Source organism: Oncorhynchus kisutch, linkage group LG8, assembly GCF_002021735.2.
Source record: "Oncorhynchus kisutch isolate 150728-3 linkage group LG8, Okis_V2, whole genome shotgun sequence".
Lineage (NCBI taxonomy): Eukaryota > Metazoa > Chordata > Actinopteri > Salmoniformes > Salmonidae > Oncorhynchus > Oncorhynchus kisutch.
Genome location: NC_034181.2, coordinates 19788981 through 19861069, shown reverse-complemented (window position 1 = coordinate 19861069; position 72089 = coordinate 19788981). Strand labels below are relative to the sequence as shown.

The 72089-nt window shown below is 41.1% G+C and overlaps 1 protein-coding gene across 1 annotated transcript; it reads right to left on the bottom strand.

Moving 5' to 3' along the window:
• Positions 1–25806: 25806 nt before the first annotated feature.
• Positions 25807–61009, bottom strand: LOC109896103 (secreted frizzled-related protein 1). The gene is made up of 3 exons (XM_020490345.2): positions 60210–61009; positions 50944–51024; positions 25807–30331 (listed from the first exon to the last, which is right to left on the bottom strand). The coding sequence occupies exons 1-3, from the start codon at positions 60733–60735 to the stop codon at positions 30006–30008; spliced, it is 933 nt and encodes a 310-aa protein (XP_020345934.1). The 5' UTR covers positions 60736–61009; the 3' UTR covers positions 25807–30005.
• Positions 61010–72089: the final 11080 nt, after the last annotated feature.

Genomic DNA, 72089 nt, shown 5'->3' with positions numbered 1-72089 from the left:
CTGTCTACATCAGTTTACATTCTCCCCATGCTGGGTCAGATAAAAGCCATGTGTTTTATACGGTCAAGGGCTGTACTCAGTTTGGATTTGCTGAGGGATGTGTAAGAGCATTACCGGACAGTTTCCCAGACACAGAATAAACCTAGTCCTGAACTAAAAAGCATTTTCATAGAGAATCTCCATTGAGCATGCTTTATAGTCCGGGACATAAGCTTAATCTGTGTCCGGGAAATTGCCCTTACAAGTTTAGCAAATTCCACAGAGAGAAACGGATGATTATGGATGAGAATTAATTGAGCAGTGCATAATGTTAATGTTGCACATTAATCAATATTAGCATTGGGCACTTTGCTAAGAAGCCAGTAGTGCTGCCTGTCATTTAGTACATTGAATTACAACCATGTCAAAGCACAATTCAATTCAAATCAAATCAAATTGTATTTGTCACATGCGCCGAATACAACAGGTGTAGACCTTACAGTGAAATACTTACTTACAAGCTCTTAGCCAACAATTAAGTTTTAATGAAAATAAAACAAATAAAATATAAAAAATTAAAGAGCAGCAGTAAAATAACAATAGCGAGGCTATATACAGGGGGTGTAGGTACAGTGTCAATGTGGGGGCACAGGTTAGTCGAGGTAATTGAGGTAATATGTACAGACTTGGTGCTCCGGTACCGCTTGCTTTGCGGTAGCAAAGGGGACAGACTATGACTAGGGTGGCTGGAGACTGACAATTTTTGGGCCTTCCTCTGACACAGCCTGGTATAGAGGTCTTGGATGGCAGGAAGCTTGGCCCGAGTGATGTACTGGGCCTTACGCACAACCCTTTGTAGTGCCTTGCGGTTGGAGGCTGAACAGTTGCCATACCAGGCAGTGATGAAACCAGTCAGGATGCTCTCGAAGATGCAGCTGTAGAACCTTTTGAGGATCTGAGGACCCATGCCAAATCTTTTCAGTCTCCTCAGGGGGAATAGGTTTTGTCCTGCAATCTTCACAACTGTCTTGGTGTGCTTGGACCATGTTAGTTTGTTGGTAATATGGACACCAAGGAACTTGAAACTCTCACCCTGCTCCACTACAGCCCCATTGATGAGAATGGGGCGCACTCGGTCCTCCTTTTCCTGTTGTCCACAATCATCTCCTTTGTCTTGATCACATTGAGGGAGAGGTTGTTGTCCTGGCACCACACGGCCAGGTCTCTCACGTCGTTCTCCTTAGCTTAGTGATGAGCTTTGAGGGCACATGGTGTTGAACGCTGAGCTGTAGTCAAAGCATAGCATTCCCACATAGGTGTTCCTTTTGTCCAAGTGTGAAAGGGCAGTGTGGAGTGCAATAGAGATTGCATCATCTGTGGATCTGTTGGGGCGGTATGCAAATTGGAGTAGGACTAGGGTTTCTGGGATAATGGTGTTGATGTGAGCCTTTCAAAGCACTTCATTGCTACAGATGTGAGTGCAACAGGTCAGTAGTCATTTAGACAGGTTACCTTGGTGTTATTGGGCACAGGGACTATGGTGGTCTGCTTGAAACATGTTGATATTACAGACACAGACAGGGAAAGTTTGAAAATGTCAGTGAAGACACTTGCCAGTTGGTCAGCGCATGCTCAGAGTACACGTCCCGGTAATCTGTCTGGCCCTGCGGCCTTAAACGTCTTACTCACATCGGCTACGGAGAGTGTGATCACACAGTCCGTAACAGCTGATGCTCTCATGCATGTTTCAGTGTTACTTGCCTCGAAGCGAGCATAGAATTAATTCAGCTCATCTGGTACTCATCTGGTACAATGCTATTGGAAGACTCCGCTAGCCAAACAGTCCTGTAGCTTAGCATCTGCTTCAGCTGACCACTTTTGTGTTGACCGAGTCACTGGGGCTTCCTGAATTTGTTTTTGCTTGTAAGCAGGAACCAGGAGGATAAAACTGTTGTCAGATTTGCCAAATGGAGGACGAGGGAGAGCTTTGTCTCTGTAGTGTGGAGTAAAGGTTGTCTAGAGTTGTTTGCCCTCTGGTTGCACATTTAACATGCTTGTAGAAATGAGGTAAAATGGATTTAAATTTCTCTGCATTAAAGTCCCCGGCCACTAGGAGCGCAGCCTCTTGATGAGCGTTTTCCTGTTTGCTTATGGCCATATACAGCCCACTGAGTGTGGTCTTAGTGCCATCATCGGTTTGTGGTGGTAAATAGACAGCTACGAAAAATATAGATGAAAACTCTCTTGGTAGATGGTGTGGTCTACAGCTTATCATGAGATACTCTACCTCAGGCGAGCAAAATCTTGAGACGTCCTTAGATATTGTGCACCAACTGTTGTTTAGAAATATACATAGACTGCCACTGTCTTACCAGAGGCTGCTGTTCTATCCTGCAGATACAGTTTGTAACCCGCCAGTTGTATGTTATTCATGTAATCATTCAGCCACGACTCGGTGAAACATAAGATATTATAGTTTTTAATCCCGTTGGTAGGATATACGTGCTTGCAGATCGTCCACTTTATTATCCATAGATTTTACGTTGGCCAATAGTACCGATGGAAAAGGCAGATTAGCCACTTGTCGCCGGATCCTTACAAGGCACCCCAATCTCCTTCCGCAATATCTCCGTCTTTTTCTCCTGATGATGACGAGGAAGAGGGCCTCGTCGGGTGTCTGAAGTAAATCCCTCTTGTCCTACTCATTAAATAAAAATGATTAGTCCAGTTCAAGGTGAGTAATCGCTGTTCTGATGTCCAGGAGCTCTTTTCGGTCATAAGAGACGGTAGCAGCAACATTATGTACAAAATAAGTTACAAACAATGCGGAAAAATAAATAAAAATAATAACATTGTTGGTGAAGAGCACATAAAACGGAAGCCATCCCCTCTGGCACCATTATTACAGTGTTATCATAGTGTTAATGTTGCACATTAATCAGGATTAGCATTGGCTACTTTGCTAAGGAGCCAGTAGTGCTTCCTACCATTTAATACATTGAATTACAACCATGTTAAAGCACAATTCAGCACCTTACAGTAGGTACTCACACAGAAATATGTGTACACGCACATAAACACACTTGGCACATAAACACATCTGGTACATAACACACCTGGAACATAAACACTGGTACATGCTTTAGGACACTTTGAGTTAAACTGTACATTGACTGAGCAGCTGCCAGCATGAGCAAACACACACACACACACACACACACACACACACACACACACACACACACACACACACACACACACACACACACACACACACACACACTTCTACCAGCCCCCACATCTTACTGTAAGCAGCAACAGCAGCAGCTGAGAGCCCCACAAGGTCAACCTTAGCATTGTGAAAGGTCCTCATGGATTTGGTGGCACAGTCCATTCAAAGACACACACAGGGACACACACAGGAGGAGAATAAAAACAAGATTAATTGCCTTTCATTTGCTGTATAAATCACCCGCATGCAGGCATTTTTTAATACAATGCAATCTGGGAAAGGTGGTACTCTATCTTCCACCTCTCTCCCTGTTCCTCATATTCTGGGAAACCTCTTTGAATAGGCAAGAAAGAATTGAGGGTGATAAAATGTGGGGGTACGTGGCTTACGTCATCTCTTTCACCTTTCCATCCCATCTCATGCATGTCACCAGAACATCCCATTCTTCCTGGAAGTCAAACATGTTATTGGTGGAGTTATGACTAAATGCTGTAGGAGACTTGTATCTATACAAACGTTAACTTAATGGATGTGTCCCAAATGGCACCATATTCTATAGTGCAATACTTTTGACCAGAAAGTACTCCTGGTCAAAAGTAGTGCACTATAAAGGGAATAGGGTGTCATTTGGGAGCAGGTAATGTTATCATTGCCATTGTGGTCCACCAACAGAAGGTTTTTGTGGAGACTGTCTTGCTCATTGAGAACTCTGTGATTCAAGTACTTTAGAGAATTGTGTATGTTTGAATGGACTAATCAACATATTTATGAGAACCAAATACTGAAATATGAAGGCACACTTTATTCTGCAATTGATGGGAAACTGATTGATGTAATATAATAATATGTAACCATAATAAAAGAAAGTGCTGTCAAATGATTGAATTTGTGTTTCTTCACTTTGCATTCTATGCACACCCCATGCATCCCACCAAGCCCCTGCCACAGACTGAGTCCCAAATGACACCCTATTCCTTATATAGTGCACTAGCTTTCACCAGGGCCCATAGGGCTAGGCTCTGGTCAAAAGTAGTGTACTATGTAGGGAAAAGGGTGCCATTTAGGACACCCCCAGAGTAGATGCAGATGGAGTACACGTCAGTCAGCATCTTGATTGATTAGAAAAGACATGCCAGATCAGCTCCACCCTGCACTACACAGACCTGTCTAACTGGACCGTGGTTCTGTCTGTGGAGACTCATTCATCATGTTACAGTACAAGCCTCTCTGTTACCACAGAACACAGGGCTGAACAGAACAGTGGTCTACCGTTATAATCAGGCCTGTAGGATTCGAACTCTGGTTGACCATGATGCATGATGCTGCTGTCCTGCCTTGCATGTGTGTGTGTGTGTGTGATGTGTGCATGCGTGTGTGTGTTGGTGTGTGCGTAGGGGTGTGGTTGTGTGCTTGTGTGTGTGCGTGGGGGTGTGGGTGTGTGCTTGTGTGTGTTGGTGTGTGCATGTGTATGTAGGTGTGTGCATGCGTGTGTGTTGGTGTGTGCGTGTGTGTGTGGGTGTGTGTGAGTATTTGCGTGCGTGGGTGTGAAATTCATGGTTCAAAGCTCAGGTTAGACACTGACAGGCATCAGTGGACAAATGTAATGTGCTAGAAGCTGTATGGGTTATAATTGTTCTGTTTTGGTTAATATGCATGGCATGGTGGGTTAAGGAAACAATCAGTAGGAGGTCAAACCAGTTTGTCCTCATCTCCCTGTTGACTTCAACAATATTGGTAAAGGGTACTTTTACAGTGCAGAACAAATATTTTTTATTTTTTATTTTTTACGATAGGTCATGTAAAATAATCGATTAGTGCTTCGAGTTGGGTAAGTTTTCTCCAGGTGGTTAGGCCATGATATGTTTCCATCAGCAGAAATTATGTGATCAATGTAGACTTACCCCAGTGCCTTTTCTCAGCGGTCTATCAGCTGGACATTCCCCAGGGTGGTAAGTAGCCAGGCCCCTGTGAAATTGGGAGCAGGCAAGATAGATATTTTCCTGCCACCCCCCCCATGTTGATGGGTTGGAGAGCAGAGGGGACACAAGGTCAATTAGTACACAATCCCTCTGGCCATGTTAGATCACAGTGGCACACTAAACTCACCTGCTGGCTGCCTACCGTCAATGTTTGTGCTTTGTTGTCTGTTAAAACTTCTTAGGGCTGCAATCCCGTTAACGGGATCGATATGACAACAGCCAGTAAAAGTGCAGGGCGACAACAACAGAAATCTCATAATTAAAATTCCTCAAACATACATGTATCTTATACCGTTTAAAGGTAATCTTGTTGTTAATCCCACCACAGTGTCTGATTTCAAAAAGGCTTTACAGCGAAAGCTCCACAAACAATTATGTTAGATCACCACCAAGCCAAAGAAAAACTCTGCCATTTTTCCAGCCAAAGAGAGGAGTCACAAAAAGCACAAATAGAGATTAAATGAATCTCTAACCTTTGATGATCTTCATCGGATGACACTCATAGGACTTCATGTTACACAATACATGTATGTTTTGTTTGATAAAGTTCATATTTCTATAAAAAAATATGAGTTTACATTGGTGCGTTTACGTTCACTAGTTCCAAAAACATCTGGTGATATTGCAGAGAGCCACATATTTTACGGAAATACTCATTATAAATGTAGATGTGTTAGACATGGAAATATAGATATACCTCTCCTTAATGCAACCGCCGTGTCAGATTTTTTTTAAACGTTACGGAAAAAGCAAACCATGCAATAATCTGAGACGACGCTCAGAAAACAAATAACATTTTCCGCCATGTTGGAGTCAACAGAAATCAGAAATTACATTATAAATATTACCTTACCTTTGATGATCTTCATCAGAATGCACTCCCAGGAATCGCAGTTCCACAATAAATGCTTGATTTGTTCGATAATGTCCATTATTTATGTCCAAGTAGCTACTTTTGTTAGGGCTTAGGTATACAAATCCAAATGGCTCTCTGCCAGTAACCTGACTCATTCCCCTCTCATTCAGCCCCACAACACAGTAGAAGCCTCATTCAAGTTTCTAAATAGGGTTGACATCTAGTGGAAGCCCCAGGAAGTGCAACTTCATCCATATCCCACTGTGAATTCAATAAGGCCTGGGTTGAAAATCGACCAACCTCAGATTTCTCACTTCCTGTTTGGATTTCTTCTCAGGTTTTTGCCTGCCATATGAGTTCTGTTATACTCACAGACATCATGCAAACAGTTTTAGAAACGTCAGAGTGTTTTCTATCCAATACTAATAATAATATGCATATATTAGCAACTGGGAATGAGGAGCAGGTTGTTTACTCTGGGCACCTCTGGGCACCTTTCATCCAAGCTACTCAATACTGTCCCTGCAGCCATAAGAAGTTTAATTGAGACAAGACTAATCAACTACTGTAGATATTTAGTCCAAATGATGATGATAAGGGAGGATGATGATGATGCTGCTGCTGATGATGAGGTGATGTCATGATTTTCCTTCAGGATGTCTCCTGGATGTTACCTAGCTATTATCTTCACCTTGCCAGACCAAGTTTAAAGTTTTATTAGTCAAATCAAATCAAATCAAATTTATTTATATAGCCCTTCGTACATCAGCTGATATCTCAAAGTGCTGTACAGAAACCCAGCCTAAAACCCCAAACAGCAAGCAATGCAGGTGTAGAAGCACGTTGGCTAGGAAAAACTCCCTAGAAAGGCCAAAACCTAGGAAGAAACCTAGAGAGGAACCAGGCTATGTGGGGTGACCAGTCCTCTTCTGGCTGTGCCAGGTGGAGATTATAACAGAACATGGCCAAGATGTTCAAATGTTCATAAATGACCAGCATGGTCAAATAATAATAATCACAGGCAGAACAGTTGAAACTGGAGCAGCAGCACGGCCAGGTGGACTGGGGACAGCAAGGAGTCATCATGCCAGGTAGTCCTGAGGCATGGTCCTAGGGCTCAGGTCCTCCGAGAGAGAGAAAGAAAGAGAGAAAGAGAGAATTAGGGAGAGCATACTTAAATTCAAACAGGACACCGGATAGGACAGGAGAAGTACTCCAGATATAATAAACTGACCCTAGCCCCCCGACACATAAACTACTGCAGCATAAATACTGGAGGCTGAGACAGGAGGGGTCAGGAGACACTGTGGCCCCATCCGATGACACCCCCAGACAGGGCCAAAGAGGAAGGATATAACCCCACCCACTTTGCCAAAGCACAGCCCCCACACCACTAGAGGGATATCTTCAACCACCAACTTACCATCCTGAGACAAGGCCGAGTATAGCCCACAAAGATCTCCGCCACGGCACAACCCAAGGGGGGGGGGGGGGGGGGCGCCAACCCAGACAGGAAGATCACATCAGTGACTCAACCCACTCAAGTGACGCACCTCTCCTAGGGACGGTATGAAAGAGCCCTAGTAAGCCAGTGACTCAGCCCCTGTAATAGGGTTAGAGGCAGAGAATCCCAGTGGAAAGAGGGGAACCGGCCAGGCAGAGACAGCAAGGGCGGTTCGTTGCTTCGTTCACCTTCACACTCCTGGGCCAGACTACACTCAATCATATGACCCACTGAAGAGATGAGTCTTCAGTAAAGACTTAAAGGTTGAGACCAAGTTTGCGTCTCTTACATGGGTAGGCAGACCATTCCATAAAAATGGAGCTCTATAGGAGAAAGCCCTGCCTCCAACTGTTTGCTTAGAAATTCTAGGGACAATTAGGAGGCCTGCGTCTTGTGACCGTAGCGTACGTGTAGGTATGTACGGCAGGACCAAATCAGAGAGATAGGTAGGAGCAAGCCCATGTAATGCTTTGTAGGTTAGCAGTAAAACCTTGAAATCAGCCTTTGCCTTGACAGGAAGCCAGTGTAGGGAGGCTAGCACTGGAGTAATATGATCAAATGTTTTGGTTCTAGTCAGGATTCTAGCAGCCATATTTAGCACTAACTGAAGTTTATTTAGTGCTTTATCCGGGTGGCCGGAAAGCAGAGCATTGCAGTAGTCTAACCTAGAAGTGACAAAAGCATGGATTAATTTGTCTGCATCATTTTTGGACAGAAAGTTTATGATTTTTGCAATGTTACATAGATTGAAAAAAGCTGTCCTTGAAACAGTCTTGATATGTTCTTCAAAAGAGAGATCAGGATCCAGAGTAACGGCGAGGTCCTTCACAGTTTTATTTGAGACGACTGTACAACTATTAAGATTAATTGTCAGATTCAACAGAAGATCCCTTTGTTTCTTGGGACCAGGAACAAGAATCTCTGTTTTGTCCGAATTTAAAAGTAGAACGTTTGCAGCCATCCACTTCCTTATGTCTGAAACACATGCTTTTAGCGAGGGCAATTTTGGGGCTTCACCATGTTTCATTGAAATGTACAGCTGTGTACAGCTGAAATGTACAGCTGTGTGTGCATAGCAGTGAAAGTTAACATTATGTTTTCGAATGACATCCCCAAGAGGTAAAATATATAGTGAAAACAATAGTGGTCCTAAAACGAAACCTTGAGGAACACCGAAATTTACAGTTGATTTATCAGAGCACAAACCATAGTCGTATGTACAGGATACGCATGGTATACATCATCAAATGAAATGCTTACTTGCAGGTTCCTTCTCGACAATGCAACAACAATAAGAAATTGTAAAACAAAATATGTATACGAACATAAAGTTAATGGCTGTAGAATATAATACACATTTTAGAATAATGATAATACAGGAAGGCATGCTTTATAGTCCAATATTTACACATATATCATGGAAATGGGGTGGGGTGGGTGCAAGTGTATAAATTGAACATTATAATAAGAGTCTGGTAGCAGCTGGGATGAGTGCTAAGGTGCAGAGAATCAGAGCAGATGCATCCTGGTCAAAAGTAGTGCACTACAGTATATAGAGAATAGGGTGTCATTTCTGATGCATCCTGAAGCAGACGGGGAAATCCCAGACTCTCCAGCGTGACAGTGGGTGCTTGTTCCCAATCAACAGTGTATACCTTAAAATACAGAGATTGATGCTGAATGAAAGGTTAGGCCGACCTAAAGCCACAATACACAAGAGTGTCTTACTGCAAGAGGAACTTGAAAAGAATACCAGGAAGATGCAATGCAATGCAAAGACATATGTCATGCTACGCAATTAATGATTTAAATAGCAAACTTTTGAATGCATAAAAGAGCTGCTTCATTTGGTTCAACTCAAATTATGATAAATGATCAGATCCTTCTCGTTTCCTTTCCTGTGATTTTTGGTGCCAACTGGATTATGTTTTCAAATTCCAATAACAGCCCTCAATGTTGCAAAATTGACTAAATTAATCATCATTCTTCATTGTCCCTGTGAACCCTGACAAAGTGCAGGCCACAAAGTGTGACTAGAATGCCACTAAATGAATAAATGGCTACCATTGTCTCTTCCAAGGTTATTATACACTGAGTATACCAAACATTAGGAACAAATGCGACTCTATGAGGTGTAAAAAACATCCCACAGGGATGCTGGCCCATGTTGACTCCAATACTTCCCACAGTTGTGTCAAGTTGGCTGGGTGTCCTTTGGGTAGTTGATCATTCTTGATACACACGGGAAACTGTTAAGCGTGAAACAAACCAGTGTGCCTGCTTGACACAAACACAAACCAGTGCGCCTGGCACCTACTACCATACCTCATTCAAAGGCACTTAAATATTTTGTCTTTCCCATTCACCCTCTGAATGCCACACGTACACAATCCATGTCTCAATTGTCTCAAGGCTTAAAAATCCTTCTTTAACCTGTCTCCTCCCCTTCCTCTACACTGATTGAAGTGGATGTAACAGGTGACATCAATAAGGGATCATAGCTTTCAGCTGGATTCACCTGGTCAGTCTCTGCCATGGAAAGAGCAGGTGTTCTTAATGTTTGGTACACTCAGTGGAGTTTTGTTCATTTATATTTACATTTCTTTCTTTATTTATTTATTTGAAAATCTGTTTAGTTTTTATTTAGTTTAAGTTTTATAAAATATATATACATATTTATATACATACATATATATATACATATTTTGTTTTTAAATGATTTAGTTTCAGTGTTAGTTTTGGTGTTAGGGACAGAAAGTAGCCTGGGAGTATAGTTTTTGTGCTCTATAAAAAAAATTCAGACGCGCCCAATATCTGCCCAATATCTGCGGTGCTGCTCGTGGCAAAGTAATTTCTCTGTGTCAACCTTTAAATTATAAAGTCAATCTCAATGTGACCCTCCAGATTCAAAAGCTTGAAAACTCCTTTAGATTCCACCCCCCCCCCCCCAAAAAATCTAAAACTAAACATAATTCATGTGTCACTCCCTGACCTTAGAGATCCTTTTTATGTCTCTATTTTGGTTTGGTCAGGCTGTGAGTTGGGGTGGGCATTCTATGTTTTGTGTTCTATGTTTTCTATTTCTGTGTCTTTGGCCGGGTGTGCTTCTCAATCAGAGGCAGCTGTCTATCGTTGTCTCTGATTGAGAACCATACTTATGTAGCCTTTTCCCACCTGTGGTTTGTGGGTAGTTGTTTTTGTGTCTGCACCAGACAGAACCATTTCGGTTTTGGTTGTTGTTTTCTTATTCAGTGTTCAGTTCTATTAATAAATCATGAACACTTACGACGCTGCACCTTGGTCCTCTTCTTCAAACAGCCGTTACATCATGATGGTTTTAATTTTTTATTTTATTACGTTTTGGAGATAATAGTTTCAGTGTAGTTTTAGTTTTTCAAATGGGTTTGTTAATTATTTTATTTCAGTTTACTCAATTGTTCTTTGATAATTCGTTTTCATTTTAATTTCAGTTTTAGTTTACTATAATAACCTTGGTCTCTTCTCACAGGCCCCATACAGAACAGCTTGAGCCAGCTGAAGCATACAGTAGAAGACAGGCAGGACATAAGGGAACCACAATGTCTACAGGCCTCAACAGATCAATGAGGTCAGTGGATGCTGCTGAGGCGAAGACCATTTGTTTGATGTATTTGATACCATTCCACTCTTTCCGCTCCAGCCAATATCACAAGCCCATCCTCCTCAATTAAGGTGCCACCAACCTCCTGTGAATGAGGTTCACTTAAACATATCACCTATTGAAAGGACAGTTAGGACAGCATGCAACTAGGAACAGGTCCGTCTACATGTTGGTCCATGATGATGAATAAACCATGACTGTGGGGATTGGTCTGGGAGATGTCTTTGTACTATAAATCTGTTATAAATCTGTTATTTCTAACTGAAATGATCCACCCACACAGACAGTGTGTTGAAGGTGCAACAGCGCCTCTTCAACCTCATGAGGCTAAAGAAATTTGGCTTGACCCTTAAGGCCCAACGCACACAGCCCTCAAGGACACCTACAGCACCCAATGTCACAGTAAGGCCAAAAAGATTATCAAGGACATCAACCACCCGTACCACACCCTGTTCACTCCGCTATCATCCAGAAGGTGAGGTCAGTACAGGTGCATCAAAGCTGGGACCCAGAGACTGAAAACAACTTCTATCTCAAGGCCATCAGATTATTAAATAGCCATCACTAACCGGCTACCACCCGGTTATTCCATCCCGCACCGTAGAGGCTGTTGCCCTGTAGACATGGAATCACTGGTCACTTTAATAATGGAACACTAGTCACTTTAATAATGTTTACACACTCCTTTACTCATCTCATATGTGCATTCGGAAAGTATTCAGACCCCTTCACTTTTTCCACATTGTATTACATTACAGCCTTATTCTAAAATGACTTAAATTGAACATTTTCCTCATCAATATCCCATAATGACAATGCAAAAACAGGTTTACACAAACACATTTATTCAAAATAAAAACAGAAATGCCTTATTTACGTAAGTATTCAGACCCTTTGCTATGAGGCTCGAAATTGAGCTCAGGTTTCCATTGATCATTCTTGAGATGTTTCTCAAACTTGATTGGAGTCCATTTGTGGTAAATTCAATTGATTGGACATAATTTGGAAAGGCACATACCTGTCTATTTAAGGTCCCACAGTTGACTGTGCATGTCAGAGAAAAAACCAAGCCATGAGGTTGAAGAAATTCTCTGTAGAGCTCAGAGAAAGGATTGTGTCGAGGCACAGATCTGGGGAAAGGTTCCAAAAAATGTCTGCATTGAAGGTCCCCAAGAACATAGTGTCAGCCAGCATTCTTAAATGGAAGAAGTTTGCAATCACCAAGACTCTTTCTGGAGTTGGCAGCTCGGCCAAACTGATCAATCAGGGGAGAAGGGCCTTGGTCAGGGAGGTGACCAAGAACCTGATGGTCACCCTGACAGAGCACCAGAGTTCCTCTGTGGAGATGGGAGAACCTTCCAGAAGGACAACCATCTCTGCAGCACTCCACCAATCAGGTCTTTACGGTAGAGTGGCCAGACGGAAGTCACTCCTCAGTAAAAGGCACATGACAGTGCGCTTTGTATTTGCCAAAAGGCAGCTAAAGACTCTCAGACCATGAGAAAAAAGATTCTCTGGTCTGATGAAACCAAGATTAAACTATTTTGCCTGAATGCCAAGCGTCACGTCTGGAGGAAACCTGGCACCATCCCTACAGTGAAGCATGGTGGTGGCAGCATCATGCTGTGGGGATGTTTTCAGAGGCAGGGACTGGGAGACTAGTCAGGATTGAGGGAAAGATGAACAGAGCAAAGTACAGAGAGATCCTTGATGAGACTAGTTCAGGACCTCAGTCTGGGGCGAAGCTTCACCTTCCAACAGGACAACGACCCAAAGCACACATTGAAAACAACGCAGGAATGGCTTCGGGACAAGTCTCTGAATGTCCTTGAGTGGCCCAGCCAGAGCCCGGATTTATACCCAATCAAACATCTGGAGAGACCTGAAAATAGCTGTGCAGCAACGCTCCCCTTCCAACCTGACAGAGCTTGAGAGGATCTACAGAGAAGAATGGAAGAAACTCCCCAAATCAGCTGTGCCTAGGTTGTAGCTTCATACCCAAGTAGACTCAAGGCTGTAATCGCTGCCAAAGGTGTTTCAACAAAGTACTGAGTAAAGGGTCTGAATACTTATGTAAATGGTTATATCAGTTTTTTTATTCATAATAACTTGGCTGGCTGTAATGTAACAAAATGTCAATGGGTCTGACTACTTTCCAAATCCACTGTATATACTGTATTCTATTATACTGTATTTTAGTTAATGCCACTGACATTGCTTGTCCTAATATTTATATATTTCTTATTTCCATTCTTTTGATTTAAGATTTGTGTATTGTTGTAAATTGTTAGATACTACTACACTGTTGGAGCTAGGGACACAAGCATTTCGCTACACGCACAATAACATCTGCTAAATATGTGTATGTGATTTGATAACTGCATTACAGTATTGTGCAAAAGGTTGCATTTTAATCTTTGGAAGATTGTAAGATGGCTCCCTCTTGTGGAGAGTACTTGCCATTTGCTTCATTGAGCACATCCCTTTTATAAAGGGACAGAAGCAACGTTTTTGACTAGTACTACTGTAGTTGTCACATAAATTCCCCTGTATTTTTTTAAACTAGGCAAGTCAGTTAAGAACAGATTCTTATTTTCAATGACAGCCTAGGAACAGTAGGTTACTGCCTTGTTCGGGACAGAATGACAGATCTTTACCTTGTCAGCTCGGTGATTTAATTTTGCAACCTGGTTACTAGTCCATCGCTCTAACCACTAGGCGACCTGACGTATTAGCAATAAACAGAGACAGAAACTATTAATTATTTATTACATCATCTACCATGTTAAATTTTTTATTTCCTTACTGTGCAAAGCAAATACTTGCTGTAGGCTTTCTACATTGTATAAACGTTTAATCTGTAAATGTGTCAATCATCAAAATGAAACAATGGAATGAAAGTGAGTTAATAGCATCTGTCTAGTGTAACACTAACACACATGGCAGTTAATTGAAAAATGTAGTTCTTATATGCTACAGATACAGACCCACTGCAACATACCTTACAGCGCTGTAGAAAAATGTCACTGTAAAGCAATTCTCAAAGTGGTTGAAATCTATGAGGAAGAAAGTACTTAAGGGGAATATATATCAGGGTCACCCCTCCACACCTCATTTGATAGCATTTCAATTCTGACCACAGCCGAGACAACCCTCCAAAACCCCACTCAACTCAGGAGGACTGTTTCTATTTGAGCATGGGGGTTTTCAGAAAAATCTGGGCTAAAATACAAAATGAAGATTTCAGTGAATGCGCATGGCTCTCACCTAAGAGAGAGAGAGAGAAGGCTGGAGCAGGAGGATGAGTGTGGGCAGAGGAGTATGAGACCAGCGCCAGGCTTGCCCACAGGGATGGAGGGGAGCCATAGCAGCGGCAGCCTGTTTGTCTTGGAATACCACACTCACTCTGGAGCTCTAAAGAAGACGAGAATCCCCTCAATCTGCTTCCAACCGGAGGGTCAAATGTGTGGTCTGACAAATGTGTAAATGTCCGACAACATCTCACGTCTCTTGATTCCTGTCCTGACCTGGATGAAGGCGCTATGGCCTGAGAGATGACTGGCTGCATTCCCTATGGGCCCTGGTCAAAAGTAGTGCACTATATAGGGAATAGGATACTATTTGGAAGGCATATTTGTCTGATTCTGCTCTGTCCCTCCCCACAATAGAATGGATTTTTGGAAAGTTTTAATTACCATTCAACCCCTGCAGGCAGTAGTGTTCCGATTCATAAAACATTGAGGCCTATTACATTTGGCAGATTGTATCTTTGGGTTTCATTCTCTGTGGATGTCACCTTCTCAGCCCTAGAAGAGGTTGCTCAACACTTTGTCCATGATGTAGTGATCCTGTGTGGCTCAGTTGGTTAAGAGCTAAGCTAAATTGTATAGCTTCGGCAGGTTGTGATTCCAATTCATGTAGGGATCACATACCAAAACTACTACAATTTCTTCACTCACTGTACTGTATGTCGCTGTGGGTAAAAGCATATGCTAAGCAGCATATCCTACAGTATGTTAACCCACTGTTCTCTGGGCGCTGATGACGTGGTATGTCGATTTTTTTAACCATGTAGGCTATTTTTATTTAACCATGTAGGCGAGTTGAGAACAAGTTCTCATTTACAACTAAGACCTGGCCGTGCGACACATTTCAGATTAAGGCAGCCCCCCACACCTCTCTGGTTCTCTGATTCACATTTCAGGTTAAGGCAGCCCCCACACCTCTCTGATTCTCTGATTCACATTTCAGATTAAGGCAGCCCCCCACACCCCTCTGATTCTCTGATTCACATTTCAATTGAATACATTCAGTTGTACAACTGACTAGGTATCCCCCTTTCCCTTTATACACTAAAATAATTAAACTCTCCCAGTACTAATGGCCTATAGCTACCAACAGAGGGAGATCTGAAGCCACACATTAGCTCCATATAAGGGCTTAAGTACTAACTGGATCCTGTTGACTGCTTGGGCAACGATAACTGAATGACCATCAGGTCAGTGTCCCTCTTTGTCCATTTTATTTATACAGTTTAACATTCTTTTACTGGCACAGAGTTTCCATTCCATAAACACAGGCCTCAAGTTTCTGCAAGATAGTGTTTCCTAATTCTTCTACTGACCATTACAATGAGGAATTATCCCTGAGAAAGAGAGGGGGGGGGGGGCAGAGAGAGAGAAAGAGAGGGATGAAAGACAGGAATGACTAGTGATTATTTGTCAGAATTGTCACGTCCATTAATTTGTGGGAGGGAACTCAAGATTACCTGAAGGCGGCAAGTTATTTCTCAACTGTCAGGTCGAATATTCCTCCTGTGGTTTTCTGTTACAGAGAGGTTTAGTACTCTGCTCCGAGGGGACACAAGATCCATACGCGTATGTGTTAGGATCACAACAGTACTGTTCTGACTCCTACTCTACGCTCCAAATGTCTTCAATGTTTTGCTGACACAGCTGATCTATTACCTGGCACTGCTGTTCTAACAGAAACATGATGTAGTTCATTATGCAGCCTGCAGGTTTGGACAAATAAGAGTTCAATCTTCCATTCAGCAGGCTGAAATATGAGCAGGCTTTTTTCTAGACACACTTGGGATTGTCCCTCAGTCTACAGCGACCCCTGGGTCCTACGAAGGTTCAGGCAGACATTCCTCTATTTGTATTGTAACTGAGATCATAATGGGGTTTACATCATGGGACAGGATATATTTGTAGCAAAAGAGGGCTATTTATGTTCCTCAAGGGTTCATGCTGATATTCAACCCCATTTAGAAGGGAGCATACTAAAACATATGGTAATGAACATGTAAATGATTAGGTCTACAGTACTGGGCATGTATTACATCGGAACATTTCTTGTCAGTCAGAGAAGCATGACATTAAAAGATCCTTGGACACTATCTATTTTATAGATAATTTGACACAAACTAGCCTACTTATGAATGAATGAGGGGGTCTGGGACTCTTTTTTTCTGAACTTGTTTGAACTAAGCTAACTAAATGGATTCAGAATAACAAGCAATATAAGTCTAATTGCTTTGTATATGAGAGCTCTTGGCAGATCTTCAGCACATTGTAAATCACTATGAGTCACAGCCAGGTGCTACACCAATGGCTGACGGAGACTTTGACTGTGTCCCAAATCGCACCCTATTCCCCATATAGTGCACTACTTTTGACCAAAGCCCAATGGTCAAAAGTCAAAAGTAGTGGACTGGTGAGTCTAATTGCTTTGTAAGTGAGAGCTCCGGGCAGATCTTCAGCACATTGTAAATCATTACAAGTCACAACCAGGTGCTACACCAATGGCTGACGGAGACTTTGACTGTGTCCCAAATCGCACCCTATTCCCTATATTTTGGAAACATCCCTTCTGCTTAGCAACATCCCTTCATAGACCTATACATAGTAACTGTACGTAGAGAACACACACACACTGTAAAACATATTGTTATGACCATGGGACTGATCTGCCACTTCACAGCCATATTCATAAAGCAGGACCACTATTTTGATTTATTTATTTCATCTTTATTTAACTAGGCAAGTCTGTTAAGAACAAATTATTATTTGCAATAACGACCTAGTAACAGTGGGTTAACTACCTTGTTCAGGGGCAGAATGACAGATTTTGACCATGGCAGCTCAGGCATTCGATCCACCAACCTTTCAGTTACTGGCCCAACGCTCTAACTACTAGGCTACCTGCTGCCCCTACTATAAAAGCAGACGAATGTTAAACATTTCTAAATAACTCTAACTGTGTGAGAGAGAGAGAGAGAGAGAGAGAGAGAGAGAGAGAGAGAGAGAGAGAGAGAGAGAAAGAGAGAGAGAGAGAGAGAGAGAGAGAGAGAGAGAGAGAGAGAGAGAGAGAGGCCTCAAGGGATTTTTATTTTAAGTGTGTTGGAATATTCTCCCAATTAAATATCATTCTGACATTTAATTTATGTGCGTTTTCTTAAATCAGAAGAACCAAGAAGTGTAGAATCAACTGACACATTGCTAACAAAGCATCTGGATATCGGAGAACTGTGCTCAGGCTCGATATTCCCATCGCAGATAGCATTCTGGGAGGCAATTGTCATATCAGCTTTGCCTGAGCCATGATTCTAGATTAAACTATTAAGCAAAGCACAAAAGGTTAAACAACAGAACAATTTATTACAGTGATATCTGTTGATAGATGCTCATACCTCAAACTACACGTTAGCCCATTCTTTTTGATTACACAGACATTCACTCAAACTATGACACCAATTTCTCAAACATGCTAGGTTATTCAACCAACCAAGCCACGCAGACAGTCAATATATGTTAGAGCCAGCTAAAATAATTGTTTACGTAAGGGCTAAGCTACCATTCTAATTTCCTCTCACACACTAAACAATCCATTACCATATGTAATGTTTATGGTGTATTTCTAGAAAGCTAACTGTTTCACTTCCCTGCTCCATCTGGCATGGGGAAAAGTGTCATGTTGTAAATGATCAAAACATGCATGTTCCTCTTGTGGAGCCCACCACCCCCCAGGCTGAGAATAGAATTTAGAGAGAAAATGTACTTTGTATTATTTACTCATAAATTGAACTACATTGTATAATAACCAGTGTTGGGGAAGCTACTCTGAAATGATAGTTCACCAAGCTACCAATTACTTCACACTGGAAGAAAAGTTACACTAAAGCTATCCTTAAGAAAAATATAGTTTAACTAAAGTTATTTTTAAAAAGTAGTTCACTACATCCAATCTACTTTGTGAAAAAACTATCATACATAAATCTGAAATGTAATTATGAGCACGAGCACAGGCACAAAACATCACATACACTACCGTTCAAAAGTTTGGAGTCACTTAGAAATGTCCTTGTTTTTGAAAGAAAAGCACATTTTTTTGTCCATTAAAATAACATCAAAATGATCAGAAATACAGTGTAGACATTGTTGATGTCATAAATGAGTCCTCAACTGTCAGCTTCATTAAATAGTACCCGCAAAACACCAGTCTCAACATCTACAGGGAAAAGGTCATATCTCAGACTGGCCAATAAAAAAACAAGATTAAGATGGGCATATGAACACAAACACTGGACAGAGGAACTCTGCCTAGAAGGCCAGCATCCCAGAATCGCCTCTTCACTGTTGAAGTTGAGACTGGTGTTTTGCGGGTACTATTTAATGAAGCTGTCAGTTGAGGACTTGTGAGGCATCTGTTTCTCAAACCAGACACTCTAATGTACTTGTCCTCTTGCACAGTGGTGCACCGGGGCCTCCCACTCCTCTTTCTATTCTGGTTAGAGACAGTTTGCGCTGTTCTGTGAAGGGAGTAGAACACAGCATTGTATGAGATCTTCAGTTTCTTGGAAATTTCTCGCATGGAATAGCCTTCATTTCTCAGAACAAGAATAGACTGACAAGTTTCAGAAGTTCTTTGTTTCTGGCCATTTTGAGCCTGTATTTGCCTCCCACAAATGCTGATGCTCCAGATACTCTAAAGAAGGCCAGTGTTATTGCTTCTTTAATCAACACAACAGTTTTCAGCTGTGCTAACATAAATGCAAAAGGCTTTTCTAATGATCAATTAGCCTTTTAAAATGCTAAACTTGGATTAGCTAACACAACGTGCCATTGAAACACAGGAGCGATGGTTGGTGAAAACGGGCCTCTGTACGCTGTGGTAAACCGTGGGGTGTTGGGTTGAGCGTACAGAGTTTGACACAGAGCTAGGGAGGCTTTAGTCTGCAAAAACAACTTTACTAAGAAAAATCACTGGTCCTTCTTCTCTCCTTTCGCTTGGTGTCGGTCTCTCCCCGTTCTCCCTTGCGGTGTGCCCCCGGGGGTGCTCTTTTCATTTGGCCTCCACGTCTGGTTGGCACTTTCCTCTAATTACCTCCACTTTGAGCTGTCAATGTTGGTGTGCCCAGCTCCCGTATTCCCAGCAGAGGGAGCCAACGTTGCCTCACGTACCTCCCCTCTATTACCATCCCCCGGGGTAGACCTCCTGGGATACCGCAACGCCTATGTAGATATTCCATACAAAATCAGCCGTTTCCAGCTACAATAGTCATTTACAACATTAACAATGTCTACACTGTATTTCTGATCAATTTGATGTTATTTTAATGAACAGAAAATGGTATTTGCTTTCAAAAACAAGGACATTTCTAAGTGATTCCACATTTTTGAACTGTAGTGTACATCATTTTTGTCCTGTGCGAATCTGCCAACAGATTACAAATGGTTAGAACAAATCACTTTGGTGTCATATGTTAACAGAATGTATAATATAGCCTATTAAACACATGTATCAAGTGAGAATTAGACAGGTCTGATGCCTTCTTCAACCAAATGTTATTTTGCCATGAAAGCAGCTTGTAGTTCCAGTAGTTAGCTAGACCACTACATTGCTAAACGGGTAATTATCTAGCGAAAACACTACCTAGATATGAATGTTGCTCAACTACCACCAAGCTACTGTGGAATGTAGTTAAACTACTAGTAGAACTACATCTAGTTCACTACTCCCCAACACTGATAATAACACACAAAGACATACTAGTCAATGTTAACTTTCTGAAATAATGTATAATCAGAATTGACATATAACAGGAAATAATCCAAATAAGATGAAGTCAATGATCAATTTGACCATAAACTACGCTACAGTAATGTACAGGGCAACATTTCAAGTTGAAGTATACATTTGTGATGAAATGGTGAAGTGTTTTGAATTTAAACTTAATTTCATGAGTGGTCTATGATATGGCCTACATATAGTTCATGACTGGTCTATGGTATAGCTACATATAGTTCATGACTGGTCTATGGTATAGCTACATATAGTTCATGACTGGTCTATTGTATAGCCTACATATAGTTCATGACTGGTCTATGGTATAGCTACATATAGTTCATGACTGGTCTATGGTATAGCTACATATAGTTCATGACTGGTCTATTGTATAGCCTACATATAGTTCATGACTGGTCTATGGTATAGCCTGCATGTAGTTTATGACTTGGCTATGGTATAGCCTGCATGTAGTTTATGACTTGGCTATGGTATAGCCTACATACAGTAAGGTCATGTTTCATTTGTGGTACCTGCGAATCATCTCTGTGTCATGTGCACTCTTCACTGCTGCCTATGGCAATTCTACATCATGCCCTTTCATGATTACAGCTACTGATTCTGTTAATGTTCTTAAAGACCACCTATAACTTTGTCCTGTTCCAAAGAGATGCAGCCAAGATGGAAAAGTACATATGTAATGTGCTGAATGTTCATTTCAGATGGAAAAAACTATAAAGCTGTCTTTTTTTTCATAAATATATCAAGATAACAAAGCAACCAGGCGGCTGGAGTTCAAAGCTGTTTTGGAAGGAGAAGGTAGAGTAGACATGGAGACTAATCACTGTGCAGAGCAGAGCAGCCCTGCAGATGTGATGTGAGGAGAAGTAGACCTCTCAGTGTAGCTACCTCTCAGGGATAGAAAACTGAAACAAGAGAAAACATGGCATGCCTCCCAAATTGCATCCTATTCTCTATTTAGTACACAGCCTCCCTGGTTAAAAGTAGTGCACTAAATATGTAATAGGGTGCAATTTAAGACACATACATGGATCTAAATCAGCACTAATTTATGGAAACAGGAAATATATGCAAAGTAAGTTACGGATGAATGAGACTGCACATCGAACTACTCCCATAAAAATGCCCTTTTTTATCTTCACTTTTAGTACGAGTATTAGGTTTAGTATCAATAAAGATGTAAGATGGCTCTGCTAACCCCATTATGCAACAGCTGTTGGTGGTTTCTCTGTTGGAAGATTGTTTAGGAAATTCCCTTAAAATTGTTGACATGCAAAGCTGCGGAACACATTAGAGCAATAACTGAACTTTATGATGTCAACATGGGGTAGGCTGCTTGAAAGTAATGAATTTCCTCATGTGGCTACTGTGCTCTCTGGACAAAACATAGAAGATTTATAGGAGATTATAAACATGTCTTCTACATCTAGCTGTATTCATCAACTTCATGTGGGCTGCATGGTCTAATGTCATCTCAAATAACTGGCTGTATGTAAGGCGTGGTGTGGTCAAAGTATCTGCTGTGTCCCTGAACACAAAAAGTCATATTGCAAAATGTGAAGAAATTATTTTATCTAGTATGTAAAATGAACATGCCTACTTGGAATACATTACTTTTTGAAAAATAAAAGATTTCATATTCCACAATACAAAAGTGATCCTTGAATTCTATCACCTGCTATGTAATATGCTACAGCTATCAGCATAGAGTTTTGCCTACATTGTCTCAACATACCCAGTCCTTTTCAGATCAGTGGTCATTGAAGACAACACACACTCAGGTGTGCTAGACTCAAGTCTAGGTCTTGAGTCACGTTGACTGCAGCAATGTTTACATTTGAAGCCTGGATACCAGTCTGTTTCTGCTCTCTTGCAAACTCCTAATGGAATTGTCATGCCAAACACATGACAAGGAGTGACAATGAGTGACAAGGAGTGACAATGAGTGACAAGGAGTGACAATGGAGAAGAAATAGACTGGCATCCAGAGGAATAAAAAAATTGCGTAAACAGATCTGGGACCAGCCTATTACATTTGCACACAATTACATAAATAGAATCTCCCATCAACATCATACCATCTGACACTGCAGCTGCAAAGGAATTATTCAGATTTTCATTGCTGTAGTTTAGACAGGTTTGATGCATTTTTCACTGACAAATTATTCAGTCTCGTATTTTTACCCAAATATTTGAACAAGTCCGTCTGGAATTTTGGGGGTGGTTGGTCACACTGGTGACAAATATAGAAGAGCTTCCAAAAATAAAATGACCGGGTTGACATTGGCATCACCGCACTTTACTCAGAGGTGCTTGTTTGCATTTGCCTTGCCCAGTGCTCGGTGACAGTGAGGAAAATAATCACAGAGAGTTTGTTACAGGTAACTTCATGTTGAAAGCTGACAAATAGGAGTTCTATAAATTAATCAAACTTCACAGTGTCAAAATGAGGTGCTAATGTTTTACTTCACGAGGATACAGATTCTTCAGAGCCAACCATTTTAACTTCAACTGGAGGGGTGGAGTGTGTAGCTTACACTGACCTAATGTTTTATATTTTTACTGCTAATATTTTCTTCCCTGTAAATGACATGGCAATGTAACAATCTTTCATGTATGTCGGGAATCCTATCATGTGAGAGAGCAGAAACAGGACGGAATGAAGGAATATAGTTACTGGAACAGCAAAACTACCATGACATCATACTCTTAAACTGAACGGCTATTACTCAAAAACACATGGCAGTTAGTGCAGTGAGTTTGCTTCAACATCCCCCTTCTCGCTGTGAACCATCTCAAATGCTAGCCTCATGTTTGAGAGAAACATCTCCTGTGTTTTAACAGAGGGTCATTCGTTGCTGTCTGCTTGAGCAAATGCAGAAGTTTAAAGGCATGATTAGATGCTTCTGAGAACAACAAGGAAACATTTAAAACTATTACAAGTCCAGAAAAGAAAGTGCCTTGGAGGCCTGAGTTGGTCAAAAGTAGTGAGATTAATATGAATGATCTGCCAAATTTACTCCATTCCAAGAATTCTACGCCTGGACCCAAATGCAGCCTGTATTAACCTATTCCTCCCATGTCAGAATGCTGTAGACAATCCCAGGAAAACAACATCAGAATAGCTGTTTGAAACTAGGATACAGATACTACCTATTACATATCTATTACATTGTGTTTGTATGACAATGTTTTGGATTGTGCAACATGGTTCTGGTGAGAGGTTTGCATGCCAGATGGGCAAAGCAGAGTACACAGCGGAGAGCAGACCACCTCTGTTGAAGCTTCATTGTTCATTGGAACATGTATATTGTATACGGTCGGTTCATGGCTGTAAAAAGGTGTTGTTCAACTGCAAGAAAATAACACCAAAAGCTTACTGGGCGGCAGGTAGACTGGGCCAGTAACCCAAAGGCTGCTAGTTCGAATCCTAGAGTTGACAAGGTGAAAAATATGTCTATTTTCCCTTAGAGCAAGGCACTTAATCCTAATTGCTTCAAGGTTGCCATTTAAAATGGCTGGCTGTGACCCCACTCTCTGAGGGTGTCTCAGGAAGAGTTGGGATATACAAACAAACTCAATTCACATACAGTCATTAAAACCCGTTTTTCAACCACTCCACACATTTCTTGTTTAACAAATAATAGTTTTGGCAAGTCGGTTAGGACATCTACTTTTCTACATCTACAATTGTTTACAGACAAATTATTTCACTTATAATTCACTGTATCACAATTCCAGTGAGTCAGAAGTTTACATACACTAAGTTGACCGTGCCTTTAAACAGCTTGGAAAATTCCAGAAAATTATGTCATGGATTTAGAAGCTTCTGATAGGCTAATTGACATAATTTGAGTCAATTGGTTGTGTACCTGTGGATGTATTTCAAGGCCTACCTTCAAACAGTGCCTCTTTGCTTGAGATCTTGGGAAAATCATAAGAAATCAGTTTGTAGACCTCCACAAGTCTGGTTCATCCTTGGGAGCAATTTCCAAACGCCTGAAGGTACCACAGCATCATGTTGTGGGGGTGCTTTGCTGCAAATGGACAATGACCCCAAGCATACCTTCCAAAGTTGTGGCAAAATGGTGAAATGACAACAAAGTCAAGGTATTGGAGTGGCCATCACAAAGCCCTGACCTCAATTAGTATTTGGTCGCATTACCTTTACATTTTTCAACTTGGGTCAAGCGTTTCAGGTAGCCTTCCACAAACTTCCCACAATAAGTTGCGAGAATTTTGGCCCATTCCTCCTGACAGAGCTGGTGTAACTGAGTCAGGTCTGTAGGCCTCCTTGCTCGCACACGCTTTTTCAGTTCTGCCTACAACATTTCTATAGGATTGAGTGTATGTAAACTTCTGACCCACTAGGAATGTGATGAAAAAAAATAAAAGCTGAACTAAATAATTCTCTCTACTATTATTCTGACATTTCACATTCTAAAAATAAGGTGGTGATCCTAACTGACCTAACAGGGAATTTTTACTACGATTAAATGTCAGGGATTGTGAAAAACTGAGTTGAAATGTATTTGGCTAAGGTGTATGTAAACTTCCGACTTCAACTGTATGTGTATTAATACACACTTGAACATTTGTGAAAAAACTAAATATATGAGCACCAAATTAATAACCAACATTTATTTGAAATGTAAGTACTGTGGAAGTCATGTGCATGATTTACCGTTCAGCATGATTCCCTCTCTTGTCTCACATGTCTTGGTGTAGTTTATTTTACGGCTGCTTATATCATGGATGGGTGCCTACTCCAAACACCTAAAATGACCCTTTTATGTTGTTGGTTACTGATGGGGCTCCATAAAACAAGAGAATACAGCTATACCATTAAACACAAAGAATGTTTTTTACTGGAGTTCGAGGAATGGTTTTGATGTCTTTGAAGGCCCTTACGTGGATTAAGAACAGAGAACTAACTGCCTTACTTTTAAAAACCTGCAGGCTCAGCCATGGTAAAGAAAAGAGAAAACACTCTTCGGTTACAACGACCCATTTGCTGCCAAAAAAATACACTTTACAGTTTCCTCCAGTTAATGTAAGGGCGTGGAGTTGCATCCTGACAACAACAGATAGTAATTACCATAAGGGTACAGATGTGGCGAGGAGGGCAGATTGTCTCCCAAATGTGCAGCCTGGGCACCTCTCTAAACGGAACAATTCCATACCATGAAAAATACATTCTTCCCCAGCCGTTTATTTATTTCACAGCGGACGTATCTGTAAGACTCATCTAACCCATGTCACGTCTTAGCGTGACGATAACATTTACATTTGAGTCATTTAGCAGACGCCCTTATCCAGAGCGACTTACAATAGAGCGCATGCATTTCCATACTTTTATTTTCTTGTTTTTATATTGACAGTGTAGTGCGTATGTGTAAAGACGTTATGTTATTGTTCCAGTGTGGAGTGGAATGATCTCGCCCATTTTAAAACCTTGTGCACCACGGGAAACATGCCAAATCTGCACAATCTTCTGCAAACAAATAATTTCATTTTGACAATTGATTAGACAGTGTTGCTTTATTCCCTCAGCATTTCACCGTCAACATGAGTTGTTAATGATGTATATCTCAATTGATTTTGTATAATATACACAACATACCAGGCAACCAACAGCCTGTGAAACCACACTGAATGTTAGTGGAAGAGACAAGAATCTGTATTCTTTGAAAAACAAGGTCTCACGAAAATAAATCAAAACAGCACGCATGAGAGATCAATTCTTTCTATAAATATGGAGATGTAAAAATGGCTCCACCAAGAACAACTCCAATCTGTTTGACAGCCAAGACAGTCCTGCATTCCATGATGAAGACTGACTTTGAACTCCCACAAGTTATTCTGTCTGGCATAGGATCTCCTGTTTCTGTCTTTACAGCATCAGATAACGTGCATCACATCATATTAAAGTTGACTGAACGTTAAGACTTCACACTTATTTTAAGATAGACTGCTAGGCCACTCTTAAGAGCAGTGTCAATGCTAAAAGTCTCTTCATACATCGCTGCCAGCGATAACTGAGGTGAACTGGAACTAATTATACGGAAACTGCAAATCCCTGACAATTAGGTCAGCATTAGCATTAAAACTAAAGCTCAGTATGTTAACCCATTGCGTACATGGTGCATACAGTATGTGTGAGGGCTCAGGTTTGTGTCAGCATGTCAGTTCTTTAATAAGATGAGATAATGACTTTTACCATCCCGTGGGGAAATGTTGTTTATGGCTCTGTGAATACTTTAACAAAACGGCAAACACACAAGCCTCAGGTCGCCACGGAGCAGAGCCCTTCGGAAGGTCTAGATTGTACCATGGTCTACATATACACTACCTATCAGAAGTATTCACCCCACTTGGATTTCTTCACATTTTATTGTGTTACAAAGTGGGATGAAAACGTTTTTAATTGTCATTTGTCAACACTACACAAAACACTCTGTAATGTCAAAGTGAAAGAATTTTTTTACAAGATTAATGACAAATAAAACACTAATATACAGTACCTTCATTAGATAAGAATTCACCAATACATGTTAGAGTCAATACATATTAGAAACACCTTTAGCAGCAATTACAGCTGCTTGTCTTATTAGGTAAGTCTCTAAGAGCTTTGCACACCTGGACTGTGCAATGTTTGCCCTTTATTTGTTTCAAAATTCTGTCAAGGCAAGACAGCAATTTCCAAGGATTGCCATAGATTTTAAAGCACATTTAAGTCCAAATTGTAACTTGGCCACTAACTGGAACGTTCACTGTCTTCTTGGTAAGCAACCAATGTAGAGTTGGCCTCGTGTTATACGTTATTGTCCTGCTGAAATGTGAATTCCTCTCCCAGCCATTGAACTATGTAGCCATTTTAAAATCACCAATGGCCTCGTGGTGACATCCCTGAGCAGTTTCATTCCTGTCCTGCAGCTCAGTTCAGAAGGATGACTGTACCTTTGATGTGTCTGGGTGGTTTAATACATCATCCACAGCATAATTCTTAACTTGAACATGCTAAAGAGATATTCAATGTCTGATTTGTTATTGTTGCCCATCTACCAATCACTGCAATTGTTTGAGGCTTTCGAAAAGCTCCCTGGTCTTTGTAGTTGAATCTTTGCTTGAAATGCAATAATTGAGTGAACGACCTTATATATATATATGCTGTATGTATGGGGGACAGAGGAAGGGGACAGAGGAAGGGGTAGTCATTCAAAAATCATGCCAACCCCTATTATTTTACAGAGTGAGGGAGTCCATGTAAATGATGTGATTTGTTAAGTCAAATGTTCCTCTCCCTGTGCGGGCGGCGTTCTAGCTGCCACCGATCCTTTTTCCTTTTCTTTTGTTTATGTCTGTTTTGTGTTTCACCTTGTTTCATTTTGGTTAATTAGGGGGGGTATTTATCTCAACATTTCCTTTGGGGTTTTGTGCGGGATTATTTTTCGTTTGACTGTCAGTGAGTTTGGGTTTCGTTTTCATTAGTTCATGTTTAGCAGGTGGTTTTTCCCTGGAGTGTGTCTGAGTGGGGTTTCGTGGCTACTGCTGTAGTCCGGTGTCCTGTTATTTTTGAGCTGGTTGAATAAAATGCCCTTTTCTTCGGAACTTGTTTCTCCTGCGCCTGACTCCACACCCACATCTCCTTGGGGAGATCTGAAAGTTACTGAACTAATTTAGGCTTGCCTAAGCAAATGGGGTGAATATTTATGCAAAGACTATACTTTATTTATAATTTGTTTTGTACATTTTTTTTTAAATGTTCTTTGAAATTTGACATTATGGAGTATTTTGTGTAGATCAATGACAAAATAAATCACAATTAAATCTATTTCAATCCCACTTTGTAACGCAACAATATGAAAAAAATCCAAGATGGGTGATATCCACAGTATGCTTAAATCTTAGAACTGAAAAAATCTCAAGCTGTACAAGCATAGCCAAGAATTCTCATCATGTGCAAATAGTTTGGAGGTTTGAAAATCATTATAGATATTACACGCAGGAAGCTGATATTCCAAAAAATAAACTGTATAGTACTGTGCCATATATGACCTTAGAGATCCTTTTATGTCTCTATTTTGGTTTGGTCAGGCTGTGAGTTGGGGTGGGCATTCTATTTTGTGGGTTCTATGTTTTCTATTTCTGTGTGTTTGGCCAGGTGTGGTTCTCAATCAGAGGCAGCTGTCTATCGTTATCTCTGATTGAGAACCATACTTAGGTAGCCTTTTCCCACCTGTGTGGTGTGGGTAGTTGTTTTCTGTTTTGTGTCTTTCTGCACCAGACAGAACTGTTTCGGTTTTGTTCGTTCTCTTCATTGTTTTGTTTTATGTTAATCAGTGTTCAGTTCAGATAATAAAGATGAACACGTACCACGCTGCACCTTGGTCCTCCACTCCTTCCAACAGCCGTTACAGTGCTTTCCCATTTAATTACTGTGTTGTATGAGTATAAGCTGTGGGTATCATTGAAATACAAGCCACACTTGATACTTCATTCCAGCTTTAACTGCTTGAGAGCAAACAGTACTGGGAGTAATATCTCCACAAAAATGGTATAGGTCACACAATCTGAAATGGAAAGAGCATTCCAGACAACATGTCATTGTTTTCTATATTTATGTCAAATGTGTATGTACATGAAGGGCAGCAATGCGCTGCAGTCATAAAAAAATCTGTAATTTAATGTGATAGTGCTGTACCATCAATACTGAACAAAACAATTAAAAATACAGATTTGTCAAGCAACTATATGCACTTTCAAAGTTGTCACAAACTTAATAAACATCAATCTGGAGGGACAGCAATTGAAGACTGCATTAACAAAAAGCAATGAGAAAACTTTTGGTCAAATATTATCTGACATCATATACAAATACAAGGGATTTATTTCATTATTCTATACCAGAGTGGCCACTCAAGAGACTGTCGTACAATTGAATTGAAACACCGAACAATGCATGCATTATAACATACAGAGTTTGGCACACAGTACAATTCATATACTGTACCATTAGGCAAAAGGTATTTTCACTCAGATGATGCAGTTGATGTTCTGGAATTGATTGGATTGACATATATTGTATATATTTGTTAAAGTCAAAGAAAATGTCAAACAAATGAGGCAACTGAAAAGAGGACGACATTCTTAATATCAACTGTAGTGCAGTCATTATTTTGATGAGACAATCAGGTGAAGGCACGCTATCATAATATCGTCAATAAGTTATTCAATGACCCTATCCATGCCTCCTCTATGATGTGGCTTTTAAAGCTAAAATACAAGTTATTATTGATTCTGTATAATCTATTCAATGTGATCTAATTGATGATTCTATGATCTACTTATCCATGTTCAGAGCAAGAGAAGTAAGTCAATCCACTTCAGCAGAACTCACTGAACTGTGGTATTTTTACTGCACATTCTGGGAGTGTGTAACACAAGTATCTACATACACGAAGTGGAAATGGTTTCAATAGAGGAGGAAGAGGGTGCAGTGTCATTAACTTTTTCAGATAACTGGAAACCACTATAGCAGGAGGTCTCAATGATCACAACGCTCCACTGCAAAATGGATGGTGGAAAAATGTAAAGCAGGACTGTAAATATAGAAAGATATACAGTTTATATAGATATATGAACAAAAACTAAATGTGGATTGTTGGTTGTGCAAGTTCTTGTGTATCATGATGATGAGATGATTCTAAAAAAGTTGGGTCTGATTATTTAAAGACATTCTCGAAAGCTGGACACTTGTGGGTCTTGAGTTTCTTGATGGCCTTTTTGAACTCTTTGCTGGACTTGTCCCACTTGTGGATGCCCGTCAGGAGGAACTGCGTGTCCACCTTGCGCCCCATGATCAGGTAAGTGTTGCCCAAGTTATCCAGCTGCTGGCAAGGGCAGTCGGCTCCATTCTTCAGGTACAGAACCAGCTTTTTTAGGTCATTCTTCTTTAGGTTTCCCAGTTTCAATGGCTTCTTCCTCTTCTGCAGAATTACCTTGCGGTCCATGCCTTCCCGTCTCACCTCCTTGATCTTGGTCCTGATAGCTAAGATCAAAAGAGACATCAAAAGAAAGAAGGTGGTTGTTAAAAACATATGGGCACAGACATCAGTTCAACGTCTATTTTTTATTTACATTTGGTTGAGTTGTCAAGTAACGTGAATTCAACAAAAAAGATCACCATGACATTGGATTTAGGTTAAAAGTTGCGTGAAAGACTTTTTACAAATCCAATCAATTTTTCATGTTGATTCAACATTATCACATAGATTTTTTGTTATTGAAATGACAATGCTGCTTCAACCAGTTCTTGCCTAGTGGGATGCGCCTTTAGAAAGTATTCATACCCCTTGACTTATTTAACATTTTCTTGTGTTAAAGCCTGAATTCAACATTGATTAAGTATATTTTCTCACCCATCTAAACACAATAACCCATCATGACAAAATGAAAATGTGTTTTTAGACATTTTAGCAAATGTATTGAAAAAACGAAATACAGAAATATCTAATTTACATAAGTATTCACACCCCTGAGTCAATACTTTGTAGAAGCACCTATAGCTTTGATTACTGCTTTGAGTCGTCTGTATCAGCTTTGCACATCTGGATTTGGTGATTTTCTCCCATTCTTCCTTGCAGATTTCTCAAGCTCTGTTAAGTTAGATGGGGAGCGGCGGTCAACAGCAGTCTTCAAGTCTTTCGACAGATTTTCAAGCCTGAGCTATCGCTGGGCCACTCAAGGACTTTCACATTCTTGATCTGAAGCCATTTCAGTGTTGCATTGGCTCTATGCTCGGGGTCATTGTCCTGTTGGAGGTCATTTACACTATGAAGCAGGTTCTCGTCAAGACTTTGCTTGTATTTTGCTCCATTCATTGTTCCCTCTATCCTTACCAGTCTCCCAGTCCCTGCCGCTGAAAAGCATCCCCATAGCATGCTGCCACCACCATTGGGATGGTGTTAAAAGGGTGATGAGCTGTGCCTGGTTTTCTCCAGACATAGCGAAGAGTTACATTTTTGTCTCTGGCAACAAAATATTTTGCCTTACGATCTCAGAGTCATGTGCCTTTTTCTCAGGAGTTGCTTCCATCTGGCCACTCTACCATAAAGCCCAGATTGGTGAAGTGCTGTAGAGACTTCTCCTTCTGGCAGGTTCTCCCATCTCAGCCAAGGAACTCTGTAGTTCTGTCACAATGGTCATTGGGCTGTTGGTCACCTCCCTGACCAAGGTCCTTCTTGCCAGATGCTCAGTTTGGTTGGATGGGCAGAACTAGGGAGAGTCTGGATAGTTCCATATTTTCTTCAATTTCCAAATGATGGAGACCACTGTTCTCTTTCAACACTCTAGAAATAATTGTATACCATTACCCAGATAGAATTGTGATGAGGCTTATATCTTGGAGATCTTAGGACAGTTCCTTGGACTTCATGATATAGTTTCTACTCTGACATGCAGTGTCAACTGTGGGACCTTATATAGACAGGTGTGTTTCCTTCTAAATCATGTCCAAACAATTGAATTGGCCACAGGTGGACTCCATTCAAGTTATAATGACACCCCAAGGATGCTCAAAGGAAATTGGATGCACCAGAGCTCAATTTGGAGTGTCATAGAAAAGGGGTGTGAATACTTACAGTATGTAAATGAGACATTTCTGTATTTCATTTTCAATATATTTGCTAAACTTTCTAAAGTTATGCAGTGTTCCTCAAAATGCTTACTATCGTGCTCTGAGCACACAATTTGGAGCATGGGAGCGTCGGAGTCCAAATCAAAGTATGCGAAGCGGAGCATAGAGGGCTCCATTTGTACATATTTTGAAGCATGCGTCAATGCAAGCTTCAATGGAAAGTATGCAAAGAAATATGACGCGACCACATAAAAATTACATTTTTTTTTCAATCAATGGCGGCAGTTATTTGAGCTGAAACAAGAGAAAATACACTCCGACTTCGGAATGAAATGATGCTTATTCACATATCATATGTTGCTTGACTACAATATTTTATCTTGATACATTAATAAATACATGCAGTGTTAATTGTGGCATGTTTACCTGCCTACGTACTTTAGATTGCAAGCCCATAATGAATAAATAGGGTTATATAGTACTGTTATCTAGCCAGATAGCCACAAAGAATTGTTAGCTACCTACCCACGAAGAATTAACATCTAACTTGAAAAATATTATTATTAGGTCATTTTTGCCTGTTAAATATCTGGTGAGCTAGATTATTATGATTCACATATAGCTAGCTGATAGTTATGAAGTAAAACAGTTGCTTTGTGTATATCTTGTTTCATTTCTACTGCCATTGTTGTTCTGGCTGGAAGATGGTTCAGTGAATTCGTAAGTCAATAGGGCTAACCGGCTAGCTACCTAGCCACAAAGAATTGGTGGATACCCACAAAATAAATTACATCTACCTTGGATAACATTGGTTTTAGGTCATCTTTGCCTGTTTAACTAGCTAGATTATTACAATTCACATATCTAGCTGATAATTCTGAAGTAAAAAGTTTGCTTTGTGTATATGTTGGAAGAAGGTTCAGTGAATGGGGAGGTGAAGCGTGAGGTAATACAATAGGGGGAACATGAGATTGTAGAGCACGGTAGTATGCATATTGAGAAACACCCATTAATTAACTTTGTCATCATGGGGTATTGTGTGTACTGTAGATGGGTGAGAAAAACATATAAATTAAATCAGGCTTTAATACAACAAAATGTGGAATAAGTCAAGGGGTATGAATACTTTATGAAGGCACTGTGTGTTGTGGTAAATATGTAGCTCGTGGGCAAGTTCAGCATGTTGTATCATGTCTATGGTTAGCCTGAGGAAGAGGAGTGTGTGGAGTAAACAAGTATCGTAACGAATTTGGGCAATATTCTGGATGCGATTATGATCCAAGTATTTTTTTATTATCCTTGATCGGGGAAAAAATGGCTAGTTTGCCTGTCTGTAAAGAGAAGGGTGGGCTGTACACTGTACGCTGCTCTGATTGGATAGAGTGATGCTGTATTTCTCCATCCACTCGCTTCATAATTTGACACAATCACTTTTTCCTGCATGTTTTCGGTCTGATCATTTAGATTGCTGCTGCCTGCTACTATATGAATCACATGGAAGGACAATTGTTATCAAGCGATCAATGTGCATAATATCTCACTAGTGGGGCAAGGGCAGGAAAAACAGATGAAATCCTGATGTGCAATCTGACTTAGTGCCAGGAAATTTGGCTGTCCGCTGCAAGTTGAGGACACACACACACACACACACACACACACACAAAATCTGTAGATTTTTTGCAATGAGAACATGCAGGGTAGTATTTTGCCAAAATCTATTTAGTCATATTAAAACATTTCCGTTTTTTTTCTGATCACGAGTATCAACCGATCCGACTGTCAATTTACAGATACGATTAAGAATACGAGTATGGCCATGTCGGCACACCCCTACTGAGGACTATGGTTAGCCTGAAGACTGTGGTTAGCCACTTTTCCTTTTAGCTGTGTTAATATTTAATGTCAGAACAGAATGACAGTCATATAAACATTGTGTATGCATTGTACCAGAGCCTGGGGCTCTGAGGAAAGATGGCAGGCAGAAGGGTTGGGTTGCGGAGCAGAGGGTATCAGTGGTTAGATAGCTAGGCCCCAGATGCCCAGGACCATTAAGGAAAGATAAGAGGGATTACACAGTGACTGCATCTGCATCTCAAATGGAACCCTATTCCCTATATATGGCACTACTTTTAATCTAAGCCTTATAGGTCCTGGTCAAAAGTAGTGCACTATAAAGGAAATAGGGTGACATTGCCAGAGGTATGGCTATTCTATATCAACCTCACCCTGCAAGGTCTTGGGGGTAGTTATGATAGGAAAATTATTTATGTGTTTCATGACTAAGAGACAGCATCCAGATGTATTAATCTCTATGGGAAACTGATCAGTTTACATTTGCTGTCCTTTTCCATGGACAGGAATGTTCAAATTACTGCCTGTCTGCCCTGTGCCCCACCAGCTGTAACAGGACTTGTTTTTCCCCCCTTGAGTACCTCCTCTCTCTGTCTCATAGGCTTTTAGGGAAGTGGCCCTGTACCTCAGTAAGCTAGACTTCAAATATATTGAGTGAGATTAATGATCTATTTGTGAAATGCACCACCTAGAGTTGGAAAATTCTCGTAACTTCCCCCAAATTCCTAGGGTTTTCCACAAATCCTGGTTGAACGATTCCGGATTTCCTGCTTATCTCTTCTGGTTCCGGGAATCTTCCAACCAGGCTTTCTGGAAGACCTGGACATGTTGGGAAAGTTACCATTTTGCAACCATACCATACCTTTAAGTTCAATGGATGGGTGGGATGACAACTTCGCAAAAATTATGCGCACACATCTTGGAGGCTGAAGGCTGTGTGTTGTTAGGATTCTGAACGGTCACAATATGGCTAAAATTCGCTAATTGGCAAACAACCCACCCGTCAGTGGAGGCTGCTGAGGGGAGGATGGCTCATAATAATGGTCGGAATGGAGTAAATGGAATCAAACACATGGTTGTGTTTGATACCATTCACTCAATTCCAGCCATTACACTTCATTCCAGCAATTATTATGAGCTGTCCTCCCCTCAGCAGCCTCCACTGCCACCCGTCTATACCACTACTACTACTCCCACTTCAATACCACCACTGATTGGTTACTGAACGAAATTGGAACCTTTGATGCTACAGTACATTATAACCCTGACTCTCATTGTCCCTTGATATAAGGCCAAGTATTGCCACAATTTAAACCCACCAAATGTCTGAATAATCATAATCTGTTTTTATTCACTTATATCTCTCCAAATCTTACCTCTGAATTGTCTTAAATCAGTCTGATCTTTCACTAAACTTAATTTAACCTCCTAATCTTCTTGGTTCCTCCACCTCACCTCTTGAAATGGTACACGAGTCAACCCCATGGTGGTCCAAATCTCAGCCTCCATGGATGAGTCCCAAATGACACCCTATTCCCTACATATTACTCTTGACCAGGGCCCAAGTCAAAAGTAGTTTACAATATAGGGAATAGGGTGTCATTTCAAATCAATTTGTATTTGTCACATGCTCCGAATACAACAGCAGACCTTACTGTGAAATGCTTACCTACAAGCCGTTAACTAACAATGCAGTTCAAGAAAGAGTTATGAAAATATTTACTAAATAAACTAAAGTAAAAATAGAAAGTAATACAATACCAAATAACAATAACGAGGGTATATACAGGGGGTACCGGTACCGAGTCAATTAGTTATTTTGAACATGTAAGTAGATAATAAACAGCGAGTAGCAGCAGTGTAGAAACAAAAGGGGGGGGGGGGGGGTCAATGTAAATAGTCCGGTGGCCATTTGATGAATTGTTCAGCAGTCTTATGGCTTGGGGGTAGAAGCTGTTGAGGATCCTTTTGGTCCTAGACTTGGCGCTCCTGTACAGCTTGCTGTGCGGTAGCAGAGAGAACAGTGTATGACTTGACAATTTATTATATAGGATATGGATTGTAGGAAGCTTGGCCCCAGTGATGTACTGGGCCGTGAGCACTACCCTCTGTAGTGCCTTGCGGTTGGAGGCCAAGCAGTTTCCATGCCAGGCGGTGATGCAACCGGTCAGGATGCTCTCGATCGTGCAGCTGTAGAACTTTTTAAGGATATTTTCAGTCTCCTGAGGGGGAAAAGGTGCTGTCGTGCCCTCTTCACGACTGTCTTGGTGTGTTTGGATCTGGTTAGTTTGTTGGGGATGTGGACACCAAGAACCTTGAAACTCTCGACCCGCTCCACTACAGCCCTGTCGATGTTAATGGGGGCCTGTTCGGCCCGCAATTTCCTGTAGTCCACGATCAGCTCCTTTGTCTTGCCTACATTGAGGGAGAGGTTGTTGTCCTGGCACCACACTGACAGGTCTCTGACCTCCTCCCTGTAGGCTGTCTCATCGTTGTCGGTGATCGGGCCTACCACTGTTGTGTCATCCGGAAACTTAATGATGGTGTTGGAGTTGTGTTTGGCCACGCAGTTGTCGGTGAACTGGGAGTACAGGAGGAGACTAAGCATGCACCCGAGGGGCCCCAGTGTTGAGGATCAGCGTGGCGGATGTGTTGTTACCTACCCTTACCACCTGGGTGCGGCCCGTCATGAAGTCCAGGATCCAGTTGCAGAGGGAGGTGTTTAGTCCCATAAGTCCTTAGCTTAGTGATGAGATTTGTGGGCACTATGGTGTTGAACGCTGAGCTGTAGTCAATGAACAGCATTCTCACAAAGGTGTTCCTTTTGTCCAGGAGCATGATTGAGATTGTGTCATCTGTGGATCTGTTGGGGTGGAATGTGAATTGGAGTGGGTCTAGGGTTTCCGGGATGATGACCAGCCTTTCAAAGCACTTCGTGGCTACAGACATGAGTGCTATGGGATGGTAATCATTTGGGCAGGTTACCTTTGAGTCCTTGGGCACAGGGACTAAGGTGGTCTGCTTGAAACATGTAGATATTCAGACTCGGTCAGGGAGAGGTTGAAAATGTCAGTGAAGACACTTGTCAGTTGGTCAGCGCATGCTCCGAGTACACATCCTGGTCATCCGTCTGGCCCTGCGGCTTTGTGAATATTGACCTGTTTAAAGGTCTTGCTCACGTCGGCTACCGATAGCGTGATCACACAGCCGTCCAGAACGGCTCTCATGCATGCTTCAGTGATGCTTGCTTCGATGCGAGCATAACATTTATTTTGAGATGCAGACTCAGCCATTATGGGTATAGGCCAACCTCTTCATCTCCCCGCGCACATGTAATGTAGGCTACTGCGTGGTTGTAAAATAGACTACTACACCAGTGAAGGTGAACTTGATACACAGTAATATAAGGAAAACATTTGGTAGGTTGCTGTGATGACCAGATTAGTGACCACCTTGTGATCTATTAATACAGGAATTTGCACCTGCACTTGGTAAAATGACTGATGCTTGAGATTTTAGTTCTGACTGATCTGTCTTTGAATATCTGATAAAAAAAATGTACATTCATAGGCCTACATGTAACTAAAATAAATTACATTATTATCAGTGTAGCTAACAGGTAGGGGTAAAGACTGGTACAAGAAATATAGGCTACTATATCTGAACTAAATAGGCCCCTACTTAAAATGCAACATGGTCCTCTATAAAGACTTGAATAGCTAAAGCATGAAACACACCGAGCATCTCACTGCCAATAGATTGCCGATAGATACCTATCACAGTGGGAGGCCGTTCCTTCTCTTGCAAGAAATAAAGCGGTACCTGCTCTGTGCCGACTCGGTAGTGAAGAACCTACCGATTGTACGTGGAAAAGCAAACAAAAAAATAGATTTAAAAAATGGCTTATTCTAGCCAAGTGCACAGACACAATGCACACAATACTAAATACTTCCTCCAAGCTAGCTAACCACTGTAGCTAGTATTGACATGATAACTAAATTACAACGTATTAGCTAGCTTCCATGAGACAGCTGCCTGTGTTAGTTACCGAGTTAGTGCAGTGACCATTGCAAGCTAGCTATGTTATGCTAGCTAATGAATATGTAGCTTTGAATCTAGACCATAATTAACACTTATGGATATGCAATGCCAAACAGCGCTACTGCCACCTTCTGGTTTGGAGTATTTTAACAAGACTGAGTGAACACAAAAGAGATTGACTGCTGACACTCTGTTCAGAGGTGCTAAGCACTGTCGGCAGGCAAACGTTTGACAATCCTTCCAGTGTGTCTTAACTTTAAAAAGCATAAAATATATCAGAAGTTGTATACAAGCAACTCAAGTGAGACCAGTCTGCACGTTTGAAAGTCTGAACAGTGTTTCTATCTTAAACAGTGTAAGAAGAGGAGTAGCATGCTCAAGAATAATAATAATGACTAAATTATAATTGTAAATGAAATACAATTGATGGGACTTTCTTTAACTCTTCAAAATGATTTTTGTGGTAGTAGTAAAAGTTTTAAAAGGTTTACTTTACCATTTAAATCAAAGCAGTTTTCAATTATTTATGGATTTGAAAAACCTTATAGTAGTGGTAATCTCGGTTTCCCAGAAGTAAAATTATTGCAAAAGTTGTCACGTTGCATTTAACTTCTGGGGGGAATGACACTCACAATTGTGATTTCTGTTGTGTAAACTCTCGGCCAAATCCGTCCCTTCTGCTATTTTCACCCGTGTTTATGATCCTTGTGGACACGTGCGAAGCAGTAAACATGGAAGCAGTGACTTAAGATGTTTTCAACACAGCTATTTCCAATCTTATCCGCTGTTGTGCTTAACCTCTCTGTGCACGGAACCCGCTAGCGGGCTGAAATTCCACAACATACGGTGATCGCTACATAAATAGTCATATTAAACATTAATGAAAATACAAGTGTCTCACATGTATCGAAAGCCTAGAATCTTGCTAATCCAACTGCGTTGTCAGATTTAAAAAAGCATTTACTGCGAAAGAATACGATGTGATTATCTGAGCATAGAGCCCCATAATTTTTTTTATTTTTACCTGCGCAGGCGTAACATATTCACAAACTGCATTAAGGTATAGGGGGCAGCATTTTCACTTTTGGATAAATAGCATGCCCAATTTCAACTTCCTGCTACTCATGCCAAGAATATAAGATATACATATTACTAGCAGATTTGGATAGAAAACACTCTGAAGTTTCTAAAACTGTTTGAATTATGTCTGTGAGTATAACATAACTTATGTAGCAGGCAAAACCCCAAGGACTAACCTTTCAGAATTCTTTTTTTTGTTGGTCTCTGTCTGTTCACTGAGTTCTCATTGCCAAATTATATTTCTTAGGAACCTGTTTTCAGTTCCTACCGCTTCCACTGGATGTCACCAGCCTTTGGAATTTGGTTGAGGTTATTCATTTGTGCAATGAAGAAGTAGGCCATCTAGGAACTGGGTAACACTGTTGAGAGTGCGCAAGATGTGAAAAGTATCATGGTTTGTTGTCTTCTTGTATTGAACACAGATAGACCCGTCTACAATTTGATTGATTATTAACGTTTAAAAATACCTAAAGTTGGATTACAAAAGTAGTTTGAAATATTTTGGCAAAGTTTATAGGCAACTTTTGAAATATTTTGTAGTGAAGTTGTGTTTTTGAAGCTGTTTTTTTCTGGATCAAATGCGTCAAATAAATGGACATTTGGATATATACAGTGGGGAGAACAAGTATTTGATACACTGCCGATTCTGCAGGTTTTCCTACTTGCAAAACATGTAGAGGTCTGTAATTTTTTATCATAGGTACACTTCAACTGTGAGAGACGGAATCTAAATCAAAAATCCAGAAAATCACATTGTATGATTTTTAAGTAATTAATTTGCTTTGGAAAGAAAACACTCTGACGTTTCCAAAACTGCAAAGATATTGTCTGTGAGTGCCACAGAACTGATGTTACAGGCAAAACCCAGATAAACATCCAATCAGGAAGTGCCGCATTTTTTGAAACCGCCTCATGCCAATGACTCCTTATATGGCTGTAAGGAGCTAGGAGTCAGCTTACGTTTTCCACGTTTTCCCCAAGGTGTCTACAGCATTGTGATGTCTTTTTAGGCATTTCCATTGGAGAATGGCTGTAAGAGACCATATAGGGTGAGTGGTCGCATGGTGTCTCCCGGAGAAAACCTTGCGTAAAATACTGAGGTAGCCATTTTTCCAATAGTTTCTTATGGGAAACCAACTGCCTCAACGGATATATTATCAAATACATATGTTAAAAACACCTTGAGGATGGATCCTAAACAACGTTTGCCGTGTTTCTGTCGATATTATGGAGGTAATTTTGAAAAAAGTTTGGCGTTGTAATGGTAGCATTTTCCGGTCGATTTCTTAGCCAAGCATGATGAACAAACGGGAGCTATTTCGCCTACAAAAATTATATTTTTGGAAAAAAGGAACATTTGCTATCTAACTGGGAGTCTCCTGAGTGAAAGCATCTAAAGTTCTTCAAAGGTAAATGATTTAATTTGGTTGCTTTTCTTATTTTCGTGAAAATGTTGCCTGCTGCCGGCAGAGCTAGCATAGCATTATGCCATGATAAACTTACAGAAATGCTTGTCTAGCGTTGGCTGTAATGCATATTTTGAAAATCTGAGACGACAGTGTTGTTAACAAAAGGCTAAGCCCTGTGTTTGAATATATTTATTCCATTTTATTTGCGATTTTCATTAATAGGAAAAGTTGCGTTATGGTAATGCGCTTGAGGTTATGATTACGCTCCCGGATACGGGATTGCTCGTCGCTAGAGGTTAAGGTTTTGGACACAGTGAATATCAGAACTCTGAAAAGGCCTCTACATGAACTAACACTACCAGGACTGAGGGTTCATCTATTGCCCCCTTCACGTATGCTCTCTCTCCGGCGCTCTAGGTCGCCATGCTCCCGCACCTCAGCCGGATCGACAGGTTCCCGCACCCCTTGTTTCTGTTTCAGTTTCATGTCTGTGTGTTGTCCGTGTTTTGTGCTATGTTGCATTCTTTTATTAAATTATTCACTCCCTGAACTTGCTTCCCGACTCCCAGCACAACGTTACAGAATAACGCCTCACCAAAGGGAAGCATCAGGGAGTGTTTTTTGTTTGGAGGTGATGTCGGGTCCGTCTATCAGTACTGGAGCTACCACGGAGGCCTCAGCGGACTCGACAGGCTCCCGTGCCTCTGCTGGGTGAGCTGGTTCCCGTTCCTCGGTCGAAGCAGCCGGGGCGTTTTCAGACGACTTATCAGGCTCTCACGCCTCAGCCGGTTTGTCAGGTTTCTGTGCCTCAGCGGAGGCGACCGGTCCACTCCTGATCCCCGGGATCATCCCTTTGGTTGGCGTCCTGCGGCTGGAGCCGCGTGCCGGAAAGGGGGTATTGTCACGTATGCTCTCTCTCTCTGAAGCTCTAGGTCGCCATGCTCCAGCACCTCCGCCGGATCGACAGGTTCCCGCGCCTCAGCAGAGGTGACCCGTCCACTCTCATCTCCATCATCCCCATTGTCATTTTGGTCGGCGTCCTGTGGCTGGAGCCGCGCGTCAGGGAGGGGGTACTGTCACGTGTGCTCCCTCTTTGGCCTCTAGGTCACCAGGCTGCTGATTATTGCGCACACCTGTCACCATCGTCACGTGCCTCATGACACTCACCTGGACTCCATCACCTCCTTGATTACCTGTCCTATTTATGTCTTTCCCTTTGGTTCCTTCCCCAGGCGTTATGGTTTCTGTTTCAGTTTCCTGTCTGTGCGTTGTTCGTGTTTCTTGTTTTGTATTATGTTTCGTTCTTTTATTCAATTATTCACTCCCTGAACTTGCTTCCCGACGTTACACCCCCTATCTTCTCATTCTTACACCCTCTATCTTCCATTGCCAGAAAAAGGACAGTCCCAGTGGTTTTCCAGGTATTAACAGTGCCTATGGTAGGGAATAGGACCTTCATCAACCATCTCTGGTCCCTGAAAAGTCTCTGTGAGGAGGCTTAGTGTTAAATGAAACCAAAATGGGCAGCTTTCATAATTAGCAAGTCATCAAATAATTTCTATGCCATCCCTGAAACCACTTTATCTGGATAAATCCAGCTCAAACTGGATCCAGCTGAACTTGTGTGCATAATCTCCCTTCCAGCCAAAGTGTATAGTACAGTGACTGACCAGCTAGGCTATGGCACTTAATGTTTTAACTGTTAAGGGCAAAAGGCTCAGCCATTGATCAGTTGTGCCTTCGGGGCAGTTAAACTAGAAGTTAATCTAACACATTCTGGGCATGTGTTTTGGAAAACTATTATCCCCAAACTATCATCTGACACGAGTTTCCTTTCAATGTTACCAGGGCGAAAATAGGAAATAATGCAAAAACAGCCAGCTTCAACTGTCATTCTATATTCAACATCATCTCCATCTGTCAGAGGTTACAGGTTTGGACAAATCCAGAGCAATCAAACTCTCTCCATCAATCAGGCAATGCTGTACATTTTGTGGACATCTAGGCTGCAACCTTTGTCTCCGAAACTCTACCTGATTTCCTCTCCTGGTTTAGAAAGCAAGACAGGCTTTCAGCCAGCTCAGATGGTGTCATAAACCCAGCAGGAAAACAACCATGGAATAACACAGCTCTGGCACATTCACAACCATGGAACCCATCTGCCCCCATGACCCAATGCATGCATCCCAAATGGCAACCTATTCCCTACATAATAGAAGCCTGGTCAAAAGTAGTGCACTATGTTCCCTGGTCAAAAGTAGTGTACTATATAGGGAACAGGGTGCCATTTGGGAAGCAACCTATGTAATCAGTTTATAGCAGGGCCAGGGCTGCTGCACTTTTATTTAACACATTAGAATGGGGAGGGATGGATGGTGCAATTGCCTATACCACCAGAGAGAAAGTATCTGTCTGAAGTAGAGCAGGGTGGGTTTGAATTGAAGTGTTCTGACACTGTAACAAAGAGCTGCAGTAATAACAGATTAACTATGGAGATAAATCACAGTGGGGAACAAGTGTTGGGTTGGATGTACCATAAAACCATCAGCAGGTCAGAAAGCACCAATTACTCTGTTAAGAAACAGATTCATGAAATCAAAACTGGTTGGTGTTCAGAGATACATGTAGATGAGAGGGGTTAAGTGGAGTTGAATGGTGGGACTAAAAATGACAAGATAACTAATGTAAAATATACTGATTCCGTAAAATGTATATAGAGTGCATTTTCTTACGTTACAGCCTTATTCGAAAATATTATCAATCTACACACAATACCCCATAATGACAATGTAAAATCGTTTTTTTTATAAATGTTTGCAAATTTATTTAAAAAAATTGAAACTGAAATAACTTATTTAGATGAGTATTCAGACCCTTTGCTATGAGACTCTAAATTGAGCTCAGGTGCATGCTGTTTCCATTGATCATCATTGAGATGTTTTTACAACTTGATTGGAGTCCACCTGTGGTAAATTCAACTGATTGGACATAATTTGGAAAGGCACACTCCTGTCTATATAAGGTGCTACAGTTGACAGTGCATGTCAGAGCAAAAACCAAGCCATGAGGTTGAAGGAATTGTTCCTAGCGTGCCGAGACAGGGTTGTGTCGAGACACTGATCTGGGGAAGGGAACCAAGAAATGTCTGCAGTATTGAAGGTCCCCAAGAACACAGTGGCCTCCATCATTCTTAAATTGAAAAAGTTTGGAACCACCGAGACTCTTTCTAGAGTTGGCAGCTCGGCCAAACTGAGCAATCAAGGGAGACGGGCCTTGGTCATGGAGGTGACAAAGACCCGAGGGTCACTCTGACAGAACACCAGAGTTCCTCTGTGGAGATGGGAGAACCTTCCAGAAGGACAACCATCTCTGCAGCTCTCCACCAATCAGGCCTTTACGGTAGAGTGGCCAGACAGAAGCCACTCCTCAGTAAAAAGGCACGACAGCCTGCTAAAGGACTCTCAGACCATGAGAAGCATTATTCTCTGGTCCGATGAAACCAAGATTGAACTCTATGGCCTGAATGCCAAGCGTCACGAAACCTGGCACCATCCCTACGGTGAAGCATGGTGCCAGGTCTTTCAAGGGAAAGATGAACGGAGCAAAGAACAGAGAGATCCTTGATGAAAACCTGCTCCAGAGAGCTCAGGACCTCAGACTGGGGGCAAAGGTTCACCTTCCAACAGGACAACGACCCTTAGCACACAGCCAAGACAATGCAAGAGTGGCTTCGGGACAAGTCTCTGAATGTCCTTGAGTGGCCCAGCCAGAACCCGGACTTGAACCCGATCAGATATCTCTGAAGAGACCTGAAAATAGCTGTGCAGCGACGCTCCCCATCCAACCTGACAGAGCTTGAGAGGATCTGCAGAGAAGAATGGGAGAAAATCCCCAAATACAGGAGTGGCAAGCTTGTAGCGTCATCCCCAAGAAGACTCGAGGTTGTAATCGCTGCCAAAGGTGCTTTAATAAAGTACTAAGTAAAGGGTCTGAGTACTTATGTAAAATGTGCTTTTTCAGTTTTTTATACATATGCAAAAATGTATAAAAAAACAGTTTTCGCTTTGTCATTATGGGGTATTGTGTGTACATTGATGAGGGGAAAAACACTTTAATCCATTTCAGAATAAGACTGTAACATAGCAAAATGTGGAAAAAGTCAAGGGGTCTGAATGCTTTCCGAATGCACTGTAGGTTCATGACTTTTGTGAAACAGCACAGTGGAAAAATATATGTCAAATAGAAATCAAAACTGGATGTTATTCAAAGATAGATCGGAGGGGTTGAAGGTAGCTGAAGGATGGGACTAAAAACAAACAAAATATAACTATTGTAAAATATACTGTGTCTGTAAAATGTATAAAGTATGTATAAGCTGGAAGTAGAAGCCTAAGTGTTTTTGTCGTCCATTAGTTAACTCTAATTAGGGAAGGGGTGTTAGGGTTAGGGGAAAATAATAAAGGAAAATATATATACACACATACATACAATAAAAATAAACAAATGAATCATGATCTCTGAGGGACCAGGGACTGGGAGGGGTTTAATGCCCCAGGACCATGCCCCAGGACTACCTGACATGATGACTCCTTGCTGTCCCCAGTCCACCTGGCCATGCTGCTGCTCCAGTTTCAACTTCCACCTGACTGTGCTGCTGCTCCAGTTTCAACTGTTCTGCCTTATTATTATTCGACCATGCTGGTCATTTATGAACATTTGAACATCTTGGCCATGTTCTGTTATAATCTCCACCCGGCACAGCCAGAAGAGGACTGGCCACCCCACATAGCCTGGTTCCTCTCTAGGTTTCTTCCTAGGTATTGGCCTTTCTAGGGAGTTTTTCCTAGCCACCGTGCTTCTACACCTGCATTGCTTGCTGTTTGGGGTTTTAGGCTGGGTTTCTGTACAGCACTTTGAGATATCAGCTGATGTACGAAGGGCTATATAAATACATTTGATTTGATTTGATTTGATTTGGTTTAAACTAGCTAGATTGTTATTTTCCTCATGGTTGATCATGGTCACCAACACGTAACATTTGGTTCACTGAACTGTTGATTTTTTTGTTTGTCTTTGCATCTTCACTCTTCAATTGGAGCTGAAAATGCAGTTCAGTTACTCAGACAAACTGCGGTCCCTACTCAAGTCACTGCTAAATGGCATACATTATAGTACATACAGCATGGTCACACAGACCCATCAAGAAACATCCCCTTCTACTTACATTTTTTAAATGTAATTGATCTATTCCTCCATGACTTTTTCAAACACATGTACTCTTCCTCTGCCAGATTGTCTTGTATCCAACCACAAAGCATAAAACAACTCTTGCCTCATCTCAAAATACTCCAACTTCATCAAGATAAATTCTCCTGAGAATGTCAAAACTGATTGTGAGATTGGAAGGAGGCAATTATTCATGACTTCAAACAATGGCACACAATATTAATAAGCCTCTCGTTCACACTTAACTTTCATGTTAAATGAGAACAGACCTTTCGCAGTGAGATGTTTCCAGGAACTGAGTGTTTCAGTGAGCAAAAATGCTCATTCTGTGCCAGCAGAGGCATTTTTTTGACATGATTAGTCCAAGCAGATTAATAAAACTGACCTCGATGTAAGTCTCAGATTCCTCCAGCTTGCTGCCCTGACTGAGGTAACCTATCAACTACACAGTCTGAAGTTAGTCAGAATGTACCTATACCAGGCCTAAGGTTATGCTGTGGTCTCTACAGTACATGTAAATATATGGGTATATACATGTACCCTTTATGTGAATAGTAGTGATAAAAAGTGATACATTCAGCATCCCTTGCTTGCCAGGCAGGCAGGATATTTCATAGTGAAAGCCTAGAGTAGTGCACTCAACTTATCGGTGTCTATTATAAGCTATCCCTCCCTCTTATCCATTTTGGTCTGACCAAAAGTGGCTTGATGAAAGCGTAATAATAGATTGGCTCACAAGTCACGACTGACATGACCAGATGCTTTGTTGAGGTCAAAACAGATCAAATCATGTCCTAATTGCTTTCACATTTTACTCATATCTCCCTCCTCTGACAAAAATGTATGACAGATCTTTCACACCATATAATAGTTGTTTTCGAGTCAAGCCCAACCTTGCATCAGTTTTAGGGCAAAATAAGAAGGGCTCAAGCCAGTTCGGAGGAACATCACGTCAGACAAATTATAATGAAAATCATCTAAATCTGCACAATGTTAATGCTTTAAAAAAAACATGACCTAATGTTTGTCCCTCCAGAAGTTTAATCAAGCTAAAACCATAGGTTACTGCTTGCATTATTGATTAACCTGTGGCAGCCATCTTAGAAGCCTGCTTTCTCATTTCTTTAGTCAATTAGAAGATCTCTAGGGAGCATAAACATTGCTTGTTTACATGTTGCCCAACCGGTAGAGCAAAGCAAAGTAAACTAACCACCATATAGCCCATGGCATTGCCACACTGCAAGAAGATCAGCTCATCAGCTCCTGACAGTGACCCAAATGTCACCCTATTACCTACATAGTGCACTACTTTTTAACAGAGCCTTTTGGGTCCTGGTCAAAAGTAGTGCACTTTATAGGGAATAGTGAGCCATTTGGGACATAAGCCCTGTTTTTTCTCATGGGAGTTGGGACTCTCCCTTTGTGGGCCACTCCTGCTGTGATTACATCTCATGGATGCAATAACAGTCTCATTTAACCGCCATTGTCAGCGGCCATGCTCAGTCTGCCTGGATAAACTCAGGCATCAAGCGTTAAAGAGATTATGACAAGAAATCAAAACAAAATCTATCTTAATCATAGATGAAACAGACCAATAATGTGCCACTCTCTCTTGGCAAACCAGGGAGGGTTTCTGAGGACAGAAAAGTGAGGCCCATCATTACAGTGTAACAATGGGACACTTCATTTAATAGACCTAACTTTGTATTAGCTGTTCCTGAGAACCACTCTGAAAGAAAACTTGTTTTTAATGCACAAAGTCTGTCTTCCCAACGTCTGCTGCTTGGAATTGATTTGGAAACCACCAAAAATGTGAGAGGCCAGCTACAAGCAATAATGAGGCACAGCATCCTGTAAACTTGTGCACATTCTCACTGCACACAATCAGTGTCTCAAGGTGGGTTGAATTTACAGTGTCCCTGCATGCGAGAACCTATCAATGCATTTTAATTGCATTCAAAAACAAAACATTCCAACAGCTGTTGCTTCTCTGCATTGACACCCTGTGGATAGAATGGCATAAAGACATGTCCATACATGTGACATCAGTCCCATGTGACATCAGACAGTCTGTGATATGGACCAATAGGAATTCAACTTTAAAGGACACCTTCAGAATACCAGACAGCAAAACAAACATACCGATTTACAGCTTTAAATACCTGCCAAATAAAGACTTTAGGGCCACAATTCGATAGTTACAGAATATTAGCCTTTAAATGTTTTTATTTATTTTTAGTCATAACTGTGATAATACATATTTAAAGCTATGAGAATTAAGCATCAGTTGTATGAGCAAGAAAACAAGTTCAACTGTACTTTTTCAGCTGTCAGCTCACTGGTCACCATAGCAGTACCCACTGGTAGCATGTGCTCCAGCAGGTATATATCACTGGTCACCCCCAAAGCCAATTCCTCCTTTGGCCGCCTTTGCAAAAATCACTGATGCTGGTTACTCATATCTCCCTCACTAACTTTAAGCATCAGCTGTCAAATCAAATCAAATCAAATTGTATTTGTCACATACACATGGTTAGCAGATGTTAATGCGAGTGTAGCGAAATGCTTGTGCTTCTAGTTCCGACAATGCAGTAATAACCAACGAGTAATCTAGCTAACAATTCCAAAACTACTACCTTATACACACAAGTGTAAAGGGATAAAAAATATGTACATAAAGATATATGAATGAGTGATGGTACAGAGCGGCATAGGCAAGATGCAGTAGATGGTATCGAGTACAGTATATACATATGAGATGAGTATGTAAACAAAGTGGCATAGTTTAAAGTGGCTAGTGATACATGTATTACATAAAGATGCAGTAGATGATATAGAGAACAGTATATACGTATACATATGAGATAAATAATGTAGGGTATGTAAACATTATATTAAGTAGCATTGTTTAAAGTGGCTAGTGATATATTTTACATCAATTCCCATCAATCCCCATTATTAAAGTGGCTGGATTTGAGTCAGTGTGTTGGCAGCAGCCACTCAATGTTAGTGGTGGCTGTTTAACAGTCTGATGGCCTTGAGATAGAAGCTGTTTTTCAGTCTCTCGGTCCCAGCTTTGATGCACCTGTACTGACTTGGCCTTCTGGATGATAGCGGGGTGAACAGGCAGTGGCTCAGGTGGTTGTTGTCCTTGATGATCTTTATGGCCTTCCTGTGACATCGGGTGGTGTAGGTGTCCTGGAGGGCAGGTAGTTTGCCCCCGGTGATGCGTTGTGCAGACCTCACTACCCTCTGGAGAGCCTTACGGTTGTGGGCGGAGCAGTTGCCGTACCAGGCGGTGATACAGCCCGACAGGATGCTCTCGATTGTGCATCTGTAGAAGTTTGTGAGTGCTTTTGGTGACAAGCCGAATTTCTTCAGCCTCCTGAGGTTGAAGAGGCGCTGCTGTGCCTTCTTCACGATGCTGTCTGTGTGGGTGGACCAATTCAGTTTGTCTGTGATGTGTACGCCGAGGAACTTAAAACTTGCTACCCTCTCCACTACTGTTCCATCGATGTGGATAGGGGGGTGTTCCCTCTGCTGTTTCCTGAAGTCCACAATCATCTCCTTAGTTTTGTTGACGTTGAGTGTGAGGTTATTTTCCTGACACCACACTCCGAGGGCCCTCACCTCCTCCCTGTAGGCCGTCTCGTCGTTGTTGGTAATCAAGCCTACCACTGTTGTGTCGTCCGCAAACTTGATGATTGAGTTGGAGGCGTGCATGGCCACGCAGTCGTGGGTGAACAGGGAGTACAGGAGAGGGCTCAGAACGCACCCTTGTGGGGCCCCAGTGTTGAGGATCAGCGGGGTGGAGATGTTGTTACCTACCCTCACCACCTGGGGGCGGCCCGTCAGGAAGTCCAGTACCCAGTTGCACAGGGCGGGGTCGAGACCCAGGGTGATGACGAGTTTGGCGAGTTTGGAGGGTACTATGGTGTTAAATGCTGAGCTGTAGTCGATGAACAGCATTCTCACATAGGTATTCCTCTTGTCCAGATGGGTTAGAGCAGCTTACAGATCATTGCACCTGTACATAGCCCAACTACCTCATCCCCATATTGTTATTTATTTTTTTTCTCCTTTGCACCCCAGTATCTCTACTTGCACATTCATCTTCTGCACATCTGTCACCAGTGTTTAATTGCTAAATTGTAATAATTTCGCCACTATGGCCTATTTATTTCCTTACCTCCCTAATCTTACCTCATTTGCACACACTGTATATAGACTTTGCTATTGTGTTATTGACTGTACGTTTGTTTATTCCACGTGTAATACTGTGTTGTTGTTTGTGTCGCACTGCTTTGCTTTATCTTGGCCAGGTCGCAGTTGTAAATGAGAACTTTGTTCTCAACTGGCCTACCTGGTTAAATAACGGTGAAATAAATAAAATACTCAGACAGAACAACTACCCTGAGCACTGTCTGAGAGTAGGCTCTGTGAAATGTTCAAAGCCACATCATTTCTCCGATAATGAACGTTTTTTTAAAACAATAATGTCCCATCCATCCAACAAGCATGAAATTGAGCAAATCTTCTTGAAAATGAAACTATTCTTTACTGAAAATATGCTTGGACCTTTGAAATGTAAAGCATGTTTATGCTCATTCATCACTATGCTAGTAAAGCAAGTTTATGCTCATTCATCACTATGCTAGTAAAGCATGTTTATGCTCGTTCATCACTATGCTAGTAAAGCAAGTGTATTCTCATTCATCACTATGCTAGTAAAGCAAGTGTATTCTCATTCATCGCTAGGCTAGTAAAGCATTTTTTTGCTATAGAGTAGTAGAAGAAGGTTGGTTTGTATTTTCTTCACCTTGTAAATCTACAGTCAGCTGGAACTAAATACATGAGCCTCTATGAGACTTAATGTCGAACTGATCCCTTTTTCTGTTTTTCTTACAGTTAATCTACATTAACTGGCTTTTCTTTTCAGAACCCTTCTGTTTCCAATAGACTGGTTAACCCCACTAAAGACCTCACTTTTAAGATCATACCAAGAGATGACTGTGCAGTGCTATGGGCCATCATCTATAGCTGAGATAAAGCAAGAGATAAAGCAAAAGGCAAGAGTTGGGAATGCATGTAAGTAAGAAAACCTAGTGCCAAGAGTGTCACTTTAACTTCTCTAAGCTTGATATGTAAATATCTTACTATGTACTTTGTCTACATAAGGTGGGTTGGAGGAAGGGATCATTAGGTCTGTCTGAGGCATATATTCCAGAGCTGTAAGGATAAACATACTGCTGTAGCCTACTGTATGTGGTTCCAGGTGTATAGGCTACTATCCTGTGGTGTTGGCAAACATGATCCACAGGTATGGTAGCCCATAGGAAAACATGTCATGACAAAACGTGTGTGTGCATGTGTATCATCGGTATGTAAATGGTAGTGTTAGGGTTAGGAGAAGCTTACCAAACTCGCTGGCACACATGTGCTCTAGAATGATGTCTGTTTTCATTTCATTGTCACATGGGGGACATATGGGGGAATAACCTGTGAAAAGGAGGGAGGAGAGACAGTCTATTTAGAGGGTAAGACATGTAGCACTGACACAGTAATCTACCAGTTAACATTGCTCTGAAAAAAATGGAACAAGACTGAAAGGATCAGCAGGAAATCCAGTATCCTCAAAACAGGATTTCTAGAATACCTACCAATTCAAACAGCTGTCAGGCAATACAACTGAATCCCTAACAGACGCAAGCATTGTTCACACCTCTATTTACTTCAACATCAGCTCATTTCCCATGGTAGTAACACTGTTTTACCACCTATCTCCCTGCCTGGGCTTCAAATCAGTCTTGCAGACAAAATCTTATGTAAACACCTACAGTACAGTTCAAAAGTTTGGGGTCACTTAGAAATGTTCTTGTTTTAAAAGAAAACCACTTTTTTTTGGTCCATTAAAATAACATCAAATTGATCAGAAATACAGTGTAGACATTGTTAATGATGTAAATGACTATTGCACCTGGAAACGGCTGATTTGTAATGGAATATCTGCATAGGCAAACAGAGGCCCATTATCAGCAACCATCACTCCTGTGTTCCAATGACACATTGTGTTAGCTAATCCAAGTTTATTATTTTAAAAGGCTAATTGATCATTAGAAACCCCTTTTGCAATTATGTTAGCACAGCTGAAAACTGTTGTCCTGATTAAAGAAGAAATAAAACTGGCCTAAAATAACGTACTTTACTCAGAAAAATAAACAGCCAATAAATCCACGCAGGGATAACAAACCCCAACACAAAAGACTAACACAAACCAGGAACAATCACGCACAAAACATAATGGGAACCAGAGGGTTAAATAGGGAAATAATAATAACGTAATGGTAACCAGGTGTGTACAAGACATAACAAATGGAAAAAGAACGTGGATCGGTGGCAGCTAGAAAGCTGGTGACGACGAACGCCGCCCGAACAAGGAGAGGCACCAACTTCGGCGGAAGTCTTGACACGAATGCACACACACACGCACACTAGTTACTATATAACCGTGTAACTTACGGTTATGGATGAAGACCGCCGTCATGAAAATAAAATAACCGTCATCAATAGTCTTTCTTTTTTTGGACAAACAGAAGACTGAAGACTGGTATTGTGGTATGCAATAATTTACATGATCATTTAGAATGTTCATTCAAATTATGCTAACTGATGTGGCTCATGCAATGGAATGTATTTTTGTAATGTCAGTTGAGTTGAATCAACAAATCACAGCACATACTGTATTCATGGGTACACTTACTGCTTTTACTTCCTGCTTTGCTCCTACGGGCACACTTGCAATGGCCGCCAGTCCAACCATTATGCCACCATTGACTTGAATGGGGACACCCCTTTATATTAATTATATTTCTATGGCAGCACATGCAGAGGAGAGGAGAAAATGTGATCATTTGGGTGGCCAATTATCATCATCCAAAATTCCATGACTGTCACAGCCCTAACGCACACACAGCCACGCACACACGCAGATACACATACAGTTGAAGTCGGAAGTTTACATACACTTAGGTTAGAGTCATTAAAATGTATTTTACAACCACTCCACAAATTTCTTGTTAACAAACTATAGTTTTGGCAAGTCGGTTAGGACATCTACTTTGTGTGTGACACAAGTTAAAAAACATTTTTTATGTTTACAGACATATTATTTCACTTATAATTCACTATATCACAATTCCAGGGGGACAGAAGTTAACATTCACTAAGTTGACTGTGCCTTTAAACAGCTTGGAAATTTCCACAAAATTATTTCATGGCTTTAGAAGCTTCTGATTGACTCAAATGATGTCAATTAGCTTATTGGAGATGTACCTGTGGATGTATTTCAAGGCATACCTTCAAACTCAGTGCCTCTTTGCTTGACATCATGGGAAAATCTAAAGAAATCAGCCAAGACCACAGAAAAAAAATTGTAGACCTCACAAGTCTCTTTAATCCTTGGGAACAATTTCCAAACGCCTGAAGGTACCATGTTCATCTGTACAAACAATAGTACGCAAGTATAAACACCATGGGACCACACAGCCGTCATACCACTCAGGAAGGAGACTCGTTCTGTCTCCTAGAGATGAACATACTTTGGTGCGAAAAGTGCAAATCAATCCCAGAACAACAGCAAAGGACCTTGTGAAGATGCTGGAGGAAACAGGTACAAAAGTATATATATATATATACACAGTAAAACGAGTCCTATATCGACATAACCTGAAAGGCCGCTCATCAAGGAAGAAGCCACTGCTCCAAAACCGCCATAAAAAAGCCAGACTACGGTTTGCAACTGCACATGGGGACAAAGATTGTACTTTCTGGAGAAATGTCCTCTGGTCTGATGAAACAAAAATAGAACTGTTTGGCCATAATAACCATTGTTATGTTTGAAGGAAAAAGGGGGAAGCTTGCACGCCGAGAACACCATCCCAACCGTGAAGCACGGTGGTGGCAGCATCATGTTTTGGGGGTGCTTTGCTGCAGGAGGGACTGGTGCACTTCATAAAATAGATGGCATCAAGAGAAAGTACAATTATGTGGATATATTGAAGCAACATCTCAAGACATCAGTCAGGAAGTTAAAGCTTGGTCGCAAATGGGTCTTCCAAATGGACAATGACCCCAAATATACTTCCAAAGTTGTGGCAAAATCGTTTAAGGACAACAAAGTCAAAGTATTGGAGTGGCCATCACAAAGCCCTGACCTCAATCCTATAGAAAATGTGTGGGCAGAACTGAAAAAGCGTTTGCGAGCAAGGAGGCCTACAAACCTGACTCAGTTACAGCAGCTCTGTCAGGAGGAGTGGGACAAAATTCACCCAACTTATTGTGGGAAGCTTGTGGAAGGCTACCCGAAACATTTGACCACAATTTAAATGCAATGCTACCAAATACAAATTGAGTGTATGTAAACTTCTGACCCCCTGGGAATGTGATGAAAGAAATTAAAGCTGAAATAAATCACTCTCTACTATTATTCTGACATTTCACATTCTTAAAATAAAATGGTGATCCTAACTGATCTAAGACATGGAATTTTTACTAGGATTAAATGTCAGGAATTGTGGAAAAACTGACTTTAAATGTAGTTTGCTAAGGTGTATGTGAACTTCCGACTTCAACTGTACATACACATTCCCTGTTACTTGAAACTTTTAAGGAAGATTCGGCCTTATTAATCACTGTCAGAACAGATTCTGAAGAAAAAGTATGTGAATCCTTTGGAATTACCCGGATTTCTCTATAAATTGGTCATCAAATTTTATCTGATCTGAATCTCAGTCTTGATGTTCATCAGTCCACGGTAAGATAAATATTTTATAAATGAAGAAAGCTCTGCAATGTTCCTATTCTCCCTAGGAGTGGCCGTCCTGCAACGATCTGCAAGAGCACAGCGCAGAATGCTCAATGAGGCTAAGAAAAATCATAGAGTGTCTGCTAAAGACTTACAGATATTTATTGAACATCCTAACATCTCTGTTGACGAGTCAACGATACGTAAAACACTAAACAAGAATGGTGTTCATGGGACCCTCCCATGAAACAAAAACATTGCTGCACATCTGAAGTTTGCAAAGGTGCATCTAGATGTTACACAGCGCTACTGTCAAAATATTCTGTGGACAGATGAAACTACAGTTGAGTTGTTTGGAAGGAACATACAACACTATGTGTGGAGAAAAAAAGGACAGCACACCACCATCAAAACCTCATCCCAACTGTAAAGTATGGTGGAGGGAGCATCATGGTTTGGGGCTGCTTTGCTTCCTCAGGGCCTGGACAGCTTGCCAACCTCTGACGGAAAAAGGAATTCCCAAGTCTATCAAGACATTTTTCAGGAGAATGTTAGGCTATCTGTCCGCCAATTGAAGCTTATCGGAAGTTGGGTGATGCAACAGGACAACGACCCAAAACACAGAAGTAAATCAACAACAGAATGGCTTCAACAGAAGAAAATATGCCTTCTCGAGTGGCCCCTGTCAGAGTCCTGACCTCAACCCAATTGAGATGCTGTGGCATGACCTCAAGAGAGCAGTTCACACTAGACATTCTAAGAATATTGCTGAACTGAAACAGTTTTGTAAAGAGGAATGGTCCAAAATTCCTCCTGACCATTGTGAAGGCCTGATCTGCAACTACAGAAAACGTTTGGTTGAGGTTATTGCTGCCAAAGTAGGGTCAAGCAGTTATTAAATCCAAGGGTTCACATACTTTTTCGACCCTGCACTGTGAATGTTTACATGGTATATTCAATAAAAACATGAAAACGTATCATTGTTTGTGTGTTATTAGTTTAAGTAGACTGTGTTTGTCTATTGTTGTGACCTCGGTTTATGACCAGTTTATGCAGAAATCCAGGTATTTCCAAAGGGTTCACATAGTCTTTCTTGCCACTGTATGCACTGACTGTGCAGATGGAGAGATGACTGAATGAAGCTGGAAAATCTTTCGATATTTATTTTCAGTTACAGGAGCCAAGTTACACATGAAATGTTTGGAATATTTTCACATTATGATTTAAAACAATGAACGATTGTGACTATATAGTGTAACAACTATGGATAGTGTCTTTGTCAAGTGATGTTCATGAAATTTCTGATAATAACTGTTCTGTTCTTTCTCAAACAACATTTGGAAGGCTGCAAGGTTTAACATCTAAACTCTAAACAAATGAACAGATGGTGAAATATAAATCAATACATATTAACACGCACGTATTCTGTTTTGTTGTGATTGCTAGTTGTCCATGATATGTGTTTCACAAAACCTTGTGAAAGTTACACCCAGGTGAAAAGAGCTTGTGAGAACAGGCACTGTTTACAGAGTCAGAGAGTCACTATTTTCTATTTCATCTGGTTTCTACTCTAAATCAATTACTGCTTGCTTCATACATGTTCAGCAGCAATGGAGAGGCTCTTTAAATGAAATACATGACCCACTGGGCAAAACCTGGTTGAATCAACGTTGTTTCCACATCATTTCAAGACAAAAAACTCAATGATGACGTTGAATAAACGTGGAAAACTAATTGGATTTGCAAAAAGTCGTCAACGTAAGGGCATGCGTTCCAAATGGCACCTTGTTCCATATGTAGTGCACTACTTTTGACGAGAGTCTTTGTGACACACATTGTGGATCTCTGTGTGGTCCCAAAGCTCCAACAGGAGACCTTTCTCAGGCTGCTGGGCTACTGCCCAAACAGCACACACACCACCATGTTGGCTCCACAAACACCACCATGTTGGCACCCCCTCAACCCAACACGTCCCAGTAACAGAGGGACTACCTCAGATATACAGTAAGTGCTGTGTAACTGCAGCACCATGGAGTGAGAAAGACCTCTTCATCGGGTGCTGGACTGTTAAGTCATCAGTCACCATATCAATGTAATCCTGCTGTAAGACGAGTCATTCATGTTCAGAATGGAGGAAATGTTTGAACACTAAGCTAACACTGTTTTGCAGCATGCATATGTTATACAATGTAGATCAAAACGTAAGGAGGTTGATGATGGAAAGTCCCTTTTAATTTATGAGCAAATCTGGATGAGGTGGTTGTACTTCCCCTTCTCTGGGACACCTCTAGTTAAAGAGCAGAGCAGAATTTCCAACTCATCCAGATTCCTGCCAGGGACACTGGTATGGCAATAAAATACTACAACCCATGTCAGGAACAAGAATTGTAGACACAATTTGTCCGTTCATTGTGAAAGGCCTTCTGTAAGCATTGATTTCTGTTGTAATTTCGTGATTTTTGTTTTGTTTGTTTACAAAACATATCTAAACCATTGTTACTACCAAGCTGTTGGGTAAATTTTGTCATTTTGACCACTGAAGCTGCATCCCAAATGGCACTCATTTCCCTTTATAGTGCACTACTTTTGACCAGAGCCCTAGACAGAAAGGCAGCATGGGTCTGAGGTCTTTTGGAGTTCACTGTAGCCTTGAAACACCGTTTATTACATTAGCAAAATTTACATGGCCTGTTTTTCATTTTTTTTTATCTCTCATTGTTGTTCCTCTGGTATTCACTCTTAGAAATACCACTGTATCTGCTCTTCAAATTAAGCTATAGGGTAATTCCACATTAACAACGTGATGCCGAGACTCAGATTCTTCACGTTAAAATGTATGTCAAACAAAAACCAATGATTGCAAAGTTAAACAAACCATACGACTATTTGCACAATGACTACTTTTAATAATTTATACTGACTATTTGACAAAAACACATTTACTTGGTAACAGAATGACAGCACAAACAGCACAAACTGTTGTTCTGTTACCAAGCTTTGCATCTGCACTGCTCTTCACCAGAAGCGGGCGGGCAGAGCAAAGCGAGGCGGTGGAAAGGGCGGGACAGGCAGAGCAGTGACTGTATGGATAGTCCATATCTCCAATCATCTTTCTTTATAGTGATGTGGTGTTTCCATAAGTGAATGAATTGGTCTAATTTACAGTGGCTTGCGACAGTAAGTAACCCTTGGCATTCTTCCCATTTTGTTGCCTTACAACCTGGAATTAAAATTGATTTTTGAGGGGGTTGTATCGTTTAATTCACACAACATGCCTAACACTTTGAAAATGCAAAATATGTTCTGTTGTGAAACAAACAAGAAATAAGACAAAAAACTAGAAAACTTGAGCGTGCATAACTATCCCCCCCCCCCCCCAAAGTCAATGCTTTGTAGAGCCACCTTTTGCAGAAATTACAGCTGCAAGTCTCTTGGGGTATGTCTCTAAAAGCTTGGCACATCTAGCCACTGGGATTTTTGCCCATTCTTCAAGGCAAAACTGCTCCAGCTCCTTCAAGTTGGATGGGTTACGCTGGTGTAGAGCAATCTTTAAGTCATACCACAGATTCTCAATCAGATTCTCAATTCTCGATTGAGGTCTGGACTTTAACTAGTCCATTCCAAGAAATGTAAATGTTTCCCCTTAAACCACTTGAGTGTTGCTTTAGCAGTATGTTTAGAGTCATTGTCCTGCTGGAAGATGAACCTCCGTTCCAGTCTCAAATCTCTGGAAGACTGAAACAGGTTTCCCTCAAGAATTTCCCCGTATTTAGCGCCATCTATCATTCCTTCAATTGTGACCAGTTTCCCAGACCCTGCCGATGAAAAACATCCCCACAGCATGATGCTGCCACCACCATGCTTCACTGTGGGCATGGTGTTCTCAGGGTGATGAGGTGTTGGGTTTGCGCCAGACATAGCGTTTTCCTTGTTAGCCAAAAAGCAACATTTGTGTCTCATCTGACCAGAGTACCTTCTTCCATATGTTTGGGGAGTCTCCCACATGCCTTTTGGTGAACACCAAATGCGTTTGCTTATTTTTCTTCTTTAAGCCATGTTTTTTTTCTTCTGGCCACTCTTCTGTAAAGCCCAGCTCTGTGGAGTGTACGGCTTAAACTGGTCATATGGACAGATACTCCAATCTCCACTGTGGAGCTTTGCAGCTCCTTCTGGGTTAGCTTTGGTCTCTTTGTTGCCTCTCTGATTAATGCCCTCCTTGCCTGGTCTGTGAGTTTTGGTTTGTGGCCCTCTCTTGGCAGGTTTGTTGTGGTGCCATATTCTTTCAAAAAAAAATTGAATGGATTTAATGGTGCTCTGTGGGATGTTCAAAGTTCGGTATTTTTGTATAATCCAACCCTGATATGCACTTCTCCACAACTTTGTCCCTGACCTGTTTGGAGAGCTCCTTGGTCTTCATGGTGCTGCTTGCTTGGTGGTGCCCCTTGCTTACTGGTGTTGCAGACTCTGGGGCCTTTCAGAACAGGTCTATATATACACTGAGATCATGTGATAGATCATGTGACACTTAAATCCACCTGTGTGCAATTATGTGACTTCCCAAAGGTATTTGGGTGCACCAGATCTTATTTAGGGGCTTCATAGCAAAGGCGGTGAATACATACGCACACACCCCTTTTCTGCTTTTTATTTTTTTCATTTTACGGCACCAATTTGGACTATTTTGTGTATGTCCATTACATGCAATCCAAATAAAAAGACAATTTAAAGTATAGGTTGTAATACAACAAAATAGGAAAAACGCCAAGGGGGATGAATACTTTTGCAAGGCACTGTAGCATGTACAGTATGGTAAAGACAACCAATCGCCTGCCTGCCCAGCTGGGTCATTACAATTCAAAACAATGCATTCTAAAATAAATGACACACTCAACTTTGGTGAGTTTAGGCCATAAATGTGTTTTTGTCAAATGTTCTGTTGAAATTGTTAAAAGTAGTCCCTAGGATTGTTTAACTTTGCAATCATTGGTTTTTGTTTAACATACATTATAAAGTTAAAAATTGGAGTCTCAGCATCACTCACTCTGTTACCGTGGAATTGCCCTATGCACCTTTCTTGGGAGTTCTAAAGGAAGAGGTCAGTAATTGAGAGGTGGTTATTAATAGATGTATTAGTTATTTGGCTGGACTCCCAGTATTCAACAAACACCTTGAAATTAATTGCTACCATCTGTTAAGGAGTTTTACAATATAACTTGTTTGTCAATAGCGAAAGAGAGGTTATCTCTTGGTAAAGACAGAAGCGTATATTGCTCTGAACTAATGAAGTAAATGCTTTACTATCTCACTCTTATATTCTTTGAGATAATCTAATCGAGAAATAATCTAAGCAGTCATGGGAAAAATGATCCCAAAAGGTTGGGAATGGTCATTTGCATGAGGTTTGAGATCAACAAACAGATTTTAACCCCTGAAACAACATTCTGCTGCCTGTAGAACTGCATGGGTGTTGATTCTCACACTTTGTCAAAGCAGTGACTGAGTGTTCTCAGTCAAGTACTGCAGCTATATGGTGTTCACATTAGTTTGTGTTCCCCAATCCAGATATTTGATAATGATTATTACAGATTATCATGTTTTATTCACAAAATTGATTCAAAAATGTTTATACAATTGAAAATAAATCATTATAAAAACTGCTTCCAAGTGAAGAATGTAATGTCAGTTGAACAATACAGCTTACAAACTCCTAGCCAACACCTCAGTTATTTAAGCATTATGCCAAGCAATGGCACAGTTTCAGATATGGTAGCAGGCTGAGAGATCTTGTAAATCACATAGGGATTTTCTATGTAATTATATATATAGACATGATGACAGGCATGATGCCTGCTGGTAGGTAGGTAAGTAGGTATAGCCTTACCTGTGGGCTTGGTAGCTTCAGTGGCGTTGGGTGCAGTCATGGCAATGCACACATCATCCTGGGGAAACTTGTCACAGGTGAGCATCTCAGGCCAGGGGAAGCCGAAGGACTCCATGATAGGGGTGCAGCCATCTCGTACAGCCTCACACAGCCAGCGGCAGGGGTATATGGGGCGCTCCAGGCACACTGGGGCAAACAGGGAGCAGAGGAACACCTGGGTACCCGGGTGGCAGCTCTTATGCACCAGGGGCACCCAGCTGCCCGCCTGCTGCTTCACCTCAGCCATAGTCTCATGCTCCAGTAGGTTAGGCAGCAGCATCTGGTTGTAGCCCACATTGTGGCACAGCCTCAGGTCCTCTGGGATATCCACACATTGAGGAGGCTTGCCATAGCTGCGGCCACCATTGTACAAGTCCGATTTCCAGCTCATGTATTCATACGCAGAGGCTCTGCTCGTAGACACCACTGCCATGGTCAAAGCCAGGGGGATGATTCTCCAACGGCACAAAGGTTCAATGGACCTCATTGTTCACAACAGAGGAGAGTCTACAGGATAAAAGTAAAATGCAACTCACTGGAGCTTTCAGTATAGAATAGAACAGACCTGCTTCAAGAGAAAAAATAAATGTAGAAACGCTCCAAGAGTCCAGTGGATAAATGTTCTCTGAATAGAAAGTTTCAGGTTTCAGTATAACTCCACTCCTGCCTCCTCTTGTTGCACCCCCGCTGTTCTGTTCCCTTCTGCAGGGACTGACTCACACAACCGCCTGTAAAGATAACTGCCTGGCGTATGGCAGCTTGGAAACAAGAGGAAATTGTGAAGTGTGCTTCGGCCAATCCGAAAGCGTCTGCGCCTTTTGGCACTCACATGTCAATCAAAGTGCTCAATTACCCACTGCGTAGAACACGGCTCAACTTTCCCTACCCCCTTCATTAGCCTTTCTCTTCCTTTGTCAAAACAAAGACCTTTTCTTGACACCAAACCAAAAAAAAAAATGTAATAGTGGGTCAAACGGACGCGCGCAATCAATTGACAGCCATTACGCACAGTAGCCTACATTTTTTTTAACGATTTTGGACAGTTATTTGGAGAATTATATTTGACAAGAAACAGTATTTAGTTCCAACGTCAATATGCAGAAATACTGTATGCTCAACAAATATAAGGAACTAGGCGAAAAACTTTCAAAAGTTTTAAGTCAAAGTAAACTATGTTAAATATATCTGAAAACAAAATGAGTTCAGACCAATAGTGTTTAAAGATACATAACGTCACACATTCTAAATGTAAATGACAGTCATATTGTCCTGAACAGATAATACTGTTAAATGAAATATACATTTTTATTTCAGTCTAAGCTACTTAGATGTAAGTAGAAGTATTAATAGCTTTCCCAGATTAGACAGGACTAAGACAAAAGATGGGGAATCTACCAATTTAAATGTGCATTCATTTCCATGCCATTGTCTTGTTAATGACGAAACCCAATGAAACACTCCACATTAGAAAACAAAGCAGACAAAGGTGGTCCCTATAGCCTAAACATTCAATCGCATTGGTCTTTCCATTTAGCAGAAATACTGTAAGCTTTAAAATCAAATAAAAATGCATCTAGAGGCCATGGTCTTCCACTATAGCCACATGTGGTTAGTTTAGGTGACACGTACTTTTTCATTTATAATGCAATTCCAATCTACAGGATCATCCTAGAACTGCCAATAAACTGGGATAAGGGTTATGCTGACATTATGTCTGTTTAGCAGTGCTGCTACATAGACAGCTTAATGAGGTTTAGCCACCCAACTACAGTTTGTACACAGTAGGGATTGCTAAAACAAACTCCAAGTATTTAAGACTGGGGTGGAGGTGAGGGGAGTCTTTTAAATTTATTTTCTTCTCTCCTCTCCAGACCTGGCTTCACTCAGATGAATGAGAAAACTGAATTCCTTGGCTGCAATCGCAAATGGCACCCTATTCCCTATAAATAGTATACTACTTTTAACCAGGGCCTGTAAATCTCTGGTTTAAGGAAGTGCAATACGTAGGGAATAGGGTGCCATTTGGGATTCCTACCATGTCTGTCAGGAATAATGTGACTAACTGTGAAGCCAGCAGCTGAAAACAGTCTGTGACTGGGATGTTCCACATACATGGAGCTAGGTAGCAGCAACCTAAAACCAGTTCAGAGTACAGCCAAGAATAAACACGCAAAAATGACTATAGACCAATATATCAGCTTGTGTGACATTGGATGTCTGAGTCTGGACAATTTCTAATGATACCATGTTGAGTCTAAAGATACAGTACCAGTCAAATGTTTGGGCACACCTTCTCATGCAAGGGTTTTTCTTTATTTTTACTATTTTCTACATTGTGGAAGACATCAAAACTGTGAAATACAGATATAGAATCATGTAGTAACCATAGCCACCCTTTGCCTTGATGACAACTTTGCACACTCTTGGAATTCTCTCAACTAGCTTCACCTGGAATGCTTTTTCAACAGTCTTGAAGGAGTTCCCACATATGCTGAGCACTTGTTGGCTGCTTTTCCTTCACTCTGCAGTCCAACTCATCCCAAACCATCTCAATTGGGTTGTGGACATCTGATGCAGTGCTCCATCACTCTCCTTCTTGGTCAAATAGCCCTTACACAGCCTGGAGGTGTGTTAGGTCATTGTCCTGTTGAAAAACAAATTAAATTCCCACTAAGTGCAAACCAGATGGGATGGCGTATCGCTGCAGAATGCTGTGTTAGACATGCTGGTTAAGTGTGGCTTGAATTCTAAATAAATCACTGACAGTAACACCAGCAAAGCACCCCCACACCATCACACCTCCTCCCCCATGCTTCACGGTGGGAACCACACATCCGGAGATCATCCATTCACTTACTCTGCGTCTCACAAAGACATGGCAGTTGGAACCAAACATCTCAAATTTGGACTCATCAGACCAAAGGACAGATTTCCACCGGTTTAATGTCCATTGCTTGTGTTTCTTGGCCCATGCAAGTCTCTTCTTCTTATTGGTGTCCTTCAGTAGTGGTTTCTTTGCTGCAATGTGTCCATGAAGGCCTGATTCACACAGTTTCCTCTGAACAGTTGATGTTAAGATGTGTCTGTTACTTGAAATCTCTGAAGCATTTATTTTGGCTGCAATTTCTGAGGCTGGTAACTCTAATAAACTTATCCTCCGCAGCAGAGGTAACTCTGGGTCTTCCTTTCCTGAGGCGGTCCTGATGTGAGCCAGTTTCATCATAGCGCTTGATGGTTTTTGCGACTGCACTTGAAGAAACTTCTTGAAATTTTTCACATTGACTGACCTTCATGTCTGAAAGTAATAATGGACTGTCATTTCTCTTTGCTTATTTGAGCTATTATTTCCATAATGTGGACTTGGTCTTTTACCAAATAGGGCTATCTTCTGTATACCACCCCTACCTTGTCACAACACAACTGATTGGCTCAAACGCTTTAAGAAGGAAAGAAATTCCACAAATTAACTTTTAACAAGGCACACCTGTTATTTGAAATGCATTCCAGGTGAAATGCATTCCTACCCCATGAAGCTGGTTGAGAGAATGCCAAGAGTGTGCAAAGCTGTCATCAAGGCAAAGCGTGCCAAATATAAAATATATTTTAATTTGTTTTTGGTTACTGCATGATTCCATATGTGTTATTTTATAGTTTAAATATCATCCCTATTATTCTACATTTTAGAAATGAGTACAAATAAAGAATGAGGAGGTGTGTGCAAACTTTTGACTGGTACTGTATGTATATTTTTTTATTATAGAAATAGACATTACATCTGTGAAGTGGCTTGCAAGGTTTGTGAGAAAAAAATCTTGCAGAGAAGAAAAGGATATTCAACATACTATAGTCCTAGTTCTCCAGTGGAAGTCATTGTTAGCAACACATTGTTAAGCTAGAAAGCTAGACTGATTCATATTCATGTTGTATGAACTTCAAAAGGAGCACTTATATTGGGGCTGCATATGTTTTAACAATAGAGACTAAATATTTGAACTTTCAGGGCCCAAGAAAAACTTGTTTGCCATTAGATCTTTAAAAATCATCCATCTCAATTCAACAGTGTTTAACTACATAATCTCACATACAGTACATGTTCATGTATAGTATCCCCATTTTGGTAGAGCAGAACTAACATATATGTTGCTAAACATCAGTCATTAGTGTTAGCTAAACACCAGATCTCCTCTAGGCCAAAACGTCTTAGTAAGTGTGACAAGTTGTATGTACACTGAACAAAAATATATGTTTATTGAGCTGCAATAAAAGATACCAGAAATGTTTAATACGCACAAAAATATTATTTCTCTAAAATATTGAGCACAAATTTGTTTACATCCCTGTTAGGGATCATTTCTCCTTTGCCAAGATAATCCATCTACCTGACAGGTGTGCATATCAAGGAGCTGATTAAACAGCAGGATCATTACATAGGTGCACCTTGTGCTGTGGACAATAAAAGGGCAAACTAAATGTGGAGTTTCATTACACAACACAATGCCACAGATGTCTCACGTTTGAGGGAGCTTGCAATTGGCATGCTGACTGCAGGAATGTCCACAATATCTGTGGCCAAATAATGTAATGCTAACTTTCTATGATAAGCCACTTCCAACGTTGTTTTAGAGAATTTGGCAGTACATCCAACCGACCTCACAAGTGCAGACAACGTGTATGTTATTGTGGGGGCCGAGCAGTTTGCTGATATCAACGTTGTGAACAGAGTGCCCCTTGGTGGTGGTGTTATAGTATAAGCTATGGACAATGAACACAATTACATTTTATCGATGGCAATTTGAATGCACAGAGATAACGTGACGAGATTCCGAGGCCCATTGTCTTGCCATTCATCTGCCTTCATCACCTTATGTTTCAGCATTATAATGCACACACCCATGTCGGAAAGATCTGTACACAATTCTTTAAAGCTGAAAATGTCCCATTTCTTCCATGGCCTGCATACTCACCAGACATGGTGAGTGTACAACAGCGATTTCCAGTTCCCGCCAATACCAAGCAACTTCACACAGCTATCGAAAAGGAGTGGGACAGCATTCCACAGTCCGCAATCAACAGCCTGATCATGAGTTGCGCTGCATGAGGCAAATGGTGGTCACTTCAGATACTGACTGGGTTTCTGATCCACACCCCTACCCTTTTTAAAGGTATCTATGACCAACAGATGCACATCTGTATTCCCAGTCATGTGAAATCTGTACAGTGCCATGCAAAAGTATTCATCCCCCTTGGCGATTTTCCTATTTTGTGGCATCACGACCTGTAATTTAAATGGATTTTTATTTGGATATCATGTAATGGACATACACAAAATAGTCCAAATTGTTGAAGTGAAATGAAGAATATAACTTGTTTAAAAAAATTATTAAATCAAAAAACAGAAAAGTGGTGTGTGCATATGTTTTCACCCCCTTTGCTATGAAGCCCCTAAATAAGATCTGGTGCAACCAATTACCTTTACATTTATTTTACCGTTGCATTTCATGGGTGGCAGGTAGCCTACTGGTTAGAGTGTTGGGCCAGTAACCGAAAGGTTGCTAGACTGAATCCCTCAAATGACAAGATAAAAGTATGTTGTTCTGCCCCTGAACAAGGCAGTTAAACCACTGTCATTGTAAACAAGAGTTTGTTCTTAACTGACTTGTCTAGATACAAAAAATTGTTCTGAGAACATAATCAAAACCTCCCAGGTAAACTTTCAGGGAACCATAGTAAAATGTTCTCAGAATGTAAAGAAAAGTTTTTGCGGTCAGGAAACTTATGGCTTCGTTCCCAGAACCAATTGGAAACCAAATATGTACATTCCCACAACTTCCAAGGAACCAAATGTGCTAGCTGGGATAGCCCTGATACTGTATGTTGTGGCCAGGCACTCTCTACACAATGTGGGCCAGATAAGCAGTGTGCTCTCCCCTGCTGAGCAGTAATCCTGGAGTTATGTGAGAGGTATTTTGGCCCCAATCTTCAGGAGAACAGAAGCTTCTGTAACCTTGAGTAACCGGAGCAGGCTTTTTTTGTATCCAATCAAAAATCTCAAATCACCTGCCTTAGTCATGGACAGGGCAGTGCATCCAGACAAGCCATCACAGGCCACGCTGCCATGCTACCTTACTGTCTTGTGAAATTCCCTCAAGGTATAACAGAAACATGTGCTTTGATTTGGCGATCACAACCCTTTAAGTAGCTGCAGAATGGAAATACAATGGCAACATGTGGGGTTTTCAGTATTCCTCTACTTCTGCACAAACAGACATTTAAAAAAAAATGTAAATGCATATTTTGATAGGATTGTGATCTGTTTCAGTTCCATTCACCTCTACCAAGGTAAAGGTTCTATTTATCTTTACAGTTCATCATTGTAAAGATAGGGATCCAATCTGCATTTTACCCCCTAATTGACCTTTCACAATGGGCCAGCTTCCTATGTTTCAATCCTGTTTGCGGTAAGAATAAATTGTTTTTATTTCTTAGCAAGAAGATATGCATAATTTGATAAGAATCTTCATCATTACTCCTACAATAGCCTTACTTTAACATTAATGGACCATCAGCATGGACCTCCAGCTGTTAAGCTTTGTTTATTCTAATGTCATGCAAAGAGTCTTATCAAGAGGTTGTTCTCCGTCTTATGATAAGTCAAATACCCACAATGCAGGTATTATGCAGTAACGTTAGCTTAACTATCTCAGACTCTGCTCAATGCCCATGAGCACAACCCACAAAGGTTGTCAACTGTGACAGAGACAACACTTGGCTCTCTAAAGTAAGACATGAGCGAGGGCTACACTCTCCCAGCGTTAAGGGAAAATTCCACCCCAAAACTAGGTTTTGGTATTTGTTTTATTAGTCCATTGTTGATACAGTCCTATAATATTTTGCATGTCAGCAATCAAGTTTTCAAAATCTAGATCTTTCAAAATACAGCCGGTATAATACATTTTCTATGACACATTTTAGCATTTGGTTTTGGGTGGAGTTTTCCTTTAGGTGCTACCTGACAAAAAGCACTTGTGGTTGCTGTTTCAAAACATTTTCCTTTTCCTCTCTCCCTCGGACATTCCAGAGTTTTTCAAGCTGATGATTTTCATGTATACCTTCATGTATACAGTCGCAAATCTCTGGAAGACTGAAACAGGTTTCCCTCAAGAATTCCCCCATATTTAGTGCCATCCATCATTCCTTCAATTGTGACCAGTTTCCCAGTCCCTGCCGATGAAAAACATCCCACAGCATGATGCTGCCACCACCATGCTTCACTGTGGGCATGGTGTTCTCGGGGTGATGAGGTGTTGGGTTTGCGCCAGACATAGCATTTTCCTAGATAGCCAAAAAGCTACATTTTAGTCTCATCTGACCAGAATACCTTCTTCCATATTTATGGGGAGTCTCCCACATGCCTTTTGGTGAACACCAAATGTGCTTGCTTATTTTTTTATTTAAGCAATGGCTTTTTTCTGGCCACTCTTCCGTAAAGTCCAGCTCTGCGGAGTGTGCGGCTTAAAGTGGTCCTATGGACAGATACTCTGCTGTGGAGCTTTGCAGCTCCTTAGGGGTTATCTTTGGTCTCTTTGTTCCCTCTCTGATTAACGCCCTCCTTGCCTGGTCTGTGAGTTTTGGTGGGCGGCCCTCTCTTGCCAGGTTTGTTGTGGTTCCATATTCGTTCAGTTTTTTTAGAATGGATTTAATGGTGCTCCATGGGATGTTCAAAGTTTCTGATTTTTTAGAACCCAACCCTGATCTGTACTTCTCCACAACTGTGTCCCTGACCTGTTTGGAGAGTTCCTTGGTCTTCATGGTGCCACTTGCTTGGTGGTGCCCCTTGCTTAGTGGTGTTGCAGACTCTGGGGCCTTTCAGAACAGGTGTATATATACTGTATCATCACAGCCCCTCCTCTGCAGTGCAGGGGCGGTTCCTCCTGCAGGCAGAGGAGGGTCGTTAGTGATTGGAGTCACCTGGGCTCAGGGTATTTAAACGGCTTCACTAATCACTCTGCTCTCTCCAGGTATGATCCTGTTTTGTTTGTTCCTTTGTAGTTTTGCATAGTTTTCACTCAGTCATTCACACACAGATTCATGCATCCCTGCACTTTACATACGCCTTACGTTATGATACTTTCACACCTCATTCCTTTTTCTTTGTTTAAAGTTAATAGTTTTGGTTTACAATAAAGAACCTTTTTGATTGGCCTATACCTGTTGTTCGCATCCCCTGCATCACTTGGAGACTTAACTTTACGTTCATTCATGTATGTAGCAGCCTGGTCAGACAGATTTTTTTGTACTGTTCTAACACAATAAAATTAGACAGACCCTCAAAAGTACTAACTTCAGAAGCTGTACACCAACGATTAAATGCAGAAGTCAAATCGCGAACAAACTCAGAATAGGTTTGTGAATCTGTTTCCTGTATCAAAAACGTTGAGGATATGCACAAGCTCATACCTTCAGAACTGCTGATTTAACTTTAGCAAAAACTTTAGACGGCTACACTCAGTGCTCCAAAAGCCTCACGTGCTTTACCTGTAAGTACACATTGCAACAACATAGTCATGTCCAAATCTGACCAAGCTCTAGCTTCCGCAATACGCTCAAATAAAGCAAAGTATGTGTCTGGATCTGACTCATCAAATTTAGGCAACAAACAAAGATTCTGTGAAACATCAAACTGTAGTAGTCCTTCTGGTCTAGTGCGATTGCGAAATGCTAATATCTCCAACTGCATTTGCAACAGCTCCCTCTGCTGCTCAAAAGTTAATGAAGGGCTAGACTGAAAACTTGCACCCTCATTACTAGCAGACTGACCACAAAAAACACCCATTTCTCTAAGACCCTGCTTTAATCTAGTTAAGTCTTAAATTTTTTTATCAACAATCTCAATCTGATAATGTTCAGCAATTTCAACTAACTGCTCCTTAATACACAACTCTAAGGCTACCTCTGAAGGAGCTTGAACAAAACTGCTCAGAATGGAATACATTTTCCTCAACCAATACAATTATTACAAATTCTCCCAAAAAAACACAACTCACCTGCTGTCAGTCTGGGTTCAAGGACAGGAGCCACACCCCACTATCCTCCAAAAACAAAGTAACTGGCCCTGGTCTTCGTGCAGTCACATGTGGTGGGGTTTTATGCACACAAAACCAGTGGAGTGGAAAAGACAACCAGAAACTGACCCCCCCCCCCCATCCCATAACCATGGAGGTGCTCCCGAGCCGATGTAAGGCCCAAGGGAAAGGGATGCTCTAACCACATTCACTGCCACCTAAAACAAAAACACCACAAGCCTCCTATTGACACTCGCCGATAAGCCTGAACAGGAGAGGACTCCCACCTGAACAAAACCCAGAAAAACCCAGAGTGAATTGCTAACCAAATTTAGCTACCAAGCTAACTAAACCATAAGAACACATGGCTCTCAACGCTCTCTTCAACAATATTGGCCCAACCAAAACATCCCCTCAAACAAAAAAATTGGTAATCTGAACTAACTAACCCAAGTTAACTACAAAACAATAATCAAATAAGATAAATTACAAATAAACAAACATATCAATAATAAGACAAAGACAATCTAGTAAAAACTATGACAAAATGTTAAAGTAAACTAAAATACTAAAGTAAGACTAAAGTACAATTAACTTTAACTTATGGATGAGCCCCACTTGTCACAGGCCGGCTCATAGCCTGTGGCAAAAATGAGGAGACGTGAACAACAGGTATAGGCCAATCAAAAAGGTTCTTTATTGTAAACCAAAACTATTAACTTTAAACAAAGAAAAGGGAATGAGGTGTGAAAGTATCATAATGTAAGGCGTATGTAAAGTGCAGGAATGCTTGAATCTGTGTGTGAATGACAGGATCATACCTGGAGAGAGCAGAGTGACTAGTGAAGCCGTTTAAATACCCTGAGCCCAGGTGACTCCAATCACTAACGACCCTCCTCTGCTTGCAGGAGGAACCACCCCTGCACTGCAGAGGAGGGGCCGTGACAGTATATACTGAGATCGTGACAGATCATGTGACACTTAGATTGCACACAGGTGCACTTTATTTAAAACTTCTTCGGGATCGGTGTCCCTTCCACGAGACTGCTGAGCTAACATAGGCTAATGCAGTTAGCATGAGGTTGTAAGTAATGAGAAATTTCCCAGGACATAGACATATCTGATATTGGCAGAAAGCTTAAATTCTTGTTAATGTTCTGAGATCCTGACATTAAATCGAACCATGAGGAAATCTGCAAAAAGTAATGAAACACCAAACAAAAACATGTTTTTTTTGTCAAGTTCCGTAAAGCAGAAATCCGCTGGTAACTTCTTGTGTAGTGTTTATATTTTGAACCAAATTAACTGGGTTGAGGCCTGAGCCGCTTTGCGCTGGCCTGCTGAGCAAGGTGTGTCTTTGCGCTGGCCTGCTGAGCAAGGTGTGTCTTTGCGCTAATCAAGCCTACTCGAATGACCCTGCTGCCCTGGAGCTGGAGAGGAAGTGAAAGTCAATTACACCCTAACGTTACAGCCACGAGATACAAAAAGAGCATGTAGAGAAAGCCAACAAGCATCATTCTCTGTTCTTGAATTTGAATCAACTTGACCCCAAAAGAGAAGAAGAAGCAAGAAAAATACCTCTCTCACCAAACTATAAGAAACATATGGTTTTCAGAACATTATGTGCTAGCTGGATTTACTGCCTGTTGTGTAGATTGACTCACCAATGGAGCACCACAGTGGAGGTGTCATAATACCCATAAAACCTAGCGGTCAAACAGGGAAATGTTTTCTCCACCCTTCGTACTGTGGTACTCTATGATATCAATTCCCAATTTCTGTGGAAATGATGGGTCAAGTTAGTTTGCATGTTAAAGTCATAAATGTGAAAGAAACAACTCAAATTGACAGAATTAATTGGAACAAATCTAATCACACTCTGAAACAGAAACCATAAAGTGGATGTACTGTAGGCCTATTGAGTAAGAAAACACTCTCAAACATATTCTCTTTTACTTTACATAAAAAATGACCTTGACCTCACTGCAAAGTCAGCTTGAATGACATCTTCTGAAGTGAACTGCTCTTATAATTAATTTGGGATGTACTATTGATCTGCACACATAAATATTTCAAGTAACCACATTTAGGCCTAATTATGCATGGAAAATGTGAGCTATTTGTGACAATATCCTGATTCATGGTGAAATCACTGAGACCATGCATTTTATATGATATATATTTAAGTTGAGCACAATGCACAGCATGCTATCAGGGGTTGCCAATACCAAACACTGCTTATCTAACCCTCTCCACATAAAGTATCGTAACACAGCACATTTTTTAATTATCCCTCAGACAGAAATTACAGATTGATTTGTGTAGAGGAAAAAAAAACAAGTCTTTGCTTTTATTTCTTATACACTGGTCTAATCTGTTAGCATTGGCTGTCCTGAGATACCACTCAAGTGAGAAAACATAATCTTTCACCCAGCTAGCCGCTCAAGGTGGAAGGGCCCTGAGCAGGTCTCTGGGTCACTGCCCAAGCCTGGACTATCAATGAAGGTACATCCCAGCTAGCACATAACATTCTGAGAACCATATGTTTCTTAGAGCTTAGTGAGAGCGTGATTGTCCTATGGTTATTTGCATACGGTCACTGGTGGAAAAAGTACTCAATTCTCATACTTGAGTAAAAGTAAAGATACCTTAATAGAAAATTACTCAAGTAAAAGTGAAAGACACCCAGGAAAATACTACTTGAGTTAAAGTTTAAAAGTATTTGGTCCATGATGGCTCGCACAGTATACGCCGGGGCCCCCTCGATGTCCAGAGGGGG

Excerpts from the sequence above, each read along its gene's own strand:
- LOC109896103 (XM_020490345.2), bottom strand. The coding sequence starts at position 60,735 with ATGAGGTCCATTGAACCTTTGTGCCGTTGGAGAATCATCCCCCTGGCT. Across the intron at positions 51,025-60,209 it reads TGAAGCTACCAAGCCCACAG|GTTATTCCCCCATATGTCCC; the intron begins GTAAGGCTATAC and ends TCCTTTTCACAG. Across the intron at positions 30,332-50,943 it reads CATGTGTGCCAGCGAGTTTG|CTATCAGGACCAAGATCAAG; the intron begins GTAAGCTTCTCC and ends TTTTGATCTTAG.